This window comes from Hemitrygon akajei, chromosome 1, assembly GCF_048418815.1.
Source record: "Hemitrygon akajei chromosome 1, sHemAka1.3, whole genome shotgun sequence".
Taxonomy (NCBI): Eukaryota; Metazoa; Chordata; class Chondrichthyes; order Myliobatiformes; family Dasyatidae; genus Hemitrygon; species Hemitrygon akajei.
This window is the reverse complement of record NC_133124.1, coordinates 157,466,213-157,538,301: the sequence shown is the minus strand read 5'-3', so window position 1 is coordinate 157,538,301 and position 72,089 is coordinate 157,466,213. Positions and strand designations below refer to the sequence as shown.

At 42.7% G+C, this 72,089-nt stretch overlaps 2 protein-coding genes across 6 annotated transcripts; one reads left to right on the top strand and one right to left on the bottom strand.

The window, feature by feature from the left end:
• Positions 1 to 36,721: 36,721 nt before the first annotated feature.
• Positions 36,722 to 48,979, bottom strand: LOC140731692 (uncharacterized). Of its 5 annotated transcripts, none has more exons than XM_073053386.1 (3): positions 48,520 to 48,979; positions 41,312 to 41,479; positions 36,722 to 40,084 (listed from the first exon to the last, which is right to left on the bottom strand). In XM_073053386.1, exon 3 carries the CDS (start codon positions 38,762 to 38,764, stop codon positions 37,457 to 37,459), a length of 1,308 nt encoding a protein of 435 aa, XP_072909487.1. In that variant the 5' UTR covers positions 38,765 to 40,084; positions 41,312 to 41,479; positions 48,520 to 48,979; the 3' UTR covers positions 36,722 to 37,456. The 5 variants fall into 5 exon arrangements, with proteins under 5 accessions (XP_072909487.1, XP_072909514.1, XP_072909479.1 ...); XM_073053413.1 differs by having other exon boundaries at positions 41,312 to 41,475; XM_073053378.1 differs by lacking the exon at positions 48,520 to 48,979 and adding an exon at positions 42,356 to 42,463.
• Positions 48,980 to 51,001: 2,022 nt separating this feature from the next.
• Positions 51,002 to 69,755, top strand: LOC140731687 (uncharacterized). Its single transcript, XM_073053367.1, has 3 exons — positions 51,002 to 51,023; positions 66,705 to 66,880; positions 67,869 to 69,755. Exon 3 carries the CDS (start codon positions 68,236 to 68,238, stop codon positions 69,355 to 69,357), a length of 1,122 nt encoding a protein of 373 aa, XP_072909468.1. The 5' UTR covers positions 51,002 to 51,023; positions 66,705 to 66,880; positions 67,869 to 68,235; the 3' UTR covers positions 69,358 to 69,755.
• Positions 69,756 to 72,089: the final 2,334 nt, after the last annotated feature.

The following is a 72,089-nucleotide window of genomic DNA, read 5'->3' as shown; positions in this document are numbered from 1 at the left end:
AAGGATCTGAGAGATGGTGGGGTCCGAGTTGATAGGAATTCAAAGCTACTGTGCAGGTTGACAGTGTTGTTAAGAATGTGTATCTTGTGTTGTCATTCATCAACCGTGGAACTGAAGGAGCCATGAGGTATTGTTACAGATATATAAAACAATGGTCAGATGCCACTTGGGGTACTGTATTCAGTCCTGGTCACCTCACTACAGGAAGGATGTGGATACTGTAGAGTGCAGATGAGATTTACAAGTATATTGGCTGGATTGGAGGGCTTACCTTATGAGAACAGGTTGATTGTACTCGTCATTTCCTCCTTGGAGTGACGGAGGCTGAGAAGATCTGATAGAGGTGTATAAGATTGTGAGGGGCATTAATCCTGTGGATAGCCAAAGGATTTTCCCAGGGCTGAAATGGCTCACCCGGGGGGGGGGGGGGGGGGACGGGACGGGACATAACTTTAATGTGTTTGGAAATAGGTAATAGGTATCGAAGCATTATCGGGGATATGTTTTTCACACAAAGAGTGGTGGGTGCGTGGAATGCACCGCTGGCGGCAGTGGTGGAAGTGGATACAATAGGGTCTTCTAAGAGCCCTGAGATAGGTACATGCGTTTGGGAAATATCTAGGTAGTCTCTAGAGTAGGTTAAATGGTCGGCAGAACATTGCAGGCCGAAGTGCAGTGAATTCTATGTTCTATATCCTGTGTTCTATGAGTCTACTCGCCGTTCCTGACCTCCTTGTATCTGGCATATTCAACTGATGGTGAGTCCATGTTCTGGCAAAAGTTACACTATTAAGTCAAAAGAACCCTCCAAGCAACTCTGTGAAATAAAAAAAAGGTTATTGATATGCAAGAAAATTAGTAAAGCACAAGTTGTTCTACGTTGAGTCTACCCCATCTGAGCCACTGAAGCATGTAACTATTCCAGAGTAGTCATACGTCTCTTGTTGGCCTCCATCACTAGCCCCTTCTTGAATGACCTCTCAGTTTTTGAGGACGGCTTGCTCTTGACAGATGCAGAACAGTGCCATATTCTTTTCAACAACTTATGTCCCTGAACTGATCTCTGAGACACATCACAAAAGATAAGCCTCCAATTTGAAAAAAATGTAGCAAGTTATTTCTGTTGGTGTTCATTTTACATAAGTTGCAATCAAGTGTCTGTGGCTTATCTACGTATAATACAGACCAGATGTATTTTAACAAATTGCAATCTATTGGCCACAAAAATGACACTTCGGTTGCAGATTTAAGATAAGCACCAATGTACGGGGTAGACGGTGATCCTTCCTTTGAGCTTGGTGGTGAAGCGACGAGACAGTGACATCTGGATTAATTCTCCTCATGGGTTGTTAGTTACGCAATCAAATGGAGCAGTATTGTACACCATTTATAGGTGTGTTTGAGCTAGACACTCACGGTCAGCTGACTACAGGGAACTCTCATTTGATTATTCTCAGATTGAATTGAAAATATGTGTGTCTTGGGAATGACCAGGATACGCTGTAACATTACCACTGTGGTCATTGTTAAGGCTCCAGAGACAACATTAACATCATGGAGAATGGTGGGCGTGGAATAGTAATGACGTCAGCAGCTTGGCTTGCAGCGATATCATCATCTCAGTTCAGTGAGCTGAGCTCCAGAGAAGCAACGACAATATCAGAGTGGTGACGTGTTTTGAAAGTGCAGACCATTCTGCATATTGAATACAAGAGCCCATAACCATTTTGACGTTCCGCAAAAACACTCAATGTGTTTGTTTGTGTCCGCTGTTCCGCAGTTCCAGTACAGTTAGTGGCTGTCCTGGAGGTCAGAGAAGAAGAGTCTGCGTGTGACCTGTGGAGATTTTGGGCAAACTTATCAAGTCTGTGTTTCACTAACGTCCCCATCTACAACTAAATTGTCCATGGAATAGTTTCCCGTATTGGAGCAACAATTAATATTATTGCAAAACCTTTAATAATAACATGTCCTGTTTTCATTTTCTACCAACATGTGGTGTATCCCATATTTCGGCATGTGAGATTTTAAAAAATTATACTTAATATGTTATTGCCAGTATTCGAGATCAGAAAAAAGAAGCAGCTGTATCAAGCTGTAAGTGACGAATACTCGATATTTTTATGTTTCCTGCTGTGTTCCATTGTCTGCATCAATGAATAGAAGCTGCTTCTTTTTTTCATATTTTTGGTTCTTTATCCACTCCTCCACTGAACAATTTCTGGTATTACTTTTGTGCAGATAGACCAAATAAAACAGATGTAAAGCGCTCCTATCCACCACTAGCCGGCGGGGTACACCGGAGCATGCTGTAGACCCTGCTTACTGAAGAATACTGGATATGGTCTAATTATTTGTAGCATAGTTACAGATTGGCTGTTTTGCCTGCCTTGTGTCCGGGTTCGGAACATCTTATCGGCACTGTAGAGGAGCTTGTATTGGGAGGGGAAAGATCCAGTTCTGGTGGTCCATTGTGGGGACAGACGACTAGGGTAGAGCAAAGAAAGAGTTTCTTCTAAGGGAAATTGAGCAGCATAGGGACTAAATTGAAATGCAGAACAGAGGTGGTAATCTTGGCATTGCTACCTGAGACATGAGCAAATTGGCATAAGGTCAGGAAGATTAGAGAGTTAAATGCCAGTTCATGAAGGTTATTATAGATTATAGGGAAAACCTGATCATTTGGGGAAGAGGGGCATAGAGTTGCAAATGGATCACAATACAGATATGCACTTTCTGAGGAGTTTGAAGAGAGCTGGACTATGCACATCTATACTCACATTCATTCTACAGGTATACAATCGGGTGCAAATCATTTAAGAAGCAGACTTCATTCCCAATACAAGTTACTAAATAAACTATATAAAACCGTTTCTTTCTTTTACATGTCAATGCATTGAGTAGTGTTTTATTACATTACTACACTTCAATTAGCAGCACTGCTGCTACTCATGTAAACGATGGTTTACAACTGCAATAATTGAGGGGATTCCTCACCCGACCAACACTCTCCGACTCCAGTCGTAGAACAGCACTACCCTCTGATCCTTCACCACTGAGCCCTTGACGTGGCTGGGCCAAACTTCAGTGCGTCCCTCTGCATGTACTCCTGCAGCCCGAAAAGTTCTTGTTGAGCAGGATCAAGGGTAATTTCAAAGCATTTTACACTTATTCCCTGGAAGAGAATGACAGGAGATTTGACGGCGGTATACAAAATTATGAAGGTTATGGATATTATGAATGAATGCAGGCTTTGTATTGTGAGAAATATGTTTTATCTTCCAGCTATTGCAGGATAATGATTGCAGGCTGACCGTGAGTGGGACCTCAGTATTCCAACATATTCAATATTCCAGCATTGTCCTATGGACGGTCCAAAGACCGGATGCAAATGGAAGAGAGTTGGGGATCCCAACACTTGCATCCAAATTCCATAAAAACCCAGACCTGCAGAACCTTCAACAACCTCATCCCTGGGAGAGGATGTATCTACCATAAAGACTGGCTACACCTGGGGACAGCTTGAAAGACTGGCACAGCACAGCGGACTTGTTTCAGCGGCCTGTGGCCCAGTAGGCATGATCTCCGAAACTAACAATGCTCAACATGGATCAGTAAAAGTAAAAGGAGGAGTGTGACCTTGTTCATCATGTGCTGGTGAGCGGTGACAAACATATAGAGACAATGAACACTGGGAAAGACAAACAGGGTGGGTGTCGTCTGAATCCCCTCATTTATTGCCTCTTCGTGCAGCAGAGCACGATGAGAAATGATCTACGGAAGCTAAGAAGGGAACTGTGTGATCATCATAGTTGAATTTAGCCTTTAAATTGATAAAGACTAATGATACTAGCATGATGCCGTGGAAGAGAAATATTTGCCGTGGTCAGGCCCTGTTTATTACAGCATGATAAAACAGACCCTACTCAGGAACAGGCCATGTAATAGGGTTGGATGGGGGAAATACGTCAGGGACGGATCAGTAGAAAAGCAGTGGCAGATATTAATCACCAGACATTAACCCCAATTAGATAGAGTGATCGAGGAGAAAAATGAACTACCTCTGGTCAAAAATTGAGATTAAGGGAAGCATTAAAGACTATAACAGAGAAAGTGCTGACGGCTGGAAGTAGACCAGCGGACTTCATTAACGAGTGGAGACAGACTCAATGGCAGAAACTGAAATGAAAAATGTAGTAAGTTAAAATCAACACTGTGAAGTTAGTTCAATTTCCAACACACTGCATTAGTTTACAATCACCTTCATGAGAAGAAAACTAATGGGACTAAAAACAAACATAACCAGATCACAACGACCTGCACTCGATGGTTTTACAGGAAGTGGCTGGAGGGAAAGTGGAGATCTAAGTCCAAGTTTGTCAAAATTCACAGATTACCAGGAAGGTCTCAGTGAAGTGGAACATCTCAGATATGTCTCAATTATTCAAGAATGGAAGACAATAATTGTTAATGTCATATCTGTTGTTGGCAAGATGCTGGGTTTTGTGATCTGTGAATAAATAGCAAGTCACTGAGAGATGTTTAATGTCATCATACGGATTCAACGTGGTTTAGATTTGAAGAATTACAAATGAGTCTTTCATTCTATCTGATTCAGGCCAAGTGAAACGCCCATTTAAGTTGAAAACATATCTGTCTCAGGTAAATATTTCCTATCCTCATCCACCTCTAAAATTTTGAGTCTTGTTAACATACCTGCCTCATCTGAAGGACATTGCCCATCAGATTTTATATTTGATCTCTTCGCTCTCACCATCCAGTGCCCTCTAGTTCCTGATTTTACATCTCTGTTGAACAGTCTCTGTGCATTCACACTATCTGTTACCTTCATTGCTCCGTACACCTTTATAATATCACAGCACACTCTCCAACATTCCAAGGAATAAAATCCTAAACTACAGATCATTTTGACTGTTGTGACACAACATTGACGTTATAAACTTCCCCTGCCTTATTTCCAGCTTAATAACATATTTCCTATAAAAATGTGCCCAAAGCTAAATACGATATATCAATGTGACCTCACATCTTATAAAACTTTTATTTCCTGAGTGCATTTACCGACGAAGGCCAGTGAGCCAAAATGTTTCTTACTCAACATGTCCATCTTTGTCATGGTTTGAGACTCTCTCAGCTCATTTTTTGAAAGTCAATTCATGCTTGATTAACATGAAAAGAGTGTTTCTAGATGTTAGAAGAGAACCTGTGAATGTAGCAGACTTAGATTTTCAGAAGGCATCTAACAAAGTGCCACATAAAAGGCTGGTGCACGACACCAGAACCCAGTGGACTGGAGGAAACAAGTTCACAAGGATAAAAGGCTGTTTTTCATAGAAGACAGAAGCAAGATTTACGGATCTTTTTCAGCATGGGAGGATGTAACTACTAGAGTATGCGCTGGTTCATTTCTGGACCCTCAATTATTTATTATCAATATTAAAATCATGGTGAACTGGGCAGCTATGTTAATGAGTTGTCTAAGGAAGTGGAGATAAGTTATGAGCCGTTGATTATTTACGATAGATAGCAACCACCTCGGGGAGGGATAGAGTGTGAGGATCCAAGGCTGTCAGTTAATGACAGAGAATGTGGTCGCGGTAATGTTGTGATGGGACATTTGGTCACTGTATCATGATATAGGGAGGCTGGCTGATTGCGAGAATACTTGGAAAACGTTGTTTCATGTGGTAAACATTGATGATCTGTGGATTGGTGGGAAGAATCAAAAGGCCGTCTCTTATCTATGTAGAGAGAAACTGCACATGAGTGAAGTACAGGGGTTCCAAGTATTGTCCTCTACAATTTACAGGAAAACAGCAGATAGGTGTAGTGAGTGTTGAATGGTTATTTTATATTTTTTGTCAGCTCGTTAGTGTGGAGAAACAGAGAAGTGTCGTTACAGTGTCAAATCAAGTCAAGTCGAGTTTATTGTCATTTTGACCGTAAACTGCAGGTACAGTACACAGTAAAAATAAACGAAACAACGTTTCTACGGACCCTGCTGCTACATGAAACAACGCAAAACTACACTAAACTATGTGAGACAGCACAAGGCCACACTAGACTACGTAAAACAACATAAAAACTCTACTAGACTACAGACCTGCACAGAACTATATAAAGTGCACAAAATAGAGCAGGGCAGTACAATAATTGATAAACAAGACAACAGGCACAGTAGAGGACAAATTACAATATAGTAATAATGTAGAATATATTATATAATTACAATGATAATTACAATATAGTACAATGTAGATGCTAGTTTAGACTCTGAGTATTGAGGAGTCTGTTGGTTTGGAAGAAGAAACTGTTGCACAGTCTGGTCGTGAAAGACCGAATGCTTCGATACCTTTTGCCAGATGGCAGGAGGGAGAAGAGTCTGTGTGAGGGGTGCGTGGGGTCCTTCATAATAGCATTTGCTTTGCGGGTGCAGCGTGTACTGTAAATGTCTGTAATGACGGGAAGCAAGACCCCAATGATATTCTCAGCTGACTTCACTATCCGCTGAGGTGTCTTGCGATCCGAGCCAGTGTAATTCCCGAACCAGGCAGTGATGTAGCTACTCAGGACGTTCGCGATACATCCTCTGTAGAATGTGGTGAGAATCGTGAGTAGGAGATGGACTTTCCTCTGCCTTCGAAGTGAGTAGAGGGCTTTTGTGGCTATGAAACTGCTGTTGAGGGACCATGTGAGATTCTCCACCAGGTGAACACCCAGAAATTTGGTGCTCTTTACCATCTCAACGGAGGAGCCATCAATGTTCAGCGGAGAGTGACTGCTCTGTGCTCTCCTGAAGTCAACAACAATATCTTTTGCTTTGTTCACATTCAGAGACAGGTTGTTGGCTCTGCACCAGTCTGTTAACTGCTGCACCTCCTCTCTGTAAGCTGACTCGTCATTCTTGCTGATGAGACCCACCACGGTCGTGTCATCAGCGAACTTGATGATGTCATTGGAGCTGTGTGTTGCAGCATAGTCGTGGGTCAGCAGCGTGAGCAGCAGTGTACTGAGTACACAGCCCTGCGGGGACCCCGTGCTCAGTGTGATGGTGTTGAAGATGCTTCCTCCGATCCGGACTGACTGAGATCTCCCAGTCATGAAGTCTAGGATCCAGTTGCAGAGTGAGGTGTTCAGGCCCAGTAGGCTCAGTTTTCCAATCAGTATCTGAGAACTGACTGTGCTGAACTGAAGTCTATGAACAGCACTCGAGGGTACGTGTCTTTTTTGTCCAGATGGGTCAGGGCCAGGTGGAGGGTAATGGCAATGACGTCGTCCGTTGAATGGTTGGGACGGTACGCAAACTGCAGGGGGTCCAGTGAGCAGGGCAGCAGAGTCTTGATGTGCTTCATGCCGAGCCTCTCGAAACACTTCATGATGATGGATGTGAATGCAACAGAGGGTGGTCATTGAGGTAGGAGACTGAAAATTTCTTCGGCACAGGGACGATGGTGGCAGCCTTGAAGCACGATGGAACGGTGGCGCTGCTCAGGGAGATGTTAAAGATGTCAGTGAGAACATCTGCTAGCTGGTCTGCACATCCTCTAAGCATTCTGCCAGGAATATTGTCTTGTCCAACAGCCTTTCGTGGGTTAGTGAGGCCACACGTGGAATTCTATGCACGGTTTTAATCCCCAAGCGGAAAGAAAACTTAAGAGTAGCTATGGAGCCAGACAGAGCAGTTTTACCGGTGTAATACCTGGCATGATTTATCAGTAGAGGTGAGATAATTTTGCCCTAAATTTAGAACATATTCACAAACGATAGGGCATTTGTGGAGCATCTCGATAGAGTCTCTCACCTCGTCAGTTAGAGAGCCAGAGGATGGGGTCGGTAAGGGATGCTAATTTCAAATGGAGATGTGTGAAAATTCCTGGAATTTTATATCTTCAATTTCATTTCGCTTTGTGATCAACGAGGAATCAATCTATTTGAGTGTATAGTCTTTAGGATTCACTGCCCCAAAGGTGTGAAGGCCGGTTGGGTGGGTATTTTTGAGGTTGAGATTCATAATTAATAAACGGGAGAGAGGGTAATGGACACAGGAGCTTAGATCATACACAGTCGTGATGAATAATCATAAGATCATAAGACACAGCCGGAGAATTTTTCCTCTGTTCTAAATGGAGTTCCCGCTATTCTGTGGGCGGCTTCTCCTCGTCCCGGACTACAGGAAAAATCCTCTCCACATGCACAGTTTCCCGACTTTTCGGTATTTGAGAGCCTCCCTCATTTTTTTTCTGAACACCATAGGAAACAGGCCTAGAGACAGCAAATGCTCCTCATGCGTTAACCCTGTCAGTCTCGGAGTTATTTTTATTAACTCCTCTGGACTCTGTACAATTCCAGCACATTTTTCCTGAGATGAGTCCCTACACTGTTCATAATAGCCCCCGTGGTTTAACCAATGCCTTATAACGTCTTAACATTGTATCCTTACGAATAGACCTCTCGTAATAAAATGTAACATCACATTTACATAACCTTAGAAGTGAATGGCCAGAGTGAAGAGTAGAAGGAAAGGCGATGGACAATGATTTTTTTTTACTGGAAGGAGAAATAGATATTCATGCCTTCAGGTTGGAGCTACGCAGGTGGAATATGATGTGTTTCTCTTCAACCCTGAGGCTGTCAAGTTAAGCAACTCCAGCCATTGCTATTCTGCCATCAACCCTGCTAGTATCCCCTTTCAATCAACTTTGGTGAGCTCTTCTCCCGTGCCTCTGTAGCTCCCCTCACTCCACTGATAATGATGCATCTTCTTGTACCTTTCTCGTCTTAAAGTGCAGGGTGAAATCTAAAATGTGATGATAACTGCGCCCACATTGTTCCTTTACCATAAACGCCCTAATCAATATTGGTTCATTACACAACACCCAATCTGGAATTATCTTTTCCCTGGTGGGCACAATTGCAAGCTGCTCTAAAAGGCATCTCATTGGTATTTTCCAAATTCCTTCTCTTGAGTTCAAAAACCAACCTGATTTTCATAATCAACATGTACCCATCCCGCTCATGGACTGTTTGTCCCACTCCCATCGGAGGGTGGGGGCGGGTGGTGGTAGACTGCGCAGCATCCTCACCAGGACTAACAGCCTCTAGGACAACCACTTTTCCCAGGCAGTAAGAGTGATAAATATCTGTATCCACTCATCCACCCTTACACACCACCAAACACCTCTACTTTATCATTTCCAGTGCGCAGACATCGCATGCTGAGCATCACTTTATGAACATACGGTCAATACGTGCACAGTATATAAGCTATGAATGTATGTTTTTACTATTGTGTTTTTGTGCTGCTTTGGAGCAGGAGCAGGAATAATAAATATTTCGATTTCATTTACACTTGTCTGCTGGAAATGGAATAAAACAACCTTGAAACTTGAATAAACATTTCAGCAGGCAGCAGCTTCACATTCCGCTCTCAGTATTATTGCGGCAGAGCGCCACCTGGTGACAATTAAGTCCAGAAATCGGGTGTCCTGTTCTTGTGGCAAACCACCACCAAGTGGCAGTGTTGTCCACAAAAGGGAGCGGTTTACCGCGATAAGGAGGGTGTATGTGGCTGATAGCCAACTCTGCAAGTGGATGACGTTCTAGACCTGTCCCTAATCTCTCTCCTCAGCACTAGTCAGGATCTCGAACAGCCCTTCCATACGAGGGAACTTTTGAACATCGTGCCTGTTGGGGTCATCTACTGTTTCCAGTTTTACACATGTGGCCTCCTCGACATTAGTGAGACCCGATGTAGTCTCTGCATTCTTCATTCTGTCCCAATGAGATTCTGCAGATGTTGGAGATGCAGAGTAGCATACACAAAATGCTGGAGGAAGTCAGGAGGTCAGGTAGATTCTCTAGAGGGGGATAAAGCAAAACAGAGATTTCATGCTGAGAACCTTCATCAAGACTGGAAGTGGGGAGAAGCCAGAAGAAGATGATGCGGGGAGTGCAAAGAGTCCAAGCTGGCAGATGATAGGTGAAGCCAGATAAGAGTGAAGGTGAGTGGCTGGGGGAGGTGGGAGTTGAAGTGTGACGCTGTGGCGTGGTAGGTGGAAAAAGGAGTCTGATAGTGTAGGAGAGCAGACCATGGGGAAAAAGAAAGCAAAGGAGGAACCAGAGGGAGACGATCCGCAGTGAAGAAGAGAGAAGTAGGGAGACAGAATGGAGGAGACGGGCGTGTGGGTTGATGAAACGAAAAAACTGGAGGTAGAAGTTAAAGATATCGATGTTCATGTCATCGGGTTGTTAGCTACACGGATATAATATGAGGTGTTGCTCCTCCTACCTGAGAGTACACTCATTGTGTTAGTTAAACAATGAACCAGAAGGGAGAGTGGATTAATAATTTTTCCCCTGGGTCCCTATTAAATCAATCCTCTATCACATTAAACTGGTGCCTCTGGTTGTTGATTCCACAAAAGTGGGGAAAAAGGACTGCACACATTCCCCATTTCTGTGCACTCATGATTTGGAACTCCTGCATAATGTCAATCTCAATCTCCTGCACATCAAGGTGTGAAGTCCCAAACTGCCCAACCTTTCTCCAGAACTCAGTCTTTAAAGCACAGGCAACATTCTCATAAATATCTTCTGCAATCATTCCAGCTTGACGTTCTCTTTCCTACAGCAGAACAAACAAAATGAATACAGTAATCCACGCGTGGATATCTCGTTCAACCCCATTCTGCAGCCATCTCCCAGTAATCTTAGAATATCCATTTAAAATACATTCAATGAATTGGTGTCTACTCCATCGGCGGCAATGAATTCCAAAGATTTCCCACTCCCTAACTACAGAAATTCCTTCTCAACTCTGCTCTCAGTGGATGCCCTATATATTGAGACCGTGGCCTCTGGACCCAGACTCACACAGTGTGGGTGCATCTTCTTCATAGCCACTCTGTCGAGGCCTTTCAGTATTTAATAGGTTTCAATGAGATCCCCTCTCTTCCTTCTGGACCAGCGAGTACAAGGTTAAAGCTGTCCAATGCTCCTCATATGTTAACCTTTTCATTCCTGGAATAACTCTCGTGAACATTCTCTGGACCGGCTCCAATGCGAGCACATCTTTCCTCAGATAAGAGGTTGGAAACTGCTCACAATACACCAAGAGTGAACTGACCAATGCGTTATAAAGCTACAGTATCACATCCTTGCTTTTTTATGCTAACATTACAGTTGTCATCCTTAATCAACTAAATCTGCAAGCAAACCTTTAGGGACTCCTACTCAAGGACTCCCAAGTACCTATACACCTCCAATTTTTGTATTTTCTTCTATTTATTTTCTCTTCTACGCCCTTATTCCTTCTACCAATTGTACATTACCGTACACTTGCATACACTGTATTTCATCAGCTACTTCGTTGCCTGTTCTCCAAACCTATCGAAGTCCTTCTGCCAACTCCCGCTTTGCTCTGAACTACCTGTCACATACTTATTTTTGTATCAACTGCAGTTTGTCACCGAGGTATCAATTCGGTCATCCATATCATTCAGATTTAATATGAAAAGATGCGGTCTCAATACTGACCACTACGGAACACCATTCGTTACAGACAGCAAAACAGAACAGCTCACGTTATTCTGACTCTTTCTCCCTTGTCAGTCAGCCAATCTTCGATCCATACAAATATCTTTCCTGTAATTCCATGAACTGTGATCTTGTTAAGTAGCCTCACGTGCAGCACCTTAGAGACATAGAAATACAAAATACAGACTCTTCGACCCACAAAGCTGTGCCGAACATTTCCTCAGCCTAGAACTATCTAGGCATACCTATACTCCTTTATTTTTCAAAGCTCCATGTACCTATCCAGGAGACTCTTAAAATACCCTAAAAGAAGAAAAAAAACTTACCCTTGGTATCTCCTCTGTACCAGCTTCCAAGCACCTTAAAATGGTGCCCTCTCGTATCAGCCATTTCAGCCCTGGAAAAAACCTTGGCTATCCACACGATCAATGCCTCTCATCATCTTATATGCCTGTATCAGGTGAGCTCTCATCCTCCTTCACTCCAAGGAGAAAAGGCCAAGTTCACTGAACCAATTCTCATAAGTCATGCTCTTCAATCCAGGCAACATTTTAACAGAAGGGAAAGAGTGGTTGTAGACAGATCATTTTCCCCAAGGAGCTCAGTCATGGACCCTTACTCTTTGTGATTTTTATAAATGACCTGGATGACGAACTGGAGGGATGGGTTCGTAAGTTTGCTGATAACACAAAGTTTGGAGGTGTTGTGGATAGTGTGGAGGGCTGTTAGAGGTTACAGTGGGATATTGATAGGATGCAAAACTGGGCTGAGAAGTGGCAGATGGAGTTCAACCCAGATAAGTGTGAGGTGGTTCATTTTGGTAGGTCAAATACAATGGCAGAATATAGTATTAATTGTAAGACTCTTGGAAGTGTGGAGGATCAGCAGGATCTTGGGGTCCGAGTCAACTGGGCGCTCAAAGCAGCTGCGCAGGTTCATTCTGAAGGAAAAAAGTCATGTGATGTATTGGACTTCATCAATCGTGGAGTTGAAATTAGGAGCCGAGAGGTAATGTTGCAGCTCTGTAGGACCCTGATCAGACAACACTTGGAGTACTGTGCTCAGTTCTGGTCGCCACACTACAGTAAGAATGTGGAAGCCATAGAAAGTGTGCAAGGGGGATTTACAGTGATGTTGCCTGGATTGTGGAGCATGCCTTATGAAAACAGGTTGAGAGAACTTGGCCTTTTTCTCCTTGGAGCGACGGAGGATGAGAGGTGACCTGATAGAGATGTATAAGATGATGAGAGGCATTGATCGTGTGGATAGTCAGAGGCTTTTCCCCAGGGCTGAAATGGTTGACAAAAGAGGACACGGGTTTAACGTGCAGGGGAGTAGGTGCAGATGAGATATCAGAAGTTTTTTTACTCCAGAGAGTGGTGCGTGTGTGGAATGGGCTGCCGGAAATGGTGGTGGAGACCAATACTATAGAATATTTTAATACACTTGTGGATGGGTAATGGAGCTTAGAAAAATAGAGGGCTATGGGTAAGCCGAGCATTTTCAAGGTAGATACATGTTCGGCACAAGTTTGTGAGCCGAAGGGCCTGAATTATGCAGCATGTTTTCTACGTTTCTGTTTCTATTAACATCCTTGTAAATCTCCTCTGCATCATTTTTATTGTTTGCACATCCTTCCTGTAGTGAGACGACCAAAATTTAAGAAATTACTCCATGGGTTCTGACCATGGCCCTATATAGTTGCAACAATACCTTTCGGCTCTCAAACTCAATCCCACGGAAGGACAATGCACCATATGCCTTCCTAACCATGGAATAAACCTGCGCAGCATCTTTGATAATCATATGGACTCGGACCCAAGATCATTCTGATCCTCCAGACTGCCAAGAATCTTACCATTAGTACCATATTCTGGCATCATACTTGACCTTCCAAAATGAACCACTTCACACTTAACTGGGTTGAACTCCATCTGCCACCTCTCAGTCCAGTTTTGCATCCTATCAATATCCCACTGTAAACTCTGACTGCCCTCCACACTATCCACAACACCCCCAACCTTTGCATAATCAGCAAATTTACTAAACCATCTTTACACTTTCTCAACCAGGTCATTTATAAAAGTCGCGAAGAGTAGGGGTCCCAGAACTGATCCCTGAGGCACACCACAGGTTACCAACCTCTATGCAGAATAAAACCCATCCACAACCACCCTTTGCCTTCTGTGGGCAAGCGAGTTCTGGATCCACAAAGCAATGGTCTCTTGGATCCCATGTCTCCTTATTTTCTCAATAAGCCTTGCATGTGGTACCTTGTTAATTATCATCTGAAAATCCAAGTAAACAACTTCTACATCCTCAGCTTTATCTACCTTGCCTGCTATTTCCTCAAAGTATTACAGGAGATTTGTCCAACATGAATTCCTCTGAAGGAATCCTGCTGACTTTGGCCTACTTCATCATATGCCCTCAGTTACAGTACGCAAAAAACACTCATCCTTAATACACTCAGATATATTCCTGACCAGTGAGGTGAAACTAACTGTCTTATAATTTTCTTCCTTCTGCCTCGCTCTCTTCTTAGAGACTGGAGTCACAATTGCAGGTTTCTAGTCTGCCGGAACCGTTCCAAAATCTAGTGATTCTTTATAGATCATTACTCATTATTTCAGAGAAAACTAAATGGGAACTTATTCATTCAGATGTTGGGAGATGCAACAAGCTGCCAAAGCAAGTGGCAGGGATGATTTCAACCTTTAAGAGAAGTTTGGTTTTGCCCATGGATGAGAAGAATATGGAGGGCTATGGTTCAGGTGGGAGCTGTTGGAACTCGGCAGATTCATGCTTTACCACAGACAATATCTTCCTGTGCTGTAGTGTTCTCTGACTCCAATGCCTTCACAATCATTTAAGCTACCTCTTTGTGAAGCCTGGGATGTTCATATTCTGGTCCAGTAGTCTTATCCACCCTCAGGCCTTTCAGCTTCCAAAACACCTTCTCTCCTTGGTAAAAACATGCATCCTCACTTCTGCCCCAGATACTCCTGAATGTCAGGCATTTAAATAGTAAATTTAATGACACAATTGTAGTGGGTAACATCAATCTGCAGAATGTTTGAGAAAGTCAGATTAGTGCCAAATTGCAAGAGAGAGAATGTATTGAATATCTAGGAAATAGTTTTTTAGAGGAGCTGATGGTTGAGCCCACTCGGGGAATTGCTATCTTAGATTGGGTGTTGCGTAATAACCTAGATATTATTATTGTGGTTAATGTAAAGGAACCATGAGAAGGCAGTGAACATAATATCATTGAATTCCTACTGCAACTTGTGAGGGAGAAGCATAAGTCACATGCGTAATATCGCAATGGAATAAACGGAATTACAGAGGCCTGAAAGAGGTGATTCCCCAGGTGGCTTGGAGAAAATTACAGGTGGGGATGACGCCAGAGCAGAAATGGCTGGCGTTTCTGAAAATAGTTAATAATGAACAGCATAGATATGCTCGCAGGAGTAGTTCTCAAACAGTGGGACTAGGCCACCGTGGATGACAAAGGAAGCTAAGGACTTTATAAAAGGCAAGGAAACTGCAAATAACGTAGCAAAGTGAGTAGGAACTTAGATAATTGGGTAGCTTTTAAAATACAACAGCAGGCAACTAAGAAAAGCTATATGAAGGGGAAAAGTGAAATATGGCAGCAAACTAGACAATAATATAAACCATTATAAAAATGCGAAAGGGAGGCGCGAATTGATATTGGACCATGAGCAAATGATGCTCATGGAGTAGAAATAGAGAAGAGATGGAGATGAACTTGATAGGTACTTTGCATCCGTCTTCTCTATGGAAGACACTAGCAGTGTGCCAGAGATACATGAGCATCAGGGAGCAGGAGTGAGTACCATTGCTATTAAAAAGGAAAACATGCTAGGCAAACTCAGGTTCTTGAAGCGGTAAGTCACCTGGACCAGATGGACTACATCCTAGAGTCCTGAGAGAGGTTGCTGAAGAGATAACAGATGCATTGGTCATGACCTGTCAATAATTACTTAATGCTGGCATGGTTCCAGAGGACAGGAAGATGGCAAATGACAATCCACTCTTTGAGAAGGGAGTAAGGCAAAAGAAAACAAATTACAGTCCAGTTAGCCTAACCTCAGTGGCTGGGGAAGTGTTGGAGTCCATTATAACAGATGAGGTTTTGGGTTACTCGGAGACTAATGATAAAATAAGTCAAAGCCAGCATAGCTTCTGTACAGGGAAACCTTGCCTGACATATCTGTTAGAGTTCTTCGAGGAAGTAATAAGCAGGATGAACAAACCAGAGGCAGTTGGTGTAATTTAATTGGATTTTCAGAAGGCAACTGATAAGGTGTCACACATGAGATTGCTTGACAGGATAACAATCAGAAGAAATACTGGCATGGATAGAGGAATGGCTGACAACCAAGAGGCAGCGAGTGGGAATAAAAGGAGCCTTTTCTGGTTGGCTCACAGTGACTAGTGGCCTTCAGGGGTCAGTATTCGGTCCGCTATTTGTCACATTATTTGTCAATGATTTGGATAATGCAACTGATGGCTCGGTGGCAAGGTTTGTGGATGATACAAAACAGGTGGAGGTGTTGGTAGAGTTGAGGAAGCAATGCGATTGCAGCAGGACACAGACAAATTTGAAGAATGGGCAAAAAAAGTGGCAGAATGAATACAATATTGGGAAATTTAGCAGAATGCATTTTGCAAAAGTAACAATAGTGAACTATAATCTGATTGGGGAGAATGTTAAAACAACAGAAGTACAGAAGGAAATATGAGTCCTCGGGTAAGACTCCCAGAAGTTAGTGTACAGGTTGTGCCTATGGTAAAGCTGGCTAATGCAATGTTCGTATTTATTTAAAGGGAAGTAAAATATATAGGCAAGGAGATATGCTGGTACTTTATAAGACTCTACTTAGGCCGCACTTAGGTGATTTGGGACCCATATCTAAGAAAAGAAACAACACACACAAAATGCTGGTGGAACACAGCAGGCCGGGTAGCGTCTATAGGAAGAAGTACGGTCGATGATTCGGGCAAAGACCCTTCGTCAGGCATAACTGAAAGAAAAGATAGTAAGTGATTTGAAAGTGGGAGGGGGAGGGGAGATCAGAAATGATAGGAGAAGGCAGGAGGAGGAGTAGTGAAGCCAAGAGCCCAAAGGTTGATTGGCAAAAGGGATACAGAGCTGGAGAAGGGAAAGGATCATGGGACGGGAAGCCTCGGGAGAAAGATAGGGGGAGGGGAGCACAACTGAGAGATGGAGAGCAGGCAAGGAGTGATTCTGAGAGGGGCAGAGAGAGAAAAACAAAAGGAAAAAAAAAGAGGGGGGATAATAAATAAATAACCAATGGGGTAAGAAGGGGAGGAGGGGCATTAACGGAAGTTAGAGAAATCAATGCTCATGCCGTCAAGTTGGAGGCTACCCAGACGGAATATAAGGTTTTCTTCCTCCAGCATGAGTGTGGCTTCATCTTGACAGTAGAGGAGGCCGTGGATAGACGTGGAATTAAAATGCTTGGCTACTGTGAGATCCTGCTTTCTCTGGCGGACAGAGCGTAGGTGTTCAGCGAAACGGTCTCCCAGTCTGCATCCGGTCTCACCAATATATAGATGGCCGCACCGGGAGCACCGGACGCAGTATACCATACCAGCCGAATCACAAGTGAAGTTTCGCCTCACCTGGAAGGACTGTCTGGGGCCCTGAATGGTGATGAGTGAGGAAGTGTAAGGGCGAGTGTAGACTTGTTCTGCTTACAAGGATAAGTGCCAGGAGGGAGATCAGTGGGAAGGGATGGGGAGGGGAGGGAATGGACAAGGGACTCGCTTAGGGAGCGATCCCTGTGGAAAGCAGAAAGTGGGGGGGGGGGGGGAGGGAAAGATGTGCTTGGTAGTGGGATCCCGTTGGAGATGGCGGAAGTTATGGAGAATTACATGTTGGACCCGAAGGCTGGTGGGGTGGTAGGTGAGGACAATGGGAACCATATCATGAGTGGGGTGACGGGAGGATGGGGTGAGAGCAGATATGCGTGAAATGGGAGAGATGCGTTTGAGAGCAGAGCGGATGGTGCAGGAAGGGAAGCCCCTTCGTTCAAAAAAAAAGAAGCCATCTCCTTTGTCCTGGAATGAAAAGCCTCATCCTGAGAGCAGATCTGGCAGAGACGGAGGAATTGGGAGAAGGTGATGGCATTTTTTCAAGAGACAGGCTGGGAAGAGCAATAGTCCAGGTAGCTGTGGGAGTCAGTAGGCTTATAATACATATCAGTGCATAAGCTGTCTCCAGAGATAGAGACAGAGAGATTAAGAAAGGGGAGGGAGGTGTCCGAAATGGACCAGGTTAATTGGAGGGCAGGGTGAAAGTTGGAGGCAAAGTTAATGAAGTCAATGAGCTCAGCATGCGTGCAGGAGGCAGCATCAATGCAGTCGTCAATGTAGCGAAGGAAAAGTGGAGGATGGATACCTGTATATGCTTGGAACATGGACTGATCCACAAGGCCAACAAAAAGGCAGGCATAGCTGCAACCCACACGGGTGCCCATGGCTACACCTTTGGTTTGGAGGAAATGGAAGGAGCCAAAGGAGAATTTATTAAGAGTGAGAACTAATTCCACTAGATGCAGGAGAGTGGTGGTAGAAGGGAACTGGTTAGGTCTGGAATCCAAAGAGGAGCGGTGGGTTTTGAGACCCACCTGGTGTGGGCTAGATGTATATAGGGACTGGACATCCATGGTGAGAATAAGGTGGTGGGGGCTACGGAACTGAAAATGATTGAAAAAATTCAAAGCTTATTAAGTGGCATGGTATAGCTGGGAAGGGATTGAACAAGGTTGGGGGGGGGGGGATAAAACAATGTCGAGGTATGAAGAAATGAGTTCGGTGGGGCAGGAGCAAGCTGAGACAATGGGTCTACCAGGACAGACAGATTTATCATTTGGGGCCGCGATCCAAAGTTCATGTCTGCTAGTGGCGGAGTCGGCAGGCTCTGGGGTCTGCAAATGGAAGATCCTGCAAACGTTGCGGGACGTGACAAAGTCAAAGAAATGACAATTGCACACACGGATCCGACGGAAGATGAAATAACGGACAGGTCCATTACAAACGGCGAAAAAAGTTTCCCGGAGGCATGGAAGGGATTTTGACAGGGACGCCAAGTACATCCTCATGGCGGAGAGTGTCGTCCTCAGAGCTCAATGGGAGAAACAACGGGAGGCAGAGTCAATTAAATGTGAGTACCTTGCATCCTCAGAAGGTCCAAATTGAGAAGCTCGAAAACGAATCCTGAAGCCAACTGAAGTAAGTTGGCGGTGGGGACACGTTCCAAGCTAAACTGAGAAGCTCGAAAAGGAACGTGTGTTGTCATTGGAGAGAATCAAGAGGATGTTCAAGAAGATGATTCCGGGAATGAAGGGGTTAAGATATGACGAGCATTTGCCAGCCTTGGGTCTGTATTCCTGCACTGACCTATGATTAATAAATGCGGGTGGTGGGGGGAGGGGAGGTGCATCTCACTGAAACCCACCGAATGTGGAAAGGTCTGGATAGGGTGGATGAGGAGAGGACTTTTCATATGGTGGGAGTAGCCATAATAGAGGGCACAGCCTCAAAACTGAGGAGCAACCTTTTAGAGTAGCTCAGGAGGATTTTATTTAGTTAGAGAGCAGTAGATCTGTGGAACTCTCTGAAATAGACGGTGGTGGGGGACAAGTCTGTGGATACATTTAAGGCAGAAACTAAAGGTTTGCTGATCAGCCGGGGCATTACAAGATATGCCGAGGAGGCAGGTGCATGGGGTTGAGTGAGAACCGGGATCTGCCATGATAGAACAGCGGAGCAGAATCAATAGGGCTGAATGGCCTAATTCTGCTCCTGTCTTATGGTCTTATATTGCTAGTGTCTTACACAGTGAAGACTGACACAAAATACTTATTACATTCGGCCGCTATGTCTTTGCTCTATTGCTAACTCTCCAGCATCATCTTCCAGCAGTACAATATCAACTCTTGCCTCTTTTACTCTTTATATATCTGAGCAAATTTTGATACTTGATATTATTGGCTCACTTGCCTTAATTTTTCATCTTGTCTCCCTTATGGGTTTTTTTTTTGCTATTTGTCTCCTGATGGTTATGTAAAAACTTTCCTATCCTATAATCTCCCACCGTTTTCTTGCTAAATTATATGACCCCGTTTTTGCTTTTATCAAAAAAAAAGGAGAAAATCTGAGCATGCTGGAAATCCAAGCAACACATACACAAAATACTGGGGGAACCTGGTAGGCCAGGTAGCATATATGGGAAATAGGAAACAGTTGATGTTTCGGGCCAAGACCCTTCATCAGGACTGGGAAAAACAGATGAGAAGTTAGAGGACAATGTGTGGGGGTGGGAGGTTTAGAAGAAGTGGTAGGTGAAACTGGAAGGGGGGGTGTGTGAAGGAAAAAACGTCTAAGGATCTAATTTCCTTAATCATTTTCGAAAGATCATTGCTAATGCCTCCACATCTCTTCAGCCACCTCTTTCAGATCTCTGGGGTGTTCACCATCTGGTCCAGGTGACCTGTTTAGCTGCTGTTTCCTAAGAACCTTCTCCCAAGTAATGTAACGTTACATATTCTGACCACTAATATCTCGGACTTCCATATTCCTGCTAGTGTCTTCGACAGGTAAGAGTGATGTACAATTCTTACTCAGTTCATCTGCCATCACTTTTCACCCCCACCCCATTACTACCTCTCCAGAAGCATTTTCCAGTGGTTTGATATCTGCCTTTTACACTATATGTACCGGAAGAAAAAAATTGGAATCCTCTATAATATTACTGGCTAGCTCACCTATACTGAAGGAATCCATGGTTGAAGCTGCAAAAGAAACCATTCTATGAAAAGAGCGGAAAAGTAAGAAGAAATGGATAACTGAAGATATAATACAATTGATACAACAAAAACAGACCATCAAACCAAGAGACAGCGAAGAAAACAAACAAATTAATACGACAATCAAAAGAAAATGCAGAGAAACTAGAGACAGATGGCTAAATGAGAAATGTTCAGAGATAGAAATGCTACAAATTTATAAATCTGGAACAAAGATGATGCACAGTAAGATTAAAGAAGTAACTGGGAAAGTACCTTGGATGCAAGTGGATGCATCAAGGAAAATGATGGCAACTTTATTATGAGCAATGAGGAAATCCCACACAGATGGGCAGAATATACAAAATAACTCTTTGAAGACCAAAGAGGAGAAAAACCGAATTTAAGGAAGAATCTTCAAGGACCTAACATTCTAAAATCAGAAATTCAAACAGCCATAAATAAAACAAAAACATAACAGAGCGACTGGTCCAGAGAACAACACTGTTGAAATGATATTGGCCTTCAGAGACTTTGGAGTAGAGAAAACAACAGAAATAGCAAAAGGAATCGATAATCATGGGGAGATACCTGATGGTATAAGTAAATCAGTGTGCATCACACTTCCAAAGAGAGATGAAGCAACAGAATGTAAGTTACATCGTACAATGCCTGATGAGCCAGGTGGCAAAAAATTATTCTTAGAGTAATCATAATGAGTGTACGACGCTGTATAAAACCAGAAATCAGTAAAGAACAATTCGGCTTTGTGGAAAACAATGGAAGAGAAATTTAATTTCTGCTACATGCTACAAATGATCTGTGAATGATCCATCCAGGTAGAAATAGAAATCTACCTATGTTTGATCGACTATACAAAAGCTTCTGACACTGTCAGACACCAAGATCTCCTGGAAATGCTTCAAGATCTTGACAAAGATGCAAAAGATATATATGTTTCTTAAGAAACTTATACTGGGTCCAGACAGCATCCAACAGAATAGAAAGAGAAGTGAGTGAGCATGTGAATATTATGAGAGGCAAGGTTGTGTCTTATGACCTGACTTATTCAACCTGTATGGTGAAAATATCTTGAAGTATCAAAGACATCAAAGGACTCACAATTAGAGGCCATAATATAAATAACAACAGATATGCTGATGACATCATATTAATAGCTGACTCAGAAACAAAATTTCAAGAAATAATCACTATAGTGGCAGCAGAAAGTAATCGCAGAGGTCTCTCAATCAACACCATGAACACAGAAAGCATGGTTATCTCCTGAAAGACAAACATCCCACAATATGTGATCAAGATAGATAGATAGATAGATAGATAGATACTTTATTCATCCCCATGGGGAAATTCAACTTTTTTCCAATGTCCCATACACTTGTTGTAGCAAAACTAATTACATATAATACTTAACTCAGTAAAAAATATGATATGCATCTAAATCACTATCTCAAAAAGCATTAATAATAGCTTTTAAAAAGTTCTTAAGTCCTGGCGGTAGAATTGTAAAGACTAATGGCATTGGGGAGTATTGACCTCTTCATCCTGTCTGAGGAGCATTGCATCGATAGTAACCTGTCGCTGAAACTGCTTCTCTGTCTCTGGATGGTGCTATGTAGAGGATGTTCAGAGTTTTCCATAATTGACCGTAGCCTACTCAGCGCCCTTCGCTCAGCTACCGATGTTAAACTCTCCAGTACTTTGCCCACGACAGAGCCCGCCTTCCTTACCAGCTTATTAAGACGTGAGGCGTCCCTCTTCTTAATGCTTCCTCCCCAACACGCCACCACAAAGAAGAGGGCGCTCTCCACAACTGACCTATAGAACATCTTCAGCATCTCACTACAGACATTGAATGACGCCAACCTTCTAAGGAAGTACAGTCGACTCTGTGCCTTCCTGCACAAGGCATCTGTGTTGGCAGTCCAGTCTAGCTTCTCGTCTAACTGTACTCCCAGATACTTGTAGGTCTTAACCTGCTCCACACATTCTCCATTAATGATCACTGGCTCCATATGAGGCCTAGATCTCCTAAAGATCGGAAATACATACATTAAACAAGTCAACAAATTTGGGTATCTTGGCAGTCAAATAACAAGTGATGGCAGGTGCGACACGGATATCAAATACAGAATAGCAATGGCGAAAGAAGCTTTCCAGAAAATGAAGACTATATTAACAGACAGAAAGATGAGCATGTACACTAAAAACAGAATACTGCAGTGCGACATTTATTCTATCCTGACTTATGGAAGTGAATGCTGGACCATTTCCCCAGCAATGGAAAAGAGACTAGAAGCAGCTGAATTTTGGTTCTACAGGAGAATGTTAAAAATATCATGGACTAAACACACGTCAAATGAAGAAATTCTCAGAAGAGCACAAGCAGTTACATCACTCATCCCAACAACAATAGGAAGACTACTCAATTCCTAGGGCACATCATGCGGAAAGATGAACTAGAAAATCTCATACTCTTTGGAAAGATGGAAGGGAGCAAACCTAGAGGAAGATCTCGACTTATGTACATCAAAAGTTTAGCCAGGTGACTACACATCGTGGAAATGGAAGTCATCCAAAGAATGGGGGATAGATCTGTATGGAAAACCATGGTCAGCAACGTCCACATCATATTTGGTACCTACACAGACAGACGACACACCCATATATTCCATCTTTCCCTTAATTATTTTAGTTGCATTCTGTTCATTTTTAAAAGCTTCCCAATCCGCTTACTTGCTACTAAATTTTGCTCTATGCACTCATGTTGTTTTTTTCTTAAGTTGTCTTTGGCTTCTCTTACCAGCTACGGTTTTATCATCTTACCTTTAGAATATTAGTTCCTCTTTGAAATGTGTATAGTCTGTGCCTTCCAAATTGTTTCCGGAAATTCCAGCCATTGCTACTCTGTTTTCATTCCTGCCCGTGTTCTTTTCAAATCAATTTTGACCAATTTCTCTCCCATGCCTCTCCAATTCTCTTTATTCTCACTTTAGCTTCTCCTTCGGTAATATCAGTGTGAATTTGATTACATTACTTGCCTCTAAGGTTTCTTTGAACTTAAATGACCTAATTAATTCCAGTTCATTAAAACACCCAATCTAGAATAGCTGATCCCCAATTGGGCTCAATTACAAGCTGCTCTAAAAAAAATCTTGTAAGCATTCTCGGAATTTGTCCTCTTGAGAACAACACCACTCTAATTTACCAAATCACCTACATGGCAATCCCCCATGACTATTGTAACATTGCCCAGTTGGCATGCATTTTCTATCTCCCACTGCAATTTGTGGACCACATACTTACTACTGTTTGGAGTTCTCTATGCAATTGCCATCAGGGATTTTTTTTTTTACATTTGCTGTTCCTTAATTCTACCCATTCCTTAATTCTACACCTGCCAACCGTATGCCACCCCTTTCTAATGATTTTATTTAATATCTTACTAACGGTGCCCTAAAATACCACCACCAGCTTGTTCTCTCAGGAAACATACAAGTACCTGGGAAACAACAGGTCGTGCAGATGCTAGAAATCTAGAGAACGACACATAAAGTGCTAGAGGAGCTCAGCATGTCAGACAGAATCTATGGATGGGAATAAACATTTCAGGCCAAGACCCTTCATCGGGTCCCTTGATACCCACGTATCTGGAATATCAACAAGCAAAGAAAATAGAAAGTAGAGCAAAATCGGGAAATTTTTAGACAAAATTTAGTGCGAGGCTTAAAAAACCTGCCAAACCAAGCTAATAGTTAACATAGGAAACAAACAAATAGTTAACAATTACATAGGTAATACACACTTTTATCAATGCCAACATTGACATATTTTATATGTTGGTCCCATTACAATCAGTAAAATTTACAAAGATAAATAAGAACTTTAGAAAACTTTAGAAAAGACTATTTAACCTCAAACCCACTTAGATTACACTGCCTTGGACAGAAGGAGAAAGAGAATTAACACACATGAAAAAAAATCACACAAGAGTCAGATAAATCTTCTAAGTATATATTTTCATCAAAAATGAACAGAATTCAGCACTCCATGTGTGAATATCCAATCATGATAAGTACAGGCCAGAAATCTTAAACAAGAGGCTAACTCAGACAAATGAATCATCACTATGGAAGAAATCATTAGCCTGTGGAATGAGTATTAGCCTCCATGGGAGACATCTGATCTGATCTGAGCAGACTAGATGTTGACAAGGAAGCAGCGAGCACCTGACTGAGAGTTGGAAACCTCTTCCCAGAAACAGAGGTGTTATCTGCAGAAATACAGGACAAGCTGGCTAACGAAAGGAAACAAAAACACATCAAAAATACATGAAATACAAACAAACAAAGCAGTAGGTGCAGAAAATGAGAGAAGAAACTAGACACAATCCAAAACATTCCAGGATCCTGCAGCAGTTTAAATCAATCTGATTATTTACCAAGGCACCATCAAGTGGCAAATATCATTCAACAAAATCTTCCTTTAAAATACAAACTCATGAATGCCCTCCATCACTTCATAAAGCCTCCATAAATTCAAGCGTGATCCAGCTTTAGAGTCAAAATCTTACAAATTATTTGATAATCAATACATTATTTCAGATAGTACAATCCATAATAACTATCCGGTTATAATATTATAGGATACACAGGCTGGAACAACTCCCTGAATAGATAAAACCATTCCCAACAAACACATGTTCCTCTACCAGTGGATCACCTCACCACAAGTATTGTTAGTGTCATCAGTCAGACAACCGAAAAATTTTCTCTGTCAGCTTCCAAATGTTGCTACTCTGTCATTCATTGCCACACCCCACTGCTGATACCCTTCTCCTCATCATATGTTCTTACCCCGACCATCGTCCAGAGCCCCAAACTCTGCCCTGTGCAGGCCGCCCTCAGGTTTCTGACCCTGTTTCGTTGAACATCCAACTGATGGTTTCTCGTTCTGCTTTCAGTCTTTAGAGGACAGTGGTGTTTTCTAACAACCCTTTAGAAGTAGGGAAAATGTCCCATAATATGGAAATGTGCCATGAATAAGGAGGTTAACTACCAATGTCATTCTTCCTCAGCCCAGAGATTAGAGAGGTGAAGAACGTCTCAGACAGAACTGCAGTCAGCTCGACTTCTTCACTAGAATACTAAAGCACAGAGCAGGCCCTTCGACACTCAATGTCGTGCCGTCCCATATAATCCCCAAAAAAGTACTAAACCCACACTAACCCGTAACCCTCAACTATTCTTTCATCCATGTGCCTGTCCAAAAGGCTCTTAGCTACCCCAAATGTTTTAGCCTCCACCATCCCTGGCAAGTCATTCCAGGCACCCACAGCCCACTGTGTATAAAACTTACCACTGATGACTCCCCTAAACTTCCCTACCTTAACTTTGTACATATGACCTCTGGTGTTTACTAGTTGTGCCCTGGGAAACAGTTACTGACTATCCACCCTATCGATGCCTTTCATAATCTTGTAGACATCCATCAAGTCCCCTCTCATCCTTATACGCTCTGAAGAGAGAAGTCCCATCTCTGCTAACCTTGCTTCATAAGATTTTTTTCCAATCCAGGCAACATCCTGGTGAGTCTCCTCTGCACCCTCTCCATTCCTTCCACATCCTTCCTATAATGAGGTAAGCAGAACTGAACACAATACTCGAAGTGTGGTCTCAGAAGAGATTCATAGAGTTGTAACATGTCCTCTCTACTCTTGAACTCAATAATGAAGCCTAGCATTCCATAGGCCTTCTTAACTATCCTATCAACCTGTGCAATGACCTTGAGGGATGTATGGATTTGAACACCAAGGTCCCTCCGTTCGTCCACACTCTTAAGTAACTGACAATTAATCCTGTACTCAGTCTTCTGGTTTATCCTTCCAAAATGCATCACCTCACACTTAACCGGATTGAACTCCATCTGCCACTTTTCTGCCCAACTCTGAATCCTCTCCATATCCTCTTGGAACGTTCGACAACCTACAGCTCCATTCACAACTGCTCCAATATTTGTGTCATCCACAAACTTACTCACCCATCCTTCCTCCTCTACATCCACAACATTTATAAAAATCACAAATAACAGGGGTCCCAGGACAGATCCCTGCGGCACTCCACTAGTCAGCGACCTCCAGGCAGAATACTTTCCTTCCGCAACTACCCTCTGCTTTCTTCCTTTAAGCCATTTTTTTTTATCCAAACAGCCAAGGTTCCATTGACCTAATGCCTCATGACTTTCTGGATGAGTCTCTCGTGGAGCACCTTGTCAAATGCCTTTCTACAATCCATGTATACCACATCACTACCACACCCTCATCAATTTATTTTGTTCCCTTTTCATAAAACTCAATTAGGCTCGTGAGGCACAACTTTCCCTTCACAAAGCCATGTTGATTACCCATGACTACACTGTACTTCTCCAAATGCACGTAGATACTATCCTTAAGAATACTTTCCAATAGTTTGCAAACCACTGACGTAAGACTCACCGGTCTATAGTTCCCAGGATTCTCCCTATTACTTTCTTTTTAAACAAGGGAACTATATTTGCCATACTCCAATCCTCCAGCACCTCCACTGCAGCCAAACAGGAATCAAAGATAATAGCTATAGCTACTGATCCAGCAATGACTTCTCTCACTTCCCACAGCAACCTAGTCCGGCCCTGGGGACTTATAAATCTTGATGTTTTTCAGAAGATCTAACACTTTTTCTTCCGTAATCTCCACATTGTCCAGAAAACAGGCCTGTTGTATTTTGGCTTTAACCTGATCAACTTCCTTTTCACTTGTGAATACTGAAGCAAAGTATTCATTTAGGATCTCCCCAACCTTCTCCGCCTCCAGGCGCATGTTGCCTTCTTTATACTTTAGCGGAACAACCTTCATTCTTGTCATCCTTCTGCTCTTCACATACGCTCAGAACGCCTTGGGATTCTCCTTAATCCTACATGCCAACGCCTTCTCATGCCCCCTTCGAGCTCTCCTAACTCGTTTCTTAAGCTCCTTCCTGGATGCCCTTCATTTCTCATGAGCACCTCCTGCTTCCTGCCTCTTATATCTAACAAATGTTTTCTTCTTCCTCTTTAGTCTTCAGAAAATTCAAGAAAAAACCTCTGCACCCACAGAGTGACTGTTTGGAACCCATCACCACAGGGAGAAAGGGAGGGGAACCTCAGGGGAGGATTTAAAAGGACTGTTGTGGAACAGAATCACTGGCAGGGTCCAGCCGGCCTGAATTGACTCTCTACTGTACACTAGGTCTGTTATAAATTCACTAAGTATTGGAACCAGAGTTTAAAATAGAACATTTATTTTTCTCCGATCTAGAATATTAAACTCTAGTCCCATTAAAGGTGAATGTGCAGCAGAAGAAACTCCTCCCATGCCCAGCAACCAGGGTGAAGAACTGGGTGTGGTGAGCAGCAGCAATAATTGCAGAGTTCAGCACCAACAGTCGCTCTCAAAATTGTATTCAGCAAAAGTGGTGGACAAATATCCAGCATGGAGCTTATTGAAACTCTCTCCCCAGTGCGAACCCGGTACTGTGTCATAAGTGTAACATGCTGCAAGGTTTCACTGCTAATGCAGTGGCCTCTCTGTAATGTTTCATTGCTGAGGTAATGGTTTCTCTGTAGCAACAATGTTTAGGTTATGACTAGCGATAACAGGGTTTTGGAGGGCAAGACTATCCAATGGGAAAAATGTTCTTTCTTGTGAGTCTGGAAGAGAGATTTTCTCGGTCTTTTGCCAGGGAGTGATGAGAAGACGTGAATGGACAGAGTGGGCCCTTTTTCTTTTTTTTTGTTTTCTTTATTAACCCTATAGTCAAAGTAAGAATTATAAAGCTCAATCGTTTTATCACATATTGTGCACTGTTTGTTATTTTGGGGTACTGATTTGTAACAGGGGACACATCACACAACATCCACCCAAACTAGATTTCTTAAGTTTGGCCAGGTTGGGGTTTCTATCACTCCCTATATTAAGCTGCAAGCTGATGCGACTGTTATGTAAGGTTAGATGACTGAGTGAATCACTCACCACATTCACAGCAGGTGAACGGCCTCTCCTCAGTGAAAACTCGCTGATGTACCTTCGGATTAAATGACTTAATGAATTCCTTCCCACAAATTGAGCAGGTGAATGGCCTCTCCCCTGTATGAACTCGCTGATGTATCTTCAGTTGAGATGACAAAGCAAATCCTTTCCCACAGAACGATCAGGTGAATGGCCACTTCCTGGTGTGAACTGTCTGGTGTGTCAGTAGGAGAGATGATCGAGTGAATGTCTTCCCACAGTCTGAGCAGGTGAATGACCTTTCCCTGGTGTGAACTGAATGGTGTACCAGTAGGTCGGATGACTGAGTGAACTCTTTCCCACAGTTTGAGCAGGTGAATGGACATTCCCCAGTGTGAGCTGACTGGTGTCTCAGTAGGTGAGATGGTCGAGTGAATGTCTTCCCATTGTCCGAGCAGGAGAATGGCTTCTCCCCAGTGTGAACTTGCTGGTGAGCCATTTGATCAGATGACCGAGCGAATCCCTTCCCACAAATTCAGCAGATTCAGCCTCTTCCCTATATAAACTGACAGGCATGCCAGTAGCTCAGATGATAGAGTGAATCACTCTCCACAGTCTGAGTAGGAAGGATGATCGAGTGAATCCCTTGCTCCACTTCTTAAGTATCTATACAGAGACAGCAAAATTGGTGTGTTGTGTTGGAGATTTTCATAGACAAATTCCTTGTCATTTTTAACCTGTAAAAATAAATTTTCAACCTGTAAAGAGAGAGAAATCATCTTCAAACTGGGCCCAATGCTGGTATCTGGAATGACCATCAAACTCTCTGATGCACTTCCTGTCTCTATAAGAAAGGAGCATTTCTGCCATCTCCAATCTGTGAAGTGGCTCAGTTTGACTCTCTACATTGGTATTATTCCCTGTTCCCACTGAGCTGCATCAGTTCCTGGACCCAGAGCCACTGAAACACTCTCACACAAATAGCCTTTGATGGTGTGCAGCTGGGATTTTCTTTTATCTACTGTCAATGTAAACCATATAACCATATAAAAATTACAGCATGGAAACAGGCCATCTCAGCTATTCTAGTCCATGCCGAATGCTTCCTCTCACCTAACCCCACCTACCTGCAATCAGTCCATATCCATCCATGCCTTTCCTGTCCATATACCTACACATTTTTTTTTAAAATGACAATATCGAACCTGCCTCTACCACTTCTACTGGAAGCTCATTCCACACAGCTACCACTCTCTGAGTAAAGAAATTCCTCCTCGTGTTACCCCTAAACTTTTGCCCCTTAACTCTCAACTGATGTCCTGTTGTTTGAATCTTCCCTACTCTCGATGGAAAAAGCCTATACACGTCAACTCTATCTATCCCCCTCATAATTTTAAATACATCTATCCAGTCCCTCAACCTTCTACGTTCCAAAGAATAACGACCTAACTTGTTCAACCTTTCTCTGTAACTTGGGTGCTGAAACCCAGGTAACATTCTAGTAAATCTCCTCTGTACTCTCTCCTTTTTGTTGACAGCTTTCCTATAATTTGGTGATCAGAACTGTACACAATACTCTAAATTTGGCCTTACGAAAACCTTGAACAATTTTAACATTACATCCCAACTCCTATACTCAATGCTCTGATTTATAAAGCCCAGCATACCAAAAGTTTTCTTCACCACCCTATCCACATGAGATTCCACCTTCAGGGAATTATGCAACATTATTCCTAGATCACTCTGTTCTACTGCATTCTTCAATGCCCTACCATTTACCATGTATGTCCGATTTTGATTATGCCTACCAAAATGTAGCACTTATCAGCATTTAACTTGACCTGCAACATTTCAGCCCACTCTTCTAACTGGCCTAAATCTCTCTGCAAGCTTTGAAAACCTACTTCATTATCCACAACACCACCTAGCTTATTATCATCTGCATACGTACTAATCCAATTTACCACCCCATCATCAAGATCATTAATGTATATGACAAACAACACTGGACTCAGTGCAGATCTCTGAATCACACCAGTAGTCACCGGCCTCCAACCTGACAAACAGTTCTCCACCACTACTCTCTGGCATCTCCCATCCAGCCACTGTTGAATCTATTTTACTACTTCAGTATTAACATCTAAAGATTGAACCTTTCTAACTAACCTTCCATGTGGAACCTTGTCAAAGGCCCTACTGAAGTCCCTATAGACAACATCCACAACATCCACTGCTTTACCTCATCAACTTTCCTCGTAGCCTCTTCAAAAAATTCAGTAAGATTTGGCAAACATGATCTTCCACGCACAAATCCATGTTGACGGTTCCTAATCAGACCCTGTCTATCCAGATAATTATATATACCATCTCTAAGAATACTTTCCATTAATTTACCCACCAATTACATCAAACTTACAGGTCTTTAATTGCTAGGTTTACTCTTAGAACCCTTCTTAAACAATGGAACAACATGAGCAATACGCCAATCCTCCGTCACCATCATCGTTTCTAATGACATTCGAAATATTTCTGTCAGAGCCCCTGCTGTTTCTACACTAACTTCCCTCAAGGTCCGAGGGAATATCCAGTCAGACCCAGAGATTTATCCATTTTTATATTCCTTAAAACCACCAGTACTTCCTCCTGTTTAATCATCATAGATTCCATAACATCCCTACTTGTTTCCCTTACCTTACAACTGAATATCCTTCTCCTTAGTGAATACCGAAGAAAAAAAAACTGTTCAAAATCTCACCCATCTCTTTTGGCTCCACACATAGCTGTCCACTCTGATTCTCTTATGGACGAATTTTATCCCTCACTATCATTTTGCTATTAATATAACTATAGAAACCCTTTGGATTTATTTTCAACTTACTTGCCAAAGCAACCACGTATTTTCTTTTAGCTTTTCTAATTTCTTTCTTAAGATTCTTTTTACATTCTTTATATTCCTCGAGCATGTCATTGACTCCATGCTGCCTATATTTAATGTAGATCTCTCTCTTTTTCTGAACCCAGTTTCCAATATCCCTTGAAAACTATGGCTCTCTCAAATGTTTAACCTTTCCTTTCTAACTAACAGGAACATAAAGTGTCTGTACCCTCAAACTTTCACGTTTAAATGACCTCCATTTCTCTATTACGTCCTTCCCATAAAACAAATTACCTCAATCCACTCCTTCTAAATCCTTTCACGTCTCCTCAAAGTTAGCCTTTCTCCAATCAAAAATCTCAACCCTGGGTCCAGTCCTATCCTTCTCCATAAATATATTGAAACTAATGGCATTGTGATCACTGGACCCAAAGTGCTCCCCAACACATACCTCCATCACCCAACCTATCTCATTCCCTAACAGAAGATCCAACACTGCCCCTTCTCTAGTTGGTACCTCTACATACTGCTGCAAAAAAACCCATCCTGCTCACATTTTGCAAACTCCAAACCATCCAGCCCTTTTACAGTATGGGCTTCCCAGTCTATGTGTGGAAAATTAAAATCTCTGACAATCATAACCCTGTGTTTACTACAAATATCTGCTACCTCCTTACAAATTTGCTCCTCCAATTCTCGCTCCCCATTATTTGGTCTAGAATACACCCCTATCAGTGTTACTACACCTTTCCCATTCCTCAATTCCAACCAAATATCCTCCCTAGACGCGCCCTCTAATCTATCTTGCCAGAGCACCACTGTAATATTTTCTCTGACAAGCGATGAAACACCTCTCGCTCTTCCCCTTGAATTCTATCACACCTGATGCAACTAAGTCCAGGAGAATTTCATTGCCAATCACACCCCTCCTGCAACCATGTTTCACTAATATATACAACATCATATTTCCAGGTATCAGTCCATGCTCTAAGCTCATCCACCTTTCTTACAATGCTCCTAGCATTAAAATAAATGCATTTAAGATATTCTCCACCTCTCCCTCCATCTTTAAAGGTGCAAACAACTTTACTATCTTCTTTTTCTTCCTTCTCCCATACATCTGTTCCTACACTCTGGCTCCCCTCCCCCCTGTATCTAGCTTAAATCCACTGGAGCCTCTCTAACAAACCTACCAGCAAGAAGATTTGTCCCCCTCCAGTTTAGATGTAAACTGACCCGCTGGAATAGGTCCCACCTTCCCTGGAAAATTATCTATAAATCTGAAGCCCTCCCTCCTGAACCATGTCTTCAGCCACGTGTTGATCTGCACTATCTTACTATTTCTAAAGCCGCCTACGCGTGGTACTGGTAGCAATCCTGAGATTGCTACCCTGGAGGTCCTGTCGTTTAACTTGGCACCTAGCATCCTAAACTCACCTTTCAGGACCTCCTCACTCTTCCTACCCACGTCAATGGTCTCTACATGGACTACGACATCCGGCTGCTCACCCTCCCTCTTGAGAATACTGAGAACTTGATCCGAGATATCGCGGACCCTGGCACCAGGGAGGCAACAGACCATCCGTGATTCTCGATCTCTTCCACAGAACCTCTTACACTCTCCCAAACTATCGAATCCCCTATCACTACTGCTCTGCTCTTTTCCCTCCTTCCCTTCTGAGCTGAGGGTCCAGTCTCAGTGCCAGAGACGCAATCATTGCAACTTCTCCCTTGTATGTCGTCCCCACCAACAGTATCCAAAACCGTATACTTATTGTTGACGGGTATGGCTACAGGGGTGCTCTGTTCATTCTGTCTAATCCCCTTCCCTCTCCTGACAGTCACCCAGCTACCTGTCTGCTGACTGTTAGGGGTGACTAACTCCCTGTAACTCCTGTTTATTTCTGCCTCTGGCTCCCGAATGATCCGAAGTTCATCCAGCTCCAGCTCCAGTTCCCTCACTCGGTTTGTCAAGAGCTGCAGCTGGATGCACCTTTTGCAGGTGTAGTCATCAGGGACAATTTTGCTCGCCCTGACTTCCCACATACTGCAAACAGAACACTCGACTGCACTAACTGCTGCCTCCATTACATATCCTAAGGTAATTAAATTAATTAACGGAGCTACCCGCCCTTACCTCACCTGGAGTGAAACTCGTCCTCAGCCTCTGCTCGCTTTTTAAATTCTCCCGCTGATCTCAGCGGCCGACTTTCACGTGCTTGCACAGTCGTGCCCCGTTCAGACCTTGCCTCTTCCTGTTCTCACCGTAGCCTGTTGAGCCAAACCCATCCCACACTGACTCAGTCCACTCAGACGATGGCCGCTGTATATGCCGGTCTTTTTTTAAACCTTTGGCACGCTACGCCACGCGCCTGCGCGGTCTAGCCTCTTTTCTCCGATTAGTTAAAAGAAAAGGCTTCTCTTCGAGATGCCTTTACTACTTCCCTCTCCACGTGTTGCTTCGACTAAAGTGCCACCGTTTTAAATCTATGTTGACATTTCCTGCCCGGATGAATGATTGGTCTGCACAGTTGTTAAAAGGACTTACATGAGTATTAGTATTATTTCATGTTCTTGTCACAGAGTCATAGAAATGTACAACACAGTAACAGGCCCGTTGGGCCATCTGGTTTGTGCTGAACTATTAAAACTGCCCACTCCCATAGCCCTACCACCCACGTACATATACAAACCACTTAAATGTTGAAATTCAGCTCGCATGCACCAGTCATTCACACCTGGATGACCATCTGTTCCCCTTAATGTTTCACATTTCACCATTAATCAATTGCTTCTGGTTGTAATCCCACCCAATCTCAGTGGAAAAAGCCAGTTTGCATTTACCCCATCTGTCACCCTCATAATTTTGGTACACTTTCATCAAATCTCCCCTCAATCTTCTAAGTTCTAAGGAATAAAGCCCACACCTGTTCAATATCTCCTTATAACCCAAGTCCTCTAGACTTGGCAACTCTCTGAATTCTTTCAACCTCTTTTGTATCTTCCTATAGGTCAGTGACCAAAACTGCACACAATTCTCTGAATTAGGTCTCACCAATGTCTTGTACAAAGCTAACATAACATTCATCTCCTGTACTTAGTACTTTCGTTTATTAAGTCCAATGTGCCAAAATCTTTCCTTCCGTCTCTACGGAACTGCAACACCACTTACAGTGAAATATAGACCTTTATTCCCATATGCCCTTCTTCTACATCTCTTCTCAGTGCCGTACCAGTCACTGTGTAAGACCTATCCTGGTAAGTCCTACCAAAGTGCAGCACTTTACACTGTCTGCATTAAATCCCATTTTCCATTTCTCAACCCATTTTCCCAGCAGGTCCAAATCACACTTCAAGCCATGATAGTCTTCCTCGCAGTCCAGTACACTACCAATCCTGGTGTCATACACAAATTTGCTGATCCAGTTAACCACACTATCAGCAGATTACTCTTATAGATGACTAACAACAACAGATCCAGCACTGATCCTTATAGCACACCACTAGTCAGTGACCTCCAGTCAGAGAGACAACCATCTGCTACCACACTCTGGTGATGAAGTTTTGAGGGTATTGGGGGATGTAGGAAATGATTCTTGGACTCATGTAAATAATGGATTAAATTAAGTGCAAACTTGTGTGTGCTCTGTTCTGGATAGTGTGCTCATTTCTGTTCTGTCCTTCGCTGTGGAACCTGGTTGCAGCTTGTTTCGATTAACGACTCACAGATGTCTCTTGGGAACGTTATGTAGAGTTGAGTTCTCATGAGACACGAACAGAACGACGTTCCCTCCTTTGTCTAACAAAAGAGAACAACTGATAGGGATTGGACAGAACATTCATTTGTAATTAAAACCCTGATTTAGTGGACTCTCTTATCTAAGAAATTAAGTTTTGTGCCAAAAGACTTGTTGGGAATACCAGTTGAAATAAAGTGCTTTTTGTTTCGCTTGTTCTATAATTGTAACATTTCTGCATGTTAGACAGAGGTCCATCACGAGCCCCTAGAGGGAGAGGAATTCTTTCTCTCTGATGGTTGGCTCCGAGCTTCTTGCCGGCTCAGTTCAAAAATATAAACTTGTGGAAAGGATAGAGTAAAGAACTGTTTGTGGTGTGGTTATTGGTCTGGCGAATTTAAGTTTACACCATTAAGAGGTAACACTTCTAGATACTTCACACCATTGTACCACTACTCTCTTCTTTTGACTTCAAGAAATAGCTGACAACTGTGGACACAGCTCAGCACGTTATGGAAACGAGCCTCCTCTCCATGGACAAGCTCTCTATGTCCTACTGCCTCAGTAAATTAGACAGCATAATTAAAGATTCTCAGAACTCCAGACCAGACATTTTCCATTCTCAACAACCCATTGGGTCGAAGATAAATGAGAACATAAAAACAGAAAACATACCACCAGCCCCAGGGACATTTTCCATTCTGATGTAATAAGCAAACTGAATATTCCTCAGCATTATAAGACGGACGCTTGACTGCATAATATAACTCGATGTGACCTTACACCATTTGTCTGCCTGCAGTGGATTTCCTCTGTAACCATAATGCTTTGCTACACTCTGTTAATGTTTTACCATAATCTCCTGTTGTAATGTATTGATCTGAGAGGATGGTATGCAAGACAAGATTTTCTTTGAACCTTGTCACATGACAATAATAAATGATTCTCCACTTTAATTGTGCAGAAATATTAGACAGACTGAGCTTCTCCTCCGGATCTTCTGGAGGGAGATTTCACTTCAGTGTACAAATTTTTGAGAAGCCCGGGAAAAAAAGAAAAAAATCAGAACAGGCTTCTTTCTTGCAGTAATAGGGTTATATACCTCTAAACATTGGCTGCATTTTGGCAATTTGTAACAATGGAATGGAGTCAATGAAAAAAAATGCCTACCCACAATGAGAGGACATGTCAGATTTGGATCTCACTCCCTTGTCTGAATGGAAGAAAGATTACACTGCACAACCTTGACAAACAAACCCACAGACATAATAAAATGCACACATGACGTCAGACGCTGGTGTAGCAAACCCATGCATGACATCAGGCCTCCGGAGGGGGGAGAGGGGGAGGGAACGGGAGGAGATAGGATTTTTGGTTCTATGGCTCTCTTCCAGGGAAGATGGGACCTGTGCAGAAGGGACCATAACCTGAGAGAAGGTTCTTTGGAAACTGAAGATCTGAAGGCAGATAAGTCACCTGGACTGGATGGTTTACACCCATAGTCTTGAAAGATGTGGCCAGAGAGATTGTGGAGGCATTAGTAACGATCCTTCGCAAATCACTAAATTCAGAAATGGTTCTGGAAGACTGGAAAATTGCAAATCTCAGTCCACTCTTCAAGAAAGGAGAGAGGCAGAAGAAAAGAAACTATAGGCAACTATGTCTGACAGTGGTTGGGAAGATGTTGGAGGCGACTGTTAAGGATGTGACTTTGAGGTCCTTGCAGGCACAAGACAAAAATAATCCAGAGTCAGCGTTGCTTCCTCAAGGGAAAATCTTACCTGATAAATTTGTTGGAATGCATTAAAGAAATGATAAGCAGAGCAGACATAGGAGAATTGGTCGATTTTGTGTACTTGGATTTTTAGGCCTTTGACAAGGTGCCACACATGAGGCACCTTGTATTACAGGAAAAAGGCAGTGGTTGATTGGCAGGAGGAAATGAGTGGGAATACAGACAACCTTTTCTGGCTGGCTACCGGTTCTTAATCGAGTTCCACAGAGGTCTATGTTGGGAATGATTATTTTCATGTTGTGTGCCAATGACTTGGATGATGGAATTGATGGCTTTGTTGCAAAGTTTGCAGGAGCTGTAAAGATAGGTGCAAGGACAGATTGTTTTGGGGAAGTAGGGAGGCTACAGAAAGATCAGGAAAATGGGCAAGGAAATGGCAGATAGAATACTGTCTTGGGAGGTGCCTGATTATGCACTTTGCTAGAAGAAATGAAAGGATTGACTATTTTCTAAATGGAGAGAATGTACAACAAAATCTGAAGAGCAAATGGACTTGGGAGTCCTTGTGCAGGATTCCCTAAAGGTTAATTTATGGGTTGAGTCTGTGGTGAGGATGGCAAATACAATGTTGTAGTCGTGCGCAACGCGCTACTAAAGAAAATCACGGTTTCAGAGACAGCTGAACTCGAAAGCCTTTACTGATTCAAAGTCGCAAGCTTCAATCTCCCTTCCCAGGGGCACCTGCGACCCGCAGGGCGGACGTGACGTCTGACTGTCCCCAGAAGGTCCGACCCGAGCGTGTAGTTCCAAACGCTCTACCGCGTGTCTGCCCGCAGCTCCCGATGGCGGTCCGAGTCCCAACGTGTGCGGACCGCCACACCAACCCTCCCAGAAACATTCATCGGGGGAGTGCAGCCCCCAGTCTGTGTGGGTTTCCTGTGCGGCTGGCCTTGCCGGCACGGTGCGGTTGCTCACTGGTTCCTCAATGTACCAGTGCGCCAGTTTGAGGCAGTCCACTGTAAAAGTCTCTTCCCAGCCACCCACCTCCACGACACTCCTGGATCCGTTGTGCCGGATCAACTTGAAGGATCCCTTGTACGTCCGCTGTAGAGGTGACCTGTCCATGCTCCTGCGAATATAAACATACTCACAGCCTCGCAGGTCTTTAGGGGTGAAGGATGGCGTGGGACCATGCCTGGAAGTCGGGACCGGTGCCATGGTTCCTATCTTGACCCGCAACCTCATTAGCACTGCTGCTGGAGTGTTTTCCAAACCTTGGGCCTTTGGTACCAACTCGCCTGGGACCGTCAGGCGGGAGCCATAGACGAATTCCACCGTGGGGGTGCCCAGGTCCACCATGGGGGCTGTGCGGATGCCCATTAGGACCCAGGGAATCTCCACTGTCCAGTTGGGGCCCCTGTGGCATGCCATCAGGGCCAACTTGAGATGCCAAAGGAATCGCTCTACCAAACCGTTCGACTGGGGTTGGTAAGCTGTGGTGTGATGCAGACGGGACACCAGCAGCTGCGCCAGTGCTGTCCATAAACCAGGAGTGAACTGCACCCCTCTGTTGGAGGTGATGTCTGTTGGGAGGCCGAACCTGGCGATTAAGTTTGCAATGAGCGTCCTGGCGCAGGACTCAGTGGACGTGTCTGAGAGTGGTACAGCTTCCGGCCATCTGGTGAACCTGTCTACCATGGTAAAGATATACCTGGTGCCCCGTGAGACTGGCAGGGGACCGATGATGTGCAGGTGGATGTGCAGGAGCCTCCTGTGCGTCGGCTGGGACTGCTGGAGGGGAGCCTTCACTGGACTTTTGCAATCTGGCAGTGCACACAGGTCCTGGCCCAGTGTCCGTTTGCGGGAACCGTCCCAGACGAATCTGTCTGCTTCCAGCTTGAAGGACTCATGGATGGACAGGTGGGCCAGGTCATGCAGCGTGTCGAACACCGGGCGCCTCCATGCTGCTGGTACCATGGGTCGGGTTTTGTCGGTAGACACATCGCACAGGAGTCGATCCACTACCGGACCAATGGAGATGTCATCCAACTGGAACCCTTAAACGGTGGTGCGGTAAGCCGGGATCTCCGTGTCTGACTGTTGTGCTTCCGCCAGTGCTGCGTAGTCTATTCCTGAGGACTGTATGCCTACTGAGTGAAGGAAGGGGTGAGTCAGTGTGTCTGCAATGACATTGTTCTTCCCTGCGATGTGGTGGATGGCTATGGTGAATTCTGAAATAAAGGACAGGTGCCTCTGCTGCCAAGCCGACCATTGGTCCGATACCTTGGGCAGTGTGAAGGTTTGGTCCGTATACACGGTGAACTCCCTTCCCTCGAGGAAGTACCGGAAATGCCGGACAGCCAGGTAGAGTGCTAGTAACTCTCTGTCGAAAGCTCTGTACTTCAACTCTGGTGGCCGTAGGTGCCGGCTGAAGAAAGCGACTGGTCGCCACTGGCCCTCAATGAGCTGCTCCAGGACTCTGCCAACTGCCATGTCGGAAGCGTCGACTGTGAGTGCAGTGGGTACATCGACTCTCGGGTGCACTAGGAGGGCTGCCTTTGCCAGCACCTCCTTGGCCTGCTCCAACGCTTCCGTGGACTCCGCGTCCCATGCCACGTTTTTGGCCTTGTCGGTCAGCAGGCTGATCAACGGTCTCATGATGTGTGCCGCCGCGGGCATGAACCGATGATAAAAGTTGACCATCCTTACGAACTCCTGCAGGCCCTTGACCGTGCTGGGCTTGGGGAACTGGCGGATGGCCTGGACCTTGTCCAGTAGGGGAACTGCGCCATGTTGGTTGACTCTGTGGCCCAAGACGTCGATCTCCATCAGCCCGAACTGGCACTTCGCAAGATTGATTGCCAGTCCGTGGTCGCTCAGGCATTGGCAGAGCTGGTGGAAATGAGCCACATGCTCTTGGTGCGATCTGCTGGCCAGCAGGGTATCATCCAATTAAATGAAAACGAAATCCAGGCCGCATCCCACCGAGTCCATGAGCCTTTGGCAAGTTTGGGCTGCATTCTTGAGACCGAAAGGCATCCTCAGGAATACGAACTAGCCGAACGGGGTGATGAAGGCTGTCCTGGGCACAGTGTCGGGGTGCACTGAGATGTGATGGTATCCCCTGACCAGGTCGATTTTTGATAAGATGGTGCAGGTTCACCATGAAGTCCTGGAAGTGGGGTACCGGGTATCTATCGGTGGTTGTGGCGTCATTGAACCTTCAGTAGTCTCTGCAGGGCCTCCATCCTCCTTCGGACTTGGGCGCCACGTGCAGCGGGAATGCCCACGGGATGTCTAAGACAGGGTTAAGACAGGTTTGTATCAGTTAAAAGAAGACCTCTCGTTGCTACTGTCCTTGCCTCCCGGCAATCTAAACACCCCTACAGTGTAGGTATCCCTTCCGCTAAAAGTGAGTGAATCATTCAGAGAGCTGATCGCTGAGAGGAATTATATTTGTTTGTCGTTAAAGTTTGTCCAGATTTGGCTGAATGGAGCTAATGCGGAGTTCGGGGGTGTCACAGTGAATGAACCGAATAGCCGAATCCTCTACATTGTCCATCTGATCTCCAGCCACTGGTGGGCCCTCCTGCAAATCACAGCACAGTAGCGACCCCAGCTGCTGCCAGCGGTTCTCCTAGTTGGGCGGCGATGAGGAAGGGGCTGATCTCGTGTTTGTGTAAATCGAAGGAAGGTTGCAGTGAGAAAGGACCGGGTCCGAGCAAAACAGCTGGACAGTCTGGGCCGGGAATGTAGGATCAGTTAGTTTTGGTTCCCCAGGCTGTAAGAGTGGATCTGTTTACGTGTAAGGGTGTGGGGTAAATGGTGGGGAAGTTGTGGGGTGGAAGGAGGTTGGGGATGTGGGTTAATGGAGACTGTGTGACCCGGGAGAATGGGTCCTAGGGCAGATTAAGTCGTAAACAAGGGAGGATCTGGTCCATTGCATCAGACAGCTTTCAGGAAGCAACAAATCTCTCTTTATATTAATCACTGTCTAATCTTGCTGCTAACATTGTGTTTGTCACAGAGCCCAGAGTTTGGGAACATCTAGGTGGTATGAAGCAGATGGTGATGATGGAAGGCTGTTTATTGGAATCAAGGCCCATGCCTCATGGAGTTCCCCAGGGTTACACCCATTGCCGCTTGTCATCTATGTCAATAATCTGGTTGAGAAGGTGCAGGGTGTGGATAGTCAGTTTTCAGCAAATAATTGCAAACAATTACTTTTTTTGCAAGATAGTAAATATAAACACCCCTCTTTCCTTCTCCACACTCAGAAAAGACCAAAAACTACTTCAGAAGATGCAAGTTCTTCAAATGAGCAAACAGTGAGGAATTGTGAGTGACTTAAAAGATCTGGGATTCTGACAGTACATTAGCAGATCTGGAGTGGTTGCAACTGGGTCTGACAGAGGCAGACCTGGTACCTCTGGGCACATTCAGTCTCACTCCAACTATTTCCTACCTTTCTTTGTACAGATAAGTAATGTCTAAAGGACCAGTGTTTGAATAAATGAGACTCACCAAACTTTCTCTGACTGAATCACTGGAAACCCTGAGTGAGAAGAATTCTCTCCAGTTGATGATCTCAATTCTCGGGCAGGTTTATTTGTTGCTGTTCCCTCGACTTCAGTTGTGGTTTGCTTCCAGTTGTGGGTTTTTCTTCCAATAAATCTCCCACCGTAGGTCTAACTTTAACATAAAAGATACGGAAGCATGTTAACAATACAAAGGAGAACAAAATATTTCTGTGCATTGAAATCTAAACATTGAAGACAAATATAACAATCTCAGTGAACAAATCTGTAATTGTCCCTGACACGTCACAAAACTTGATATGGGATAGGAAGGAGTCATCGTTCAGTCACGGTGAGATATAAGATGCAGGAACAGAATTAGGTGATCCATCTGGTCTGCCCCACCACTCAACCATGGCTGATTTTTATTCCAACACCATATTCCTGCCTTCCACCTGTAACCCTGAAGTTACTTAGCAATCATGAGTATATAAATCTCTGTCATAAACATACCCAAATGGCAGCCTCAGCCACCCTCTGCGGCAACAAATTCCACAGATCAGCCATCCTTTGGATGAAGACATTTTTCTCATCTCAGTTTTAAAGGGAATCATCTTTATTCCGAGACAGTGCTGTCAGATCACAGACTCTCCATCTAATGTAAACATCCTCTCCATGTCCACTGTATCCAGGCTTTTCAGCATTCGGTAGGTATATGTTACCATACATCCCCCACCCACCCCCACCATCCTGCATCACCACCCATCCGGGGACTGTCAGTGCACGCCACGTGATCTTGCGTCACAAAGCGGAGGGCGAGGCAGAGCTGCGGCACAGAGCCTCACGTGATCTGTTGGCGGGACTTACATTGCAATTCTGCGGAAATAAACCGCCTGGACTCAAAGTTTGGATCGTTCAATGCAGATTCAGTGAACTCTGCACATTTTTAACGAGCCCAGATAACTGGAAAATAAATGAGTAATTGACCCCTCAGTTCAGGTCTCACGGCCAACATCGGATCTCCCTGCTCCGGATCGGTCTTAATACTCACCAATGGGAAAGTGATTTTCTGGGCCCGCAGACAGTGACCCCGACCCCCGGCTCCCTCATCCTTTACAGATCCCGCAGATGTCTTCTTCAGCACTGAGCAGAAATGTAGACACGGCCCACCCGGATACTGTGAGCATGCGCGAAGTGATTGATGCATCATCCGGAGGGCAGGGCCTCGGAAACAGACGCGCAGATGCTGCCCATCTGCGGTTAAATGTGAGGGGCAATCGGGATCACGTGACCGATGGGGTATCCCACGCCAGACAGAGACTGCAGCTACCCACCACTCTGTGAAGAAACAAACTTGCCGCTCACATCTCCCTTCACCTTAAATGTATTAGACATTTCAACGCCCAGGAAAAATATATCGTCTGTCCACTCCATCTATTCCTCTCGTAATCTTCTAAACGTCTATCCACTCTCACCCCAGCCTGCGCCGCTCTGGACAACACAACTTTGTCCAACATCTCGTTATAGCTCATGCCCTCTAATCCAGACAATATACTGGTAAACCTCTTATGCACCATCTCCAAACCGCTGACATCTTTCCGAGAATGGGGCGGCCAGAACTGTATGAAACACTCCAGGTGTGGTCTAACTAGTTTTATAAAACTGCATTACAAACTGTAATGTTTTACAAACGAACCAGCATCATCAGTGTTCACACTGGAATCTGGTCTTGATGTTAAAACCACTTCTTTATTAGTATCTACTTACAATATAGTAACTTACCAAAATAAAGGAAAGTTGACAGTGTTATGTGTATATATGTGTAAATATAACTCCCAAGCTATCGAGCCTGAGGGAACAAGCTTAGAGTCTTGAGATGGTAAAGTAGGAAAGTTCAGTAATTCACGGAATAAAGGATGGGAGAGAGATATTTGTAATCCAGGGTGAAACGCAGAGGAAAGGCCGTTACATCAAAATAACCGTCGTCGAATTTCTTATCCGTTGAATCCGTCCACATGCGAGTTGTCAGCGAAAGTGACCTGTCACAGGAATACCGTCTTCCACACAACATACCCAGACAAAGGTTAACTCAAGCGGTCCCCCAAGACATTCCAAAATCCACTCCTATGGATAATACAAAGTGACAGCCACACGCATTCGTTGTGGTTCCGTGAACCGATGATCAACCCACTCTTGTGGGCATAGGAGAGTTCGAAGCCTCAGCAGCGACAAACTGAAGCTATCAGCTTCTCCAGTCTCTTTCTCTCTTTAGACTGGCCGATCTCCTGTCTGCATATCGCTCTCTCTCTTATGGTTAAGTCCACAGTTAGCGCCGGCAGCCTGTGACCGACGTCATAGTCCCGCCTCCTCACTCCGGCACTCTTAAAGTAACAGTCACAGTACGACCGCAGGCTCGTAACGACTGCAACACAACTTCCCGACTTTTGAACTCAGTGCTTCAGCTAACAAAGACAACCATGCCATTTGCCTTCTTAACCACCCGATCAAGCTGTGCAGTCTCTTTCAGGGAGCGAAGAACTTGGAGTCTAAGATCCCTCTGATCATTAACACTGTTCAGGGTTTTGCATTTAATAGTGTACTATCTCATACCTTCGACCTGCCGAGCTGCCAAGATGATCATCACTAATCAAATCTCACCGAGATTTCTCAGGTCCTGTTGAATTTGTTGCCAAGGACACAAGTACGGGAAGGTACAGGTACAGTACAGAGAAACATTGGCTTGTGGCAGCATCACAGGCAAGTACATTCAGATAACACACCGAACACAAATTATACGATTCTCTGGCAGTAACAATCTATAAATATGTTTATGTCATTAACAATACATAAAATACATTGTGTCATGATTAATATTAAAATGTGCATTTTGTGTCAATAACAGTCTTGGAAATGTTGAATTTGGTCCTTGCATCCATTCCGCCTGTAATCCACAACCAGCTCCTTTGTTTTTGTCACAATGATGGAGGGGTTGTTTTCTGACACCACTGTGTCGGGTTGATGACTGTAGGCTGTCTCGTTATTATTTGAGATTGGGCCAGTCAGTGTGGTGTCGTCACTAAATTTAATTAGCAGATTGAAGCTGTGGGTGATGACACAGTCATGGGTGCACAGAAAGTAAAGGAGGAGGCCAAGGAGACAACCCTATAGGGTATGTGTGCTGAGGGTCCGAGAGACAGAGGTGAGAGAGCCTTCTTTTACCACCTGCCAGCGATCAGACAGGAAGTCCAGGATCCAGCTACACAAGGCAAGGTGAAGGGCGAGGTCACTGAACTTCTTGTCGATAGGTCAGGCCTACGTATGGCTACTGCTTTGCCCATGACTGCAAGGAACTGCAGAGAACTTTGGAGAACAGAGAAAATCAGAGAAACAAGCCTACCCTCCATGGATTCTTCCTACACTTCCCCTGCCTTGGAAAAGCAGGCCACGTACTCAAAGATCCCCACAACCTGGACATTCTTGCTGCAAACCCACTCGCCCCATCAGGGAAGAGATAAAAAATCCTTAAAGCGCGTACCACTCAGCTCAAGGACGGCTTCCTGTCTGTGGTTATAAGCCAAATTATTGATAAAAAGTACCCGACCTCACAATGTAACTCGACGTGATCCCTGCACCATATGTCTATCTGCACTGCACTTTCTCTGCAGCATAATGCTTTGTTACAGTTATTGTTTTGTCGTATATCAGCTCAATGTACTGTTGTAATATATTGATCTGTGTGGATCTTACATCAGGCAATATTTTCACTGTAGGTCAGTACGTGATAAGAATAAACAAATTCTCCATTTTAATTGTGTGGAAATATTAGACAGACTGAGCTTCTGCTTTGAAACCTCAGAAGGAAATTTAACTGAACTGTTGTCATTTCTGAGGAATGCAAATAAATCGAAAAGGCTTCAATCTCGCATTACGATCTACGGTAACTGGGATTAGGTGACCGGTGGTGGGTCTCTCATATCAATATCAGAATCAGGTTTAATAGCACTGGCATATCTCATGAAATCTATTGTCTCTGCGGCAGCAGTAGAACCTAATTCATAACAATAGATTTTAACAACCATGAATTACAATAGTATAAATATTAAATAGTTAAATCATACAAGTAGTGCAAAAATAAAAACTGTAATAAACTCTTTTAATTGTGTGGAAATTCTCGAGCAAAGCTTAACTAAAATCCACACATTTATGAGAAGCTCAGAAAAATTGGAAAGGTTAAATTCTCATATAAATGGGTTATATACCTAGAAATATTAGCTGTGCTTTGGCAGGGCGAAACAGTGGAATAGACCATAAGACCATAATATATTGGAGCAAAATTAGGCCATTCGGCCCATCGAGTCGGTTCCGCCATTCATCCAGTCATCCCCACTCCCCTGCCTTCAACACATACCCTTTGACGTGCCAGCTAATCAAGAACCTATCTCTCTCTGCCTTAAGTACAGCCAATGACCTGGCCTCTACTGCCGCTCATGGCAACTGTTTCCACAGACAGAGATTTTTTTTTACTTAGGTGGAGTTTGTATCTGTATCTATGCTTTTCTTGGGGCTTGCGTCAATTGATATCGACTTGTTTCTGGGCTTTGAGTTTGGGTGGGACTTCTTTTCTTTTTTTTTCCCCATTACGGAATCCCGGAGCAATTATTTTTCTTGTGTTCATCTCTGCCATTTTTGACTACATTATCCTGACATGCATCTAACTATTGTTTTTAGATGCAAAGTTCCATGATGATATCTAAATAGCTAAATGTTTTAACTTGGAATGTTCGCCATTGGAATCATCATATTAAGCGTAAGAAAACACTTAAAGTTATTAATCGATTCCAGCCTGATATAATCTTTGCTCAAGAGATGCATATAAGGTTATGTGATAAAAACCATTTTTTAAAATTTTGGTAGGATCCTCAGTTTCACGCAAATTCCCAGAGTAAAACTAGAAGTGTTTCTATTTTTATTGATTCTAATATTCCTTTTCATCAGAAGGATATTGTAGCTGATATTAATGGTAGATTTTTGTTTGTTATAGGAAAATGTTTTTGGTTAATATTTATGGACCAAATGTTGATGATCCTTCATTTTTTAAAACTGTTTTTGCTCTATTACCCGATTTAAATGAATATATGTTATTAATGGGTGGTGATATTAATACCTGTCTAAATCCTTTAATGGATAAGTCATCATCCAAATATTAACTTCCTAATCCTTCTGCATCACTTATTAACTCCTTTTTAATTGATTACGGTTTAATTGAGGTCCGGAAGCATATGCACCCTAGTAATAGAGAATACTCCTTTTTTCACATTATTCTCCTGAACTCCAGGGAACACAGCCCAAGAGCTGCCAGAAGTTCCTCATATCGTAAACCTTTCATTGCTGGAATCATTCTCGTGAATCTTCTCTGAACCCTCTCCAATGTCAGTATATCATTTCTAAAATAAGGATCACAAAACTGCACACATTAGTCTGTGTGATCTTACGAGTGCCTTATACAGCCTCACCATCACATCCCTGCTCTTATATTCTATATCTCTAGAAATTAATGCCAACACTGCATTCGCCTTCTTCACCACTGACTCAACATGGAAGTTAACATTTAGGGTATCCTGCATAAGGACTCCCAAATCTATTTGCATCACTGCATTTTGAGTTCCCTCCCCATCTAAATAATAGACTGCCTGTTTATTTCTTCCACCAAAGCACATGACCATACACTTTCCAACATTGCATTTCATTTGCCACTTCTTTGCCCATTCCCCTAAACTATCTAAATCTCTCTGCAGGCTCTTTGTTTCCACAAAACTACCCGCTCCGCCACCTATCCTTGTATCATTGGCAAATTTAGCCACAAATCCACTAATAACATAGTCCAAATCATTGACATATATCGTACATTTTTTAATTCAACCATTTCTTAATTTAACCCATAGAGATTCTACCCCTACCAATCCTATGTCACCTCTTTCTAATGATTTAATATTATTTCTTGTACCCAGTGCCACACCACTTCCTGTGCCTACTAACCTATCTTTCTGGTACACCTTATATCCTTGGACGTTCAGCTTCCAATGGCAGCCATTCTTTAGCCAAGTTTCAAGCTGAATTTCAAGATCATCCATTTTATTCCTTATGCTGCGTGCATTTAAATACAACACTCTCAGTCCAGCATTTGTTGCTTTCTGTTTTAATTGCACCACGACTCCATTGCCCTGTAACTCATGTCTCTGGCTTTGATTAAGCTGTATCTCCTGCCCGTTCTTTCTCTAATCTCTGTTGCATGCTATCTTTGATTTATTTCTGTTTCCCCCTCCCTCAGCCCAATCTCCCCGGTTCGCATCTCCCTGCCAAATTAGTTAAAACCTTCACTAAAAGCTTTATTAAATGTGCCCGCTGGGATATTGGACCACTTTAGGTTCAAGTGTAACCCGACCCTTTTATACCTATCTTAACTCTCCCGGAAGAGGCCCCAGTGATCCAGAAATCTGAAGCCCTGTCTCTGTACACAGGTCTCCCAGCCACACATTAATAAGCCTGATCATGCTATTCTTTCATCGCTAGCACGTGGCACAGGCAGCAATCCTGAGATTACTACCCCAGAGGTCCACAGGGGTCTGTGTTGGTAACGTTTCTTTTTACGTTCTATGTCAATGCATCGGATGACAGTATTGATGGGCTTGTGGCCAAATTTCCCAATGAAGTCGAATATTGAAAGGACTGGACAAAGAGGTCGTGGATGGCTATAGTATCTGGTTATCACAATGCCATAAATACGACTTAAATATACGAACGATAGGCTTGCTCAGCGGCTTGAGATTCTAAATTGGAGAATGGTGCTTTATTCACAAAATCCGCATAGCCCACAGTGACTGTGTAATGAAGCACGCCAGCGCAGCCCCACAGTGCACTATGTACTGATTGCAAAGCTACGAAATTGCATGTGAATAGCCTCCCCTCCCCCAACTCCACTCTTTCTGCGTCACCAGCAGACTGGGACATCTCACATTTCGCTACCTCCGCCAGGACATTAAACAGTGAACAACTGTGGTCAGGGACTGAACACTGGGGTACTCCAAAAGTTACCTCCTTCCAGTCTGAAAACGACCCACTCATCCAGCCACACACTACCGGCAGTGCATCGATCTCCAACGAAAAACCTAATCACTTACTCCCGATGTTCAATACCATTGCTGACTCTGAGCTTACCTCCGACAGATCCCGGGAGGGACATGATAATCAGAAAGTCTCCAGTCGCAGCCGTGTAAATAAAATGTGATCTTGGTAGGTGTGGCGCATGCTCAGAATGCGAAGGAAACAGACAAACTGAGCCAAGTCACAGACTGATGAAGGGGAGGAATGATGCATTCTGATACAGAGAGGGAAGCAGAGAGTTTGATGTTGTGCCTGATGTCGGAACTGTAGCCAGTTAGAAGATGAAGTCCTGTTCCTCCAAATTGTTTTGAGCTCTGACAGTGTTTTTATCAGAAGGCACCACGGAGACAAAAATTATCTGAGTTGAAATGTTGTCCTTCACCCACTGACGTACTTTGTAAGCCTTTAACAGTGCAGAATTGTCAAAAGGTTTATGTATGAGAATCACAAACACAACATCACGTTAGTTCCGTTGTATTTGTCAGTTTACCAATGCTTGAAAGCCGCCTTTCGTTGAATGTGTAGGTGGAGATGCTGGAGAAGACAGCGACCCACTCGCTACAAGGAGAGCACGATCACATGTCGATGTCCGTGATCTGATTCGATACATTGCCATGGAGTTGATAGCAGTGAGATTTCATTTTGTGAGGGATTCAGTCGCACTGGGAAGCAGTCGTTCTCCTGATCCGTGTGTGCGAAGAGACTCATTCAGTTAACCCAGCTTGTGATGCTCCGGTGAGTTCACAACAAGTAGAGGACACATTAGTGTCCAGAGTGAGCAAAGACTTTTACTCAATCATCCCAGCTGCTGCAACACCAGCAATTTCACATCAGGGAGGAAGTTGAAATCAGCTTCGTGTTAAATGGTTAACCATCACAGTGACTGAGGCAGCTGCAGGTTCATGAGGGACTGCTACTGTCAGAATCTGCAGTTCTTGCGGCTGCTCATCGCACCCAGGACTGAACCCTGGTCACTGAGCATTGAAGGAGTCCATTCTGCTGATGTTCGCCTGAAATTAGACTGGTGTTTAATATTGTGGATCTGTGAAAGATAAATCAGTTCTGTGTCAGGTCCCGTGTCTCAGGTACTTCCTGTCTCTGCCACACTCATGATGACCACTAGAGGCCACTCGGCCCATCTGGTCCCTGCCCATGTTTCTGTTCCATATCAGTATATCAAAATCTCTCCCTGCCGTTCCCCTCTCACTCTCCCTGTGATTACAGGTTGCAACTAGTCACCACTCTGTCAGAGAAGAAATTTCTCTTTAATTTCATAGAAGCATATAAATCTAGAACACATTACATGCCCTTCGGCCCACAATGTTGTGCCAACCATGTAACCTACTCTAGAAACTGCCTAGGATTACCCTACTGCATAGCTGTCTATTGTTCTGGGCTCCATGTACCAATCTAAGAATCTCTTAGAATACCCTATTGTATTCGCCTGCACCATCATCACCAGTAGTGCATTCCGCACACACACCATTCTTTGTGTAAAAAGCTTGCTCTGACATTTCCCTTGCAACTACTTCCAAGCAACTTAAAACCATGCCCCCTCATGTTAGCCATTTCCATCCTGGGGAAAAGCCTGTGGCTTTCCATATGATCAATGTCCTTCATCATTTTATCTACCTGCATGAACTCCCTGCATGAGTTTCTCTTGGCTGAATAAGACGATGAGCTCACTGTAGCTTTGACGTTCTACAGGGCTCGGGATTAAGGTGGCGAAACCCCTTCTTCCCTGCACTTTTCAATGTTTTGTGCCACTTTCACTAATTTCAAAGGACTGTGCCTCAGACAGATGGGCTATTGCAATGCACTTCTAAAGTTTGGCAGCAGATTAGTGAGTGAATCTTCGATGGAACAGAGTCAGAAACCAACGGGTTGCCAGCCTGAGTCAGGGCTTTGGTGCTGAGAGAGATGGGGTCTGGAGTTTACGACGGGGAGAAGGAAGAGGAACCAGACCAGCAGGATGTGGCTACAAATGAAAGATCAGAAAAATTTTGAAACTGCTTGATCGAAAACAAACAGGTGGTAAATTTCTGCAAATTACTGGTGGAAATCAACAGATGAGGCAGCAAATATGGAGTGGAATAAATAGCAAAGTTTAGGCCGAGCCCGTTCAGCATGTCTGGACTGTTACTCTTCTGCTTAATTGCTGACTGAACTGCAGAGTTCCTCCAACATTTTGTGTGAGTGCGTCTCTGTATTTCCAGCAACTGCAGAATCTCTTGTGTTTCATATCTGCATTTGTAAGAAGGTTCTACTTCGGCATTAAACACGCAGAAAGCTTGCTGATATTAATTGTATTGTTTATGGGAGCTGCTTTCTGCGTTAAAAGAGCTGCTGAGTTTTCTACACAAAAAAAATCTGAGCTCTGGACATTGAACTGGTACTTGCAGAAACACTTAATGGCTCCGTGATTTCCCAGAAAGCTCTGCGTAACAATTTTCGTCCTCGCTGAAGCTCCGAACGAATGCGCAGGCGTCAGGGTGGCGGAAGTTCTGGAATGTTGCGCATGCGCGCAGTACACAAAGGCCTCAGAAGGATCGTAGAAGGTAAGAGAACAGCTCCGGCTCGGAGATTTCAACACCGAGTAAAGGACAATTGCTTTGGACTGCAAACACCATTGCATGCAATCCTGGGACAGTCCTGCTCTCTACCCTCTCTCTCAGCCCCACGATCTGCACACGGGCTCCGGGGATCTTCCGGCTGATGAGGGAATGGGAACCAACAGAGCTGAGCTCCAGCTATCTAAACGCAAGGATTAGGAACTCGGAGAACGGGAACAAAATCTTTTACTTAACAAAATCTGTAAAGAAAATCAGTTTTGTTCTACTTCCAGCCACAAACAAGAGAAAATCTGCAGATGTTGAAAATGCCAAGCAACACGCACAAATTACACTCACAAAATGCTGGTGGAATGCAGCAGGCCAGGCAGCATCTATGGGAAGAAGTACAGTCGACGTTTCGGGCCGAGACCCTTCGTCAGGAATAACTAAAAGAAAAGATAGTAAGAAATTTGAAAGTGGGAGGGGGAGGGGACGGGGAAATCTGCAATGGTAAGAGAAGACAGGAGGGGAGGGATGAAGCTAAGAGCTGGAAAAGTAATTGGCAACAGGGATACGGAGCTGGAGAAGGGAAAGCATCATGGGACGAGAGGCCTGGGGAGAAAGAAACGGGGAGGGAAGCACCAGAGGGAGATGGAAAACAGACAGAGTGATGGGCAGAGAGAGAGAGAGAGAGAGAGAGAAAAGGGAGGGGCGGGAAATAAATAGATCAGGGATGGGGTAAGGAGAGGAGGGGCATTGACGGAAGTTAGAGAAATCAATGTTCATGCCAACAAACTGGAGGCTACCCAGACGGAGTATAAGGTGTTGTTCCTCCAACCTGAGTGTTGCTTCATCTTGGCAGTAGAGGATGCCTTGGATAGACATATCAGAATGGGAATGGGACATGGAATTAAAGTGTGTGGCCACTGGGAGATTCTGCTTTCTCTGATGGACAGAGCGTAGGTGTTCAGTGAAACAGTCTCCCAGTCAGCCATACTCAGGTTGCAGGAAAAACAACTTATATTCCGTCTGGGTAGCCTCCAACTTTGTGGCATGAATATTGATTTCCCTAACTTCCGTTAATGCCCCTCCTCTCCTTCTTACACCATCCCTTATTTATTTATCACCTTTCCAGCTCTTAGCTTCATCCCTCCCCTCCTGTCTTCTATCCTTTCAGATATCACCCTCCCCTTCCCACTTTCAAATCTCTTACCATCTTTTCTTTCAGTTAGTCCTGACGAGGGGTCTCGGCCTGAAACATCGACAGTGCTTCTCCCTATAGATGCCGCCTGGCCTGCTGCGTTCTAGCAGCATTTTGTGTGTGTTGCTTGAATTTCCAGCATCTGCAGATTTCCTCGTGTTTGAGATTTTAAACACACACAAATTGATGGAGGAACTCAGCATTAGTACTCTTTTCCATAGATGCTGCCTGGCCTGCTGTGTTCCTCCAGCATTTTGTGTGTGTTGCTTGTTCTATCCCCTCTTGTTCTGGACCTTTCTACCCTTGAGAACATGTTTTGACCCATTCTCTCTGGGTACATAATGATATCAGACACCTTTGCCCTGGGCAACAAGTAGCTTTCACATCACAAATATGCCAGACTCCAATGGGACAAACTGCTGCCCTTCCCTTCCTATTCATTGGCATTGCCACCACTGGGTTCACCACCGTCAGTCACCTGGGGGAGGGTTCAGGCAAAATATTTATGTCCAATACAGAAACTGGTGTTACCTGTGTGTATTGTGGCGATGCAAAAGTTGCTGAAGAATTTTTACAAGTGAGAAGAAATGGAGTGATACTCGGAAATCTGACTTTTTTTAAAGCGTCATTTAGCAAGCAAATCAGATATGGATGGTGTGCAAAAGCTGGAGTGAGCAAATCCTTCTTAACCCTCTACAGGCCTGCGACATAGGCTGTGCGAGAGTGCAGATGAACTCGATCAAAGTTCTTACTGATAGTGATTTGCTAGCTGTTAAAATAAATACCTCTCTATTTAAAATTCAGTGTGCACATGTTGTTGTCACTGGGTAAAACTTGCACAGCACAAGATTTTGCAGCACACTGGTCATTACAAATTAGACAGGGCATTGGTAGGAAGGTGGGGAGACTTTCAGTCTCCTTGATGTCCTCATGTATAAGATGTGCATCCAGCTGCAGCTTGTAACCTTGCACGCTAGGGAGTTGCTGGAAATGGATGAATTCCAGATCATCTGGGAGTCGAAGTGGGTGACCGATATGACATGAAGAGAGATGAGTTGCACTGAGAGTTAGGAAGGGGAACGAGGTTAAATAGCCATCACAGAGTACTCTAGTGGCCATCCCACACAACAACAGGCTGTTAGAAACTGTTGGGGGGGGATTATCGAGCAGAGGAAAGTCAAATGGGTGATAGGGGATTGGTTAGTTAGGTATTAAAACTAGCAGAGGTCTAATATCCTAGTGGTAAAGCTTGCTAGTGCTAGAGTGTGGTGGGAAGGGGGGGGTGGGGGTGGGTGGTTAAACTAAAGTTGCAGGGGGGATTGGAGTCAGAATGCCAGAACAGATAGTGGAGAGGGTGAATTGAAATTACTTATATCCTTCATGTACATGAGGAATAGAAATCTTTATGTTACATCTCCATCTAAATGTGCAATTTATAGTAACTTGTAATAAATAGTTTGTAAATAGGACAGTCATAACAGAAATACAATTTTATCAGCATGAATTAATCAGTCTGTTGACCTGGTGGAAGATGATGTCCAGAAGCCTGTTGAGCCTGGCTTTTATGCTGTGGTACCATTTCCCAGATGGTAGCAGTAATTTCTGTCACCAGCCCTGGATCATTTCCTAATAGCTTATTGCACATTTCTATTTTGGGAATTCAACACGCTGGTTAAGGGCTCATATGACAAACTCTACCCCAGCTAGTCCTTTTACAGTATGGGAGACCCAGTCAATATTGGGAAAGTTAAAATCACTTACTCTGTCCACACCAATCTCTGCAAAGTCCTGCGATTGAGGGAAGTGCAGCTTCTATACCAGGTAGTGGTGCAGCCAGTCAGGATGCTCTCTATTGTGCCCCTGTAGAAAGTTCTTAGGATTTGGGGACCCATGCCAAACTTCCTCAACTGTGTGAGGTGAAAGAGGCACGCAGCCACATACCACACAGCCACATACCACACAGCCGTTATGTACAGACTACATGAGATCCTCGATGATGTTTATGTGGAGGAACTTAAAGCTGTTCACTCTCTCAACCCCAGATCCATTGATGACAATAGAGGTTAGCCTGTCAACATTCCTTCTGTAGTCCATAACCAGTTCCCTTGTTTTTGTGACATTGAGGGAGAGGTTGCTTTCTTGATGCCCAGACAGATGTTGTTCAGAAAAAGTCAGCAATCAAAATGTTGAGCATGGTGCGATGAATGTGCTGAGCTGTGTATATCACAATGCAGGAAGCATGATAGGAAAACCAGATGAGCTCAGGGCATGGAATCATGATACTGTCGTCATCACTAAGACTTGGCTGCACCCAACAGTCTGAGGGATTTAGAGGAACAAATTTGTAGAGATTGCAAACTATGCCAAGAAACAAATGTTGATATAGTAAGTGATTTTAACTTTCCCAATATTGACTGGGTCTCCCATACTGTAAAAGGACTAGCTGGGGTAGAGTTTGTCATATGAGCCCTTAACCAGCGTGTTGAATTCCCAACATAGAAATGTGCAATAAGCTATTAGGAAATGATCCAGGGCTGGTGACAGAAATTACTGTATGGGAACACTTTGTATCTAGTGACCATAATGCCATGAGATTCCAAGTAAATATGGAAAAAGAGACGTCTGAAACACAGTTTGAGATTCTAAATTGGAGACGTCAATTTTGATGGTATCAGAAAGATCTGAGAAGTGCAAACTGGGACAGGCTGTTTTCTAGCAAAGGAGTAATTGGTAAATGGGTGTCCTTCAGCAGTGAAATTTTGAGGGTATAGAGATTGTATGAGCCCGCCAAATTAATAGTTGAAAGGTAACTGGTGCAGGGAACCTTGGTTTTCAAGAGATATTGAGGCCAGGGATATTTTGTTCCTCTACATGCCTCAGACTGTTGGGTGCAACCAAGACTCATTAATGACTACAAATCATAATTCAATGCCCTGAGCATATCTGATTTTTTTTTTAGTTGTCTTCTGTTGGTTTCTAAAAGCTTCCCAGTAGCTTTTGCTTTTTTGTTTGGCTTCCCTTTGGCTTTTATGTTCACTTTGGCTTCTCATTTCAGCCACAGTTGTGTCCTCCTGTCTTTCCAATGCTTCCACTTCTTTGGGATGTATTGATCTCTCAGCTCCCGAATTGCTCCCAGAAACTCCAGCCATTGTTGCTACATCATCATTCCTACCAGTCTCCCCTTCCAATCAAGTTTGACCAGCTTCTCTGACATAGGGGTATGGAGAGGTTCAGTACTGAAATAGGCCATTCGTCCCATCCAGACAATGCCAAAAGTATTTAATCTCTCTAATGCAACTAGTTTGTACATAGGACAGTCAAGATAACATAGAAATGCAATTGTATCAGCATAAATTAATCAGTCTGATAGCCTGCTGGAAGATGATGTCCCGGAGACTGTTGGTCCTTTTGCTGTGGTACGGTTTCCTGGATGGTAGCAGCAGGAACACTTTGTGGTTGTGGTGAATTGGGTCTCCAATATCCTTTGGGCCTTTTTTACATACCTGTCTCTGTAAATGTCCCGAACAGTGGAAAGTTCACATCTACAGACGTGCTGGGCTGTCCGTACCACTCTCTGCAGAGTCCTGCGATTGAGGGAAGTACAGTTTCCATACCATGCAGTGATGCAGCCAGTCAGGATGCTCTCAGTGGTGCCCCTGTAGAAAGCTCTTAGGATTTGGGACCCATACCAAACTTCTTCAACTGTCTGAGGTGAAAGAGGAGCACAGCCACATACCACACAGCCGGTATGTACAGACTACATGAGATCCTCGGTGATGTTTATGCCGAGGAACTTAAAGCTGTTCACTCTCTCATCCCCAGATCCATTGATGTCAATAGGGACATCCCTATCTCCATTCCTTCTGTAGTCCACAACCTGTTCCCTTGTCTTTGTGACATTGAAGGGAGAGGTTGCTTTCTTGACGCCCAGACAGATCTTGTTCAGACAAAGTCAGCAATCAAAATGTTGAGCATGGTGCGATGAATGTGCTGAGCTGTGTATATCACAATGCAAGAGGCATCATAGGAAAACCAGATGAGCTCAGGGCATGGAATCAAGATGTTGTAGCCAATACTGGGACTTGCTTGCACCCACCAGACAGAGTGATTTAGAGGAAAAAATTTGTAGAGAGATTGCAATCCATGCCAAGAAACAAATGTTGATATAGTAAGTGATTTTAACTTTCCAAATATTGACTGGGTCTCCCGTGCTGTAAAAAGACTAGCTGGGGTGGAGTTTGTCAAATGTGTCCTTAATTAGCATGTAGAATTTCCAACATAGGAGTGTGCAATAGGCTATTAGAAATGATCCAGGGCTAGTGACAGAAATTACTGTATGGGAACACTTTGAATCTAGTGATCATAATGCAATGAGATTCCAAGGAAATATGAAAAAAAAGGTCTGGAACACAGGTTGAGATTCTAAATTGGAGAAAGGTCAATTTTGATGGTATCAGAAAGGATCTGAGAAGTGTGGTTTGGGACAGGCTGTTTTCTGGCAAAGATGTACCGTAGATTCCGGACTACAGAGCGCACCTGATTAAAAGCCGCTGGCTCTAATTTTAGAAATAAAATCAATTTTTTACTTGTAAAGGCCGCACCGGATTTTAGGCCGCACCGGATTTTCGGCCGCAGGTGTCCCACGTTGTAATATGAGATATTTACACAGAAAGATATTACATGTGAGGATTTTTTAACTTTTAATTAAATCCATATGGTAACAAAAACAAATACATATTGCAAATGCTTTTTTTTCGAACCGTGCCCGTAACGCGGCTACTTTTAAATATACGTTGCGTATACTTCTTTACTGAACAACATTCCAATATCTCCTAACGACTGGTAAAAAATATATATACTGCAGCCTACCAGGAAAAGTTATTGATCGCCTTTAACTTAAAAGCAGCGTTTTGGCTCCGCTGCTCCCCCCGTCCTTTCCGTTTATCGCAAACTGGTATCCCACAAGACGCGGCAAAACAGGGTGTGACGTCATAGCATCCCGCGATGTAGTACAGAAAACAAATATAGTTAAAACTCTTCTAACTTTAACTAGAAAATGAATTACTAAGCGAAAATATTATAAACTAAATAACTGCCATAAAGGCAGCACAAGGCTTTTCTTCGAGTGTTTTCCATGTTGATGAGGGTGAGTACAAATGACTGATATACAATAATTTAATTGTGAAAGTGCGCTTGATTTATCGTACAATTTCATTGGACCTCTGTGAACTACTCATCAATTTTATTGGTCTACTGTTACGAGGCAAAATGTTTACGAGGCGGCATGAAAAAAAATAATGCATTAGCCGCTCCGTTTTAAAGGCCGCAAAGTTCAAAGCAGTTCAAAACGTGGGAAAAAAGTAGCGGCTTAAAATCCGGAATCTACGGTACTTGGTAAGTGGAAGGACTTCAGAAGTGAAATTGTGAAGGTGTAGAGTTTGTATGTGCCTGCCAAAATAAAAGTTGAAAGGTAACTGGTGTAGGGAACCTCGGTTTTCAAGAGATATTGAGGCCCAGGATATTTTGTTCCTCAAAATCCCTCAGTCTGTTGGGTGCAACCAAGACTCATTAATGACTACAAATCATAATTCAATGCCCTGAGCATATCTGATTTTTATTTTTTAGTTCTCTTCTGTTTGTTTCTAAAAGCTTTCCAATAGTTTTTGTTCTATTATTTGCGCTCTCTTTGCCTTTTATGTTGAATTTGGCTTCTCATCTCAGCCACGGTTGTGTCCTCCTGCCTTTCCAATGTTTCTACTTCTTTGGGATGTATCGATCACTCAGCTCCCGAATTGCTCCCAGAATCTCCAGCCATTGCTGCTGCATCGTCATTTCTACCAGTCTCCCCTTCCAATCAAGTTTGGCCAGCTTCTCTGACATAGGGACATGGAGAAGTTCCGTGAAACAGGCCATTCGACTCATCTAGACAATCCGACAATATTTAAACTCTCTAATGCCACATCCTGCACTGAGGCCACTGCCCTCCATACTCCTACCATCCAGGTACCTATCCAAGCTTCTCTTAAATGGTGAACTTGAGCTGGTATAAACCACTTGTGCTGGCAACTCAACCCACACTCTCATGACCATTTCATTAAAGAGCTTTTCCACATGTTCCCATTAAATTTTTACCCTCCCCAGTTACCCATGACCTCTGGTTGTCATCCCACCCAACCTGAGTGGAAAAAGCTGTTTGCATTTACCCTATCTATACCCTCATAATTGTGTATACTTCTAACAAAGCAATGTTTAATTTCCTTGTTTATGTTTAGAGTCTTTTTTTAGGTTGTATAAGATGATGACAGGCATTGATCATGTCTATAGCCAGAGGCTTTTCCCAGGGCTGAAATGGTTAACACGAGGGGGCACATTTCTAAGGTGCTTGAAAATATGTACCAAGGGGATGTGTGGGATAAGTTTTTTCACACAGAGACTGGTGGATGCGTGGAATGCTCTGCCAGCAATGGTGGTAGAGGCAGATAAAATAGGTTCTTTTAACAGCCTCTTAGATGGGTACATGGAGCTTAGAAAAATAGAGGGCTATGTGTTAGGGAAATTCTTGGCAGTTTCTAGAGTAGGTTACATGGTGGGCAAAACTTTGTGTCCTGAAGGGTCTGTAATATCTTGTAGATTTCAGTGTTCTATGTTAAACAGCGAAACAACATTGGCTGTTCTCCAATCCTCTGATACCTTGTCTTGTCACCAAGGATGATTTAATTGTCTCTGCTAGGGCCCCGACAATTTCTGTGCTTGCCTACTGTAGGGTCCGAGGGAAGCACCTTGTCATGCCCTGGAGATTTGTCCACCCTAATCTGCCTCAGGATAGCAAACATCTCCTCTTCTTTAATCTGTACAGGGTCCACGGTTTTAATGCCACTTTTCCACAGTCCCATAGAACCATCATCATCATCAAATAATGATGACAAAAAATATTTCAGCTCTCCCCCATCTGCTTTGGTTCCACATGTGGATTGCCATTCTGGTCTTCCAGAGGACCAACTTTATGCCTTGCAATTCTTTTGCTCTTAATCTATCTCTAGAATCCACGAGGATTATCCTTCATCTTTTCTGCGAGGGCAATCTCATGCCTTCTTTTAGCCATCCTGATGTATTTCTTATTTGTTCTCATGCATGTGTTATCTTCCATAGGAACCTCCCTACCTATCCCTGTTATGCGACAGGGTGCTTCACCAGGGTCTCAATATCTCTTTAAAACCAGTTTCTATCTTTTCTGACAAGCACATACCCATTTTGTACTATGAAAATTTTGCTTTGAAGGCCTCCCATTTACCAAGCACACCTTTGCCATAAAGCAACCTGTCCCAGTCCACATTCGCCAGATCCTAGTGTTATAATTCCAGGTGTTGTTCCATGCCCTGAATACATCCACCTTTCCTATGATGCTCCTTGTATTGAAGTATACAGGGCTCAGCATAGTCACTGTACCAGGCTCAACTTTTTCATTCCTGACTTTGTCTGAGGTCTGAACAACATCTGTCTCCACAACCCCTCCACTATCTGTTCTGTTATTTAAGCTCCCGTTCCCTCTGCAAATTTAGTTTAAACACCCCCTACCCCCACCTCCCACCATGCAGCTCTATCACCCCTTCGACTTCCATCTCCCAGATCAAAATAAAGTAGGTGCATACCAGGTACAGACCAATAGGAACAAATGGGGTACTTATGAAGTACAGGAAATTCAAGTGAACATTTATAAAATAAATAAAAGAAGGCATGAGGTTGCCCCAGCAGACAAGGTGAAGGTGAATCCTCAGGGACTCTGCAGATATGTTAAGAGCAAAATGATTGCACGGGGAAAATTAATCCTCTGGAAGATCAGAATGGTAATCCATATGAGGAGACAACAGAGCTGGGGGAGATTTTAAATAATATTCTTGCATCTGTATTTACAAAGGAGACAGTCACAGAGCCTATAGAAGTGAGGCAAAGCAGCATCAACTTCATGGACCCTGTACAGATTACAGAGGTGGAGGAGTTTGCTGTCTGAAGGCAAATTACCATGGATAAATCCCCAGGGCCTGACAAGTTGTTTCTTGGGACTCTGCGGAAGACAAGTGCAGAAATTGTCAGGGCCCAGGCACAAATATTGAAATCATCCTTATTGACAGGTGAGGGACTGGAGGATTGGAAAACAACCAATATTGTTCCGCTTTTCAAGAAAGTCTCTAAAAATAAACTAAGAAATTGTATGTTGGTGAGCTTGACATCAGTAGTGGGAAAGTTATTGGAACATGTGCACGAACCAGGTATATAAGTATTTGAATAGATGTGGACTGATCGAGGATAGACAGCCTGGCTTTGTGCATGGTGGGTCATGTCTAACCAATCTTATAGAGTCTCTTGAGGATGTTATCAGGAAAGTGGATGAGGGTAAGACAGTGGGTGTTGACTACATGGACTTCAGCAAGGCACTTGACAAAGTCTCGTATGGGAGGTTGGTCAAGAAGGTTCAGTCACTCAACATTCAAGATGAGATAGTAAATTGGATGAGACATTGGCTTTGGGAGAAGCCAGAGTGTGGTATCAGATGGTTGCCTCTCTGACCGGAGGCCTGTGTCTAGTGGTTGCCATAGGGATCAGTGATGGATCTGTTGTTGTTTGTCATCTATATCAATAATCTGGATGATAGCATGGTTAGCTGGATCAGCAAATTTGTGGATGAAACCAAGACTGGGGATTCAGTATACTGCGAGAAGACTATCATGGCTTGCAGTGTGATCTGGATCAGCTGGGAAAATGGGTTGAGAAATGGAAAATGGAATTTAATGGAGACAAGTGTGAGGTGTTGCACTTTGATAGGACCTACCAGGGTAGGTCTTACGCGGTGACTGGTTGGGCACTGAGGAATGTTGTAGAAGAATGGGATTTGGGAATATAGGTCTGTATTTCACAGAAAATGGTGTCACAGTTCGATAGGGACGGAAAGAAAAAAATTGGCACATTGATCTTCATAAACCAAAGTACGGAGTACAGGAGATGGATGTTATGTTGACTTTGCACAAGACATTGGTAAAGCCTAATTTGGAGTTTTGTGTGCAGTTTTGATCACCAGCCTACAGGAAAAATGTAAAAGAGTTTGAAAGAGTTCAGAGACAGTTTGCAAGGATGTTGTCAGGTCTGCTGGACTTGGGTTATAAATTGAGATTGAACAGGTCAGGGCTTTATTCCTTTGAATGTAGAAGATTAAGGGGAGATTTGATGGAGGTGTATCACCATTATGCGGGTTATAGATGGGGTAAATGCAAGCTGGCTTTTGCCACTGAGATAGGGTGGGACGACTAACTTTCACTCTAATTCCTTTTAACAGCTGTGCAGACCAAGAATTCTTTTCTTTCTTTTTAAATCTTTTTATTAATTTTAAGAAAAACATAAGTGAAATATGAATACAAAATGTTTGAGAGTACATAATTAATAGTTTAAATAGACCATCAGATATGTAATAATCAATATATAAAGCCTCCCAAGCTCATAGTATTAATGTAAAAGAATCGAAAAAGAGAAAAAAAAACCCAAAAAAACTAAAAGAAAACTTTAAAAAAAACTAACCAACATGGGCAATTGCATAATGTTAAATACATACAGTAGTGCCGATAACTCCGAACCTCCATCCAAATAATTAAGGATAATAACAGTAAGGTTTAGGATCAGACCATTTATCTCATATGAAAATGTTGAATAAATGATCTCCAAGTTTCCTCAAATTTAACTGAAGAATCAAAAACCACACTTCTAATTTTTTCTAAACTCAGACAAGAAATAGTTTGAGAAAACCGCTGAACTACAGTTGGAGGGTTAATTTCTTTCGAATTCAGTAAAATAGTTCTTCTAGCCATTAATGTAACAAATGCAATCATTTGTTGAGATGAAGCGGATAAACGATTATTATCTATCATTGGTAAACCAAAAATTGCAGTAAAAGGATGCGGTTGGAAATTGATATTTAAAACTCTTGAAATAATATTAAAAATATCTTTCCAATAATTTTGTAAACAAGGACAAGACCAAAACATATGAGTCAATGAAGCAACATCAGAATGACATCTATCACAGGTTGAATTAACATAAGAATAAAATCGAGCAAGTTTATCTTTAGACATGTGAGCTCTATGTACAACCTTAAATTGAATTAGGGCATGTTTAGCACAAATAGAGGACGAATTTACCAATGATAAATTTTTTTCCCATTGCTCAGTAGATAGAGGACAATGCAATTCTTCTTGCCATTCCTTCTTAATTTTTTCTGATACATCTGGCTGTACACTCATAATCATATTATAAATGATAGCTACTAAACCCTTTTTACAAGGATTGAGGGCTAAAATTCTTTCTGTAATGTCCAATGGACATTCTTTTGAAAAAGACTTTAATTCATTATACAGAAAATTTCTGACTTGCAAATATCTAAAAAAATGGGTTTTAGGTAAATTATATTTATTAGATAGCTGTTCAAAGGACATAATGTTATCATCCAAAAGCAGAGCACGAAAACATGTTATACCTTTTGTTTTCCATAATAGAAAAGCTTGATCTATAGATGAAGGCCGAAAGAAGTAGTTAGATATTATAGGACATGACAGCATAAACTTATTCAAGCCAAAAAATTTACGAAATTGAAACAAAATTCGTAATGTATACTTGACTATGGGATTAGTTATCTGTTTATTCATTTTAAATAACGAAAAAGGAAGTGAAGATCTTAAGATTGAGATCAATGAAAAATCTTGCACAGATTTACATTCCAAATTTACCCATTGTGGGCAAGCAGCTGTAGTCGATTCTTGTGTCCAGAATATTAAATACCGTATATTAACTGCCCAATAGTAAAATCTTAAGTTTGGTAGAGCCAAGCCGCCCTCCTTCTTAGGCTTCTGTAAATATTTTTTGCCTAGTCTAGGATTTTTGTTCTGCCACAAATAAGAAGATATTTTAGAGTCAACCATATCAAAAAAAGATTTAGGAATAAAAATTGGTAATGCTTGAAATAAATATAAAAATTTAGGTAGTATCATCATCTTAATGGCATTAACTCTGCCTACCAAAGACAAAGATAATGGAGACCACCTATTAGCAAGTTGCTTAATTTGATCGATTAAAGGTAGAAAATTAATTTTAAATAAATCTTTATGTTTTTTAGTAATTTTAATACCTAAATAAGTAAAATAATCTGTAACAATTCTATACGGTACATGATTATAAATTGGAACTTGCATATTTAATGGAAATAGTTCACTCTTATTAAAATTCAATTTATAACCAGAAAAGTTACTAAATTGAGTGAGCAAAGAAGAAATAGCAGGAATAGATCTTTCAGGGTCAGATATATATAATAACAAGTCATCCGCATACGTCGTCTCCCCACCGAAAATATTGGGTGATTCACGAATAGCTATAGCCAAGGGTTCTAAAGCAATGTCAAATAATAAAGGACTTAAAGGACAACCTTGCCTTGTACCATGAAATAGCTGAAAAAAAGAGGATCTTTGATTATTGGTAAAAACCGAAGCTAGGGATTTATGGTATATTAATTTAATCCATGATATAAATTTTGAATTAAAATTAAAATGTTGCATTGTATTAAATAAATTTGGCCATTCGACTCTATCAAATGCTTTTTCGGCATCTAAAGAAATGACACATTCTGGTATTTTAGATGAGGAGGTATAAATAATATTAATTAATTTTCTAATGTTAAAAGATGAATAGCGATTTTTAATAAATCCAGTCTGATCTTCAGAAATAATTCGAGGTAATATATTTTCTAATCTAATAGCCGAAATTTTACTAAAAATCTTAAAATCCGTATTCAACAAGGATATAGGCCGATAGGATGCGCATTCAGTAGGGTCTTTATCTTTTTTTAAGAATTAAAGAAATAGAAGCTTCATAAAAAGATTGTGGTAGTTTACCTATACTTAATGCATCTTTAAAAAATTTACAAAGCCAAGGAGAAAGTATGGAAGAAAAAGATTTTTAAAATTCTGTAGAAAAACCATCTGGACCAGAAGCTTTACCCGAATTCATTGAAAAAATAGCCTTTTCTATTTCAGACTCCGTAATAGGTGTATCCAAAAATACACTATCTTCAATAGTTACTTTTGGAATATTCAATTTCCTTAAAAATTCATTTATTATAGAAGAGTCCTTAGTTCATTCTGATTGATATAAGGTATTATAAAAATCTTGAAAGGCTTTATTTATCTCTTTGTGATCGATCGTCAATGTACCTTCTTGTTTACGAATCCTAGTAATCTGTCGTTTATCCGAAACAATTTTCAATTGATTAGCTAGTAATTTACCAGACTTATCTCCATATATATAGAATTGGGCTTTTGATTTAATTAACTGACTTTCAATCGAGGAGGATAATAGTAAGCTATGCTCCATTTGAAGTTCCACTCTTTCTTTATAAAGTTCTTTGCTAGGGGTCATTGAATAAATCTTGTCAATTGCTTTGATTTTATCAACTAGTATTAATATTTTAGAATTAGTTTGTTTCCTAACTCCAGCAGAATATGAAATAATCTGTCCACGAATATATGCCTTAAAAGTATCCCACAAAGTTCCACTAGAGATCTCTGCTGTAAAATTTGTTGAGAAAAACAAATCAGTTTGCTGTTTAATAAAGTTGACAAAGTCAGGATCCTGCAATAAAACAGGATTAAACCTCCAACCTTTAGTATTAATATATGAATCCGTCATCTTAATAGATAACTTCAAAGGTGCATGATCAGATATGGTAATAGAGTCATATTTACAATCCATAACATCTGTAAGTAAATGGTAATGAAAAAGTAATCAATTCTTGAGGAATTATGGTAAACATGGGAAAAGTATGAAAACTCTTTGTCGTTAGGGTGTAAAAAATGCCAAATTTCACAAATAGCTGAATCAATCATAAAAGAGTTAATGAGAGAAGCTGATTTATTTGGAAGAGTTTGGGTGGGCTTGGATCTATCCATCAAAGGGTTTAAACAACAGTTAAACTCCCCACCCATTATCAATCTATATTGATTCAAATTAGGAAAGGATGTAAATAAACATTTAAAAAATTCAGGACAATCAGTATTTGGAGCATAAACATTAACTAAAACAACTTTTTGATTAAAAAGTAGACCAGTAATAAGCAAAAATCTACCTTGCGGATCTGAAATTGTTTCATGATGTATAAAAGAAGTTGATGAATCTATAAAAATGGAAACACCTCTCACTTTGGCTTGCAAATTTGAGTGATAGTGTTGGCCCTTCCAAAACCTAGACAACCGTTGACTATCCACCTTCCTTGCATGAGTCTCTTGTACAAAAATAACATTAGCATTCATTCTATGGAATACTTTGAATGTTTTTTTTCCGTTTGATCGGATGATTTAAGCCATTAGTATTCCAAGAAACAAAGTTAATAGTCCTATCCATATTGACAATATTTATTACAATTAACACATAAGTTTGAAAAAAAAGTGAACTCATGAACCCGGATGAAGGAAGTAAGTTCAAGGAGAAACCGGAAGTCACGACACTGCGACCATTTTTGTAGTTTCATATAAGCCCATGAAATAAAACTAAGCAGAAAGCAAGCAAAAAGAAAAGAAAAAAGAAAAATCCCCCTCCCTCCACCCTCAAAACCCCAGGAAAAAAGCCAAAAAGAGGCAAGCAAGCAATCTAATACTAAAATTACCCCTGTGTCTCAAGACGGCAACTCAGACGCAACAAACTTAAAAAAAAATACAAACAACCCACATTATAAGAGAGGGTTGGTACAACAAAAGTTAAAATATAAAATTAGTATTATAAATGTATATAAACAAAAGGGTTAAAAAAGAATTAAAACGATAAAACCCATGAATGACTAATACTGGATTGGTATTTTAAATGAAAGTTTAAAACTTTCAAACACATCAAAACAGATATGACGTTCCAAGCACTAAAGTCTGCCGGGAAGAAGAAACGACATTTTATTTTTTAAAAAATCTTAATATTTAAATGTTAAGAGTATAAAAAAGCATATATCAGCTTAAAAAGAAAAGCAAAACAGAGAAAAAAAACCCTAATAAGTTATTTTCAACGCTAATAGATTAATAATATGGAAAAATAATAAAGTCAAAATGAACCGAGCAAAAAGAGCTTTAACCGTATATAAGAAATACATGTAAGCCATACCCAAAAAACCCCCCAAACATCATTCTGTAACAGATCCAAATCTATAGGCTAAATTACATTAGTCAGCCCGATAGAATGTCATTGTTCCAGGAAACTTTGAGGATCCGCTGGAGATTTAAAGAGCCGAAAAGTTCCGTCATCAAGAGTGACTCTCAAGTGTGCTGGAAATAACAGCGCTTGCTTGCAGCCTTTCTGGTGAAATTTCGACATAACCGATCTAAAAGCCATTCTCGCCCTTAAGACTTCAGGGCTATAATCTTCCAGAATGCGAAATTTAAACTCTTGATAGCTGATCATACCTTTTTTTCAAGCCGCCCGAATCAAACGTTCTTTGGTATGAGGGTAATGGATCCGAAGAATTACATGTCGTGGTTTCAAACTTGAATCCGACCGAAAACGGGAGACACGGTGTGCCCGATCGATTACTGGGGGAGAGTCCAGTACCTCTGGACCCAAGACATCCATCAGAAATTTAGAGAAGAAAACGGTAAGATCACCGCTCTCAAATTTTTCCGGAATCCCAATTAATCGAAGATTTTGTCTTTGAGAGCGATTTTCCAAATTAGTAATTTTAGCTTTATAACGATCCATCTGTTGAGAAGTCGAAGTTTGCTCTTCTTGTATTTTTTCAATTATACGATCTTTCTCGCGAGCGGCTTCTTCAAGAGCCAAAATACTTGCTTGTTGTTTTTGTGATTCCAGTGAAAGTGTCTGGAGCTTTTCTTCAACTAGTTTCAAACGCTCATCAAACTGAAAAAACTTTACGGTTATTTTTCTCTCCAGTTCTTCAAATTTGTCTTCTATAAGCTTCACAATTGATTCTAAAGTTATCGGTTCTTTCGTCTGTTTTGATTCCTTTGCTCTAGACATTTCAGCAAGTTGAGAATAATTCAAATAGTTAAGAAAAATTCTGTATGTTTAGACCCCTTTAGAATAAGTATAAAAAGATCCTTTAAGGGGTGTTTGTAGGTTAAAAAGACGTAAAAGGTTTGGAGCAAAGCCTATAAGCGGTTTACTCCATGAGAGCCATCTTCAGACCTCCCAAGAATTCATCTGAGTAGGAGATATTTACGTGGCATTAAAACTGTGGCAGTTTAACAGTACAAAAAAGAAAATCCCAGCTGCACGTTAACAAATGCTATTTGCATGAGAATGTTTCAGTTACTGTGGAGCCAGGAACCCATACAGCTCAGTGGGAACAGGGAATAATACCAATGGAGAGAGTGAAACTGAGCCAAGTCACAGATTGGAGACGGCAGAAATGCCAAATTCTTATAGAGGCAGGAAGAGCATCAGAGAGTTTGATGGTCATTCCAGATACCAGCACTCTGCCCAGTTAGAAGATGATTTCTATCTCCAACTAGTGTTGTACCTCACTGTAACAGTGTGATACCAGATAACACCCTGGCAACTCAAGTGATCTCATCTGAAATGTTGTCCTTCAGCAATTAATGGATTTTTAAATCTTTTTACAGGTTAAAAATGACAAGGAATTTGTCTATGGGAATTCAAGCACAACACACCAGTTTTGTTAGCGCAGTCTAGATATTGAAGAAGTGGAACAAGGGATTCACTCAGTCATCTGACCAACTGGCACGCTTGCCATTTTACACAGAGGAAAGGCCGTTCACCTACTCAGACAGAGGGAGTGGATTCACTCAGTCATTTCAACTGAAGGTACCTCAGCAAGTTCACATTGAGACAAGGCCATTCATTTGTTCTGTGGGTGAGAAGGGATTCTGTCGGTCTTCCCATCTGTGGACACATCAGTCAGTTCACATTGGGCAGAGGCTGGTCATCTTCTGAAATTGTGGTGAAGGGTTCACTCAGTCATCTGACCCAATGACTCACCAGCGAGTTCACACCGGGGAGCGGCCATTCACCTGCTCAGACTGTGGGAAGGGATTCCTTTACTTATCCCACCTACGGACTCACCAGCGAGTTCACACTGGAGAGAGGCCGTTCACCTGCTCAAACTGTGGGAAAGGATTCACTCAGTTATCCGGCCTACAGAAACACCAGCGAGTTCACATTGGAAAGAGGCTGTTCACCTGCTCAGACTGTGGGAAGGTATTCACTCAGTTATACCGCCTACAGAGTCACCAGCGAGTTCACACTGGAGAGAGGCTGTTCACCTGCCCAGACTGTGGGAAGGGATTCACTTGCTCATCCAACCTACAGACTCACCAGCGAGTTCACACTGGAGAGAGGCCATTCACCTGCTCAGACTGTGGGAAAGGATTCATCAACATATCCCACCTACGGACTCACCAACGAATTCACACTGGGGAGAGACCATTCACCTGCTCAGATTGTGGGAAAGGATTCAGTCAGTTATCCAGCCTACAGTGTCACCAGCGGGTTCACACTGGAGAGAAGCCGTTCACCTGCTCAGTCTGTGGAATGCGATTCAGTCAGTTATACAGCCTACAGAGTCACCAGCAAATTCACAATGGGGGGAGGCCATTCACTTGCTCAGAATGTGGGAAGGGATTCATTCGGTCATCTGATCTGAAGGGACACCAACGAGTTCACACTGGGGAGAGGCCATTCACTTGCTCAGAATGTGGGAAGGGATTCATTCGGTCATCAGATCTGCTGGCACACCAACGAGTTCACACTGGGGAGAGGCCATTCACTTGCTCAGAATGTGGGAAGGGATTCATTCGGTCATCTGATCTGAAGAAACACCAACGTGTTCACACTGGGGAGAGGCCATTCACTTGCTCAGAATGTGGGAAGGGATTCACTTGCTCATCCAACCTACAGAGTCACCAGCGAGTTCACACTGGGGAGAGGCCATTCACTTGCTCAGAATGTGGGAAGGGTTTTACTCAGTCATCCAACCTATGGACTCACCAGCGAGTTCACACTGGAGAGAGGCCATTCACCTGCTCAGACTGTGGGAAGGGATTCGCTCGGTCAGCTGATCTGATAAAACACCAGCGAGTTCACACTGGGTAGAGGCCATTTACCTGCTCAGATTTTGGGAAGAGATTCTCTCAGCCATCTCCAACAAATGTGCATCATTGAGTTCAAACTGGGGAGAGGCCATGCACCTGCTGTGAATGTGGGAAAGGATTCACTCAGTAACCTAACCTTGTGACACACTACTGGGTTCACACTGGGGAGAAAGTTTTAATAGGTTTCATGCTGGATATTTGTCCATCGTTGTTGCTGAATGAAATTTTATGAGTGACTGTTGGTGCTGAATTCTGCAATTATTGCTGCTGCTCACCACACCCAGTTCTGCACCCTGGTCACTAGACATGGGAGGAGTTTCTTCTGCTGCCTATTCACCTTTAATGGGACTGGCATTTAATATTCTGTATCCGAGACAAATAAATCAGTTCTATTTTAAACTCTGTCTCCGATACTTAGTAAATTTTTAATGCACCTGGTGTACAGGAGAGAGTCAACTCAGGCCAGCTGGACCCTGCCGGTGATTCTGTTCCATGACAGTCCTTTTAAATCTTCCCCTGATGTTCACCTCTTGTTCCCCCTGCGGTGACAGCCTGCAAATAGTCACCACTCTGTGGGTGAAGAGGTTTCCTTTGAATTTTCTGCAGACTGAGAAGTTGAGCGGACAGCAGTTCTGTCTGAGATGTTCTTTGACCCTCTAATCTCTGGGCTGAGGAAGAATGACATTGGTAGTTAATCTCCTTAATCATGACACATTTCCACATTATGGGTCATTTTCCCTGCTCCTAAAGTGTTCTTAGAAAGCACTACTGTGCTCTAAAGACTGAAAGCAGAATGGGAAGCCTTTAATTGGATGTTCAATGGAGCAGGGTCAGAAACCAGAGGCAGATCTCCACAGGGCAGAGTTTGGGGTTCTGGACGATGGTCCGGGTCAGAACATATGATGAGAGAAGGGAATCAGCAGTGGGGCGTGGCAGCGAATGCCAGAGTAGCAATATTTGGAAGCTGATTGACAGGGAAAATAATTCAGCTGTCTGATGACACAAACAATGCCTGTTGTGTGGTGCCCCTTTGGTTGAGGAATGTGTGTGTTGGGAATGGTTTCATCTATTGAGATATAATAGATTATATCTCAATATAAATAGATTAAATATTCTATAGACATATAATAGAGATACTGGGATATAAGCAGGTGGTTCCTACTTTGTCCTGTAATATTATATCCAGATAGTTATTATGGATTGTCCTATCTGAAATAATGTATAGATTTGCATATAATTTGTAAGATTTTGACTCTAAAACTGGATCATGCTTGAATTTATAGAGCCTTTATGAAGTGATGGAGGGCATTAATCAGTTTGTATTTTAAAGCAAGATTTTGGTGAATGGTATTTGCTACTTGATTGTACCTGCGTAATTGATCAGATTGAGTTAAACCGTTGCAGGATCCCAGAACGTGTTGAATTGTGTCTGGTTTCTCTTGACATTTTCTGTATTGACTGGTTTGTTTGTCTTTTATGTATTTTTGAATTTTTAATATGTTAACCACCTTGTTCTGTATTTCTGCAAGGAAACCCTGTTTTTTGGGAAGATGTCTCCAACTCTCAGTCAGGTGTTCGATGCTTCCTTGTCAACATCTAGTCTGCTCAAATCATTGGGATGACCCCCATGGAGGGTCATACTCATCCCACTGGATAATGTTTCTTCCAGAGTGATGATTAATTTTTCTGAGTTGGCCTCTCGTTTAAGTTTTTGTATTTCTTATCAGAATTGCATATACCTGCATGGTGTGCCGAATCCTGTTTATTTTGTATCAGATACTTTTGAAAACTTATCAGACTGTTGGGTGACTTTTTTTTTAAATGTCTGTTACTGCTCTTCTTCCTTCTGTCCTCAGTAGTGTTAATCTAAGCGAGTTTGAGTGTAAATAGTCTTTCCTAAATATGTCACTTCAGTTTTTTTCTGTAATGTTTCAGATTGGAATGGGACTGAGATATTTTGCGTAAGGGATAGGTTAATATGTGTGTAGCAAAAGTGTTCATTGCCTTTGTTTAGGCAATGATCCTGTAGATAAGACATTGATCATGTGGACAGCCAGAAGATTTCCCCCCGGTTGAAATGGCTAATACGTGGGGGTATAATTTTATGGTGCTTGGAAATGGGTACAAAGCGGATGTCAGAGGTAATTTTTCTTTTCCACAAAGAGCATGGCAGGTGCATGGAATGCACTGCAGGATAAGGACGTAGAGGTGTATACAGTACGGTCTTTTAAGAGACTCTTAGATAGATACATGTAGCCTAGAAAAATAAAGGGAAATGTGGTAGGAAAATTCCAGGTGGCTTCTAGAGTAGTAACATGGCAGGCAGAGCATTGTGGGACCAAGAGCCTGTAATGTGCTGCAGATTTCTATTTCCTTCGTTCTATTTGTTATACTATGGATGTCTGCTTCACAAATGTTCTTAAGCCTTGAAGTAAATGTTAAGAATTTTCCTGGAACTTCCGGTAACATGGCGATTGTTTAGTTGCTACGAACTTTTGCTCCGTTCTACTTCCTATCTTTGCACTATATGCCTCCCTTCTTAAACCTTAGTTAGTTATTTTATTAGTTCTCTTTTACCTGCCTGCGAGCACATCTATCATATAATGGCTACCAAAAGTACTAAAACCAGGAAAAAGGAAACTTCCACGGCTCTGTCGGCTGAGATTCTCTTTGTTTTGGAACAACATCGACAAGATATTTTAACGGATTTTAAAACTGAATTTAGAACTTCTT

Coding starts and splice junctions, on each gene's coding strand:
- LOC140731692 (XM_073053386.1), bottom strand. CDS start 38,764: ATGGTACCAGCAGCATGGAGGCGCCCGGTGTTCGACACGCTGCATGAC.
- LOC140731687 (XM_073053367.1), top strand. CDS start 68,236: ATGACTCACCAGCGAGTTCACACCGGGGAGCGGCCATTCACCTGCTCA.